This window comes from Mercenaria mercenaria, chromosome 16, assembly GCF_021730395.1.
Source record: "Mercenaria mercenaria strain notata chromosome 16, MADL_Memer_1, whole genome shotgun sequence".
Taxonomy (NCBI): domain Eukaryota; kingdom Metazoa; phylum Mollusca; class Bivalvia; order Venerida; family Veneridae; genus Mercenaria; species Mercenaria mercenaria.
The window spans coordinates 8,063,235-8,135,323 of record NC_069376.1 but is presented as its reverse complement, the minus strand read 5'-3'; the positions used below and the strand labels follow the sequence as shown (position 1 = coordinate 8,135,323).

Sequence of the window (72,089 nt, the reverse complement as noted above, 5' to 3'; positions counted from 1 at the left end):
TGTCGTTCATTTCGCATGAACTCCGAATATAAATATTTTACTTCTAAAATGATAATATATCTCAAAACCCGAATCTTCTTTTGTCGTTCCAATACGCCCTCTATATAAAATATGCATCAATGATTCTTTTATTCAACAACAAATCAGTAAAATTTGAACTAGCGCATGTCTTATCAGGAGAAGATTCTGATAATTAACGACAATATTTACGACATACTAAATGTGTTTGTATAAGCATTTTCTGGACAATAACATAAACCTGTTTCCAAATGGAGGCAAAACGATTCAATGACGCCGAAATAATGAATAAATTGAAACATAAACACTGTTGTTTAGGTAACCGCGCTTGTGTCCTCAAACATGTACAAATGTAATTTAGCGTTTTTTATCATTTGAACACCACTTTTTCTCGAAATATTTGTACGACTCTTGCATTATGGTTATTACTCGAACTATCCGTACGAGGATATGTATTGTGTTCAAACATCTACTCATGTACCAGTAATTCATTCATTATCAACAATATAGAAATTCCCGCGTGTTTCTTAGGAAAATAGAGGCGTTTTGGAACAATAGAGGCCTATATTCGTATTGCAAGTTTTATGCTAGATTAGCTTTAGTTCAGGTTATTTTCGTATCATAACATCTGCAGAATCAGTCTGGATATGCTGGTATCATTGCGCTTCTGGGCTCAGGCACCAGCCAATTCCTCGGGATTCTGCAGATATTATAACAAAAATTAACACGCATTACCCAGAATAGGGCCTCATAAAGAGTTCTGCTGGGAGACAACTAATATACTAGATGAAAACAATTGATGCGAAGAGAAAACACAAATCCGTCCAACTTATCCACGACAGATGAAAATGCGTGGTAAGAAAGAACTTGAAATTTAATGGTGCACAATTGACCGGACCCCTGAGAGGCTATGTAACAGTTTTCCGTCCTCTTAATAACATATACGGCCTCTTCTAAAACCTTTTCTTCTCGTCATCCATTTTTGACGTCTTCCGTCCTCTTCATAATATACACGGCCTCTTCTAAAACCTTTTCTTCTCGTCATCCATTTTTGATGTCCTCCTTCTTTCAATCAGATTCCCCTGGTAAATATCAGACTACAGACTATCAGAATCGACAAACACTGGACAAAAACTGAACTTTTCGAGGTCATTTTATAATAATCTACGAATAAAATTGCAAGAAAATTGTATAAAATCGTATGCCAGAATAGGGCGAAAGTTGGTAAAATGACAGAAGGCAGAAGACACGGGTTTGAACATGAGAGGTCTTGTGACATGTTCTAATTTCAGTTCAGAGCAATAAATGCTGGATAGATAAAATATTGCCAACAGTCAATAAAAACTCTTTGCACATTCATACTAATGATAGCATTAAAATGCGAGATGATTTGGAGATTTGAATATCGATCTTTGATCATGAAGATTGAAAATTGCACGTTGTACATTTCATAAAAAATGTTTTCAGCCGTCAGTCAAATAAATCTTGCAGACTTTTCTGTGAAGTCGCAAATTATCGAGAAGTCTAAAGAGATCATTTATAGATTTGACAAGCTGAGGACCTCGACTTATGGATTACGTTGTAGGAGTGTGAACCAGTTCCGGCACTTTCTCTCTAAGCATGGTTGATTTCTGTCCAAGCAACGTTACAGTAATACCACAGAGCTGATATTCAAAATTCTGCATTCCGCTGAAAAAAATGGAATTCACGTTCAGTCGTAATGTATTACGTTTGATAGAAGTGACAAGAGTAAATAAAGATAATGCATTTTGTACGTTGCATTTGGTAAATAAATGTTAAAATGAGAAAATACATTTTCAATTTCTTAACATTCTATTTTCAGTATGACCACTTCAGTTATTTTAAAGATAACTTAACAAAGCTAACTTGACTAAATTTCTTTTAGCCTCGGATGTGAAAATACAAAATCATGACTAAAATCACTATAATATTATTTAAATGTGTTACCCTTTGGGTTCTTCTACTTCTAACTATAATTACAGCTAATATGCTTGAACCACAACACTGGTACAGTTCATCACTTTATTCATATTTACTTCACAGTTTATAGCATAAGGTTGCAGGGTACACCGAAATATTAATACAAGTATCGTAAGTATCGACAATGTTGTGACCCTGAAAGTAAACAATAAATTACACTAAATACTTAATATGAGCTTACATATACATAAGCGGCAATATGAATTAAAACAATAGCAATCTGGACAGCATTGGAGACGATTATTCCTTATTCAATATAATACTCCAACAGGGAGTATTACACCAATTTTAAATATAACTCTCACAAGAAAAAGTCAGGTTCGACTCCGTATCAGGCATCTGGTTTCATACATATATTTACAACATATTATTATGCGTATTTCATAATAACTCTAAAAGTATACAATGTACATGATCAAGTAGCCAATCCAAGCATTACCTTAAATAAGCTTTTACAATCATATATAATGAATACAACATTTTACATACCGATTGTGGATCGAATCAACACACACACCGTCTCTACAACTGCTCTGTGCTCTGTCCAACACACACTCTCGTGAAGGTGCTGTTACGCTGCAAATTAGAGTAACAACGAGTGCAACTAAGTACCATACACTGTGATCCTTTATTGTTACTGCATAGGTATTAATTAGGTTTAAGAATAAGATTATAGAAAGTAAGAAAGTTAAAAATGCCGCCATCTTGAAAACTATATACATGTACAATTACATGTATTCCAAATATTTCATTATTTATAAAACACCAGAAATAAGCTTGCAGTCTATATTTAAACAAATAAAAACAAGAGCAAAGCATTCCTAACCTGTAACAATGACCATTACTGCCATAAATAATTAAACAGAGGAACCAATTCAACATGTCCGTCCTCCTCTACAACTGACTAGGGACTGATCTCACGTGACGCTTACAACAACAATAAAAGGCGGGAGAATTGCCAATGTTGGTCCAAGGGAGATAACTAGTACTTGATTATGTAAATAATCCAACCTGGTTACAAATGCGTTTGAAAAAAAGTATGTTACACGAATCACTTCAACAATATGAAGCGAAAGAGAACACATAGATCTTAAAACGACATGTTATATTTGTATACTTTGCTAAATTAGTTGAGCTTGCAGTCGATTTCCTCGAGGTTTGACTGTAATGTTTGTCTCACTCTTACAGGTGGCGCTGTATCACCATCTTCCCAGGAACGCAGACGACTACTTGTGACTAGAGGGCGCTCCACCGTCTGATGTTTCCCAGAAAGACCTGTTAGTTTTTGTCGGAAACAGACAGTGGCATTGACGTACTAGCTGGAATTTGATGAAGAAATTGAAACATTAAGTGTCCAGGCCCGTGTGCAGGATTTTTTTGCTGGGGGGGGGGGGGGGGCCTACCTGGGGTGGGTTCGGGAGGGGTATCCCCTCCGGATGGCGAAATTTTTTTAATATGGCACATGAAAAGATGCATTTTCCTGCTACCTGAAACACCTTTAAGGATGCATTAATGTATCATATATTTAAGGAAAAGTCTATTTTTTAATCATTTCATCAAACCTTTTCAATGTATGTATGTTTACTGAGAAACTTCTTTTAAAACTATAAGAGTTTTTAAGTAAGGTTATTGGACACAAAAGAGTAAAATTGATACAGTAGTTTCAAATTCATAATTGTTGTAAAATAAAAAGATAGGATAAATATCTATCAATTTAATAAATTTGGGGATTGTGCCTTAATGTAAAAACAAAATACAACCATCATAATGTTTCAATTTTCAGATTCATTTTAAGATTTACTTAACAAAACCGATAATGTGAATAGTTTCTCCACTACCCAATCAAGTAGCGATCAATGAAGCATGTACAGATAAACTTTTACCTGTGACATGCCTGGGGCTAATTTCCACTACCGGACACAGTTTTATGGCTCTTTAGCCTGTGTATTGCTGTCAAATCAAGCCAGTTGCGCTGGTGTATAAATTTATTCATTGAGGGGCCCATAGTAATAAAAATCGTAACTAGCCAGCCAGCTGGGGGGCCCGGGCCCCCTGGCCCCCCACCTGGACACGTGCCTGGGTCTGAACGACAATTGATTGTCTCCTAATTGTCTGGCTACAAACAAACTAATCGTTTTTTTTTTTACAAACAAATGGTTCCAGCGTCTGGAGTTATCTCCTATAAATATAACCAGTATCCGTAGATACATCTCAGTTCTACTTTCTACTTTAATGTGTTGTATACACATTTGAACAAATTTTTGCCGTTGTGTTCAAAAGCAGACGACATTACTTACTTGTGTCGGTGGACATTGTTCGAATGTGTCCAGGAGCAGGTGAAGACCCGAAAGCTTTGAGCATTTGTACCTGAAAACCAACTTAGATTTGATAACTACTAGTAACTGTCAAAATCTAATCTATCAAACAACATTTCATAAACTCATTAAGCGAAAGATTTCGATTAGAAATAAAGAAACTATGTTCTAACAGAAAACCTAACCCTTCTTTATCTTAATACTGACATTAACACAATAAACAAATACCAAGCAAAAACATAAATTACAATGTTAAAACAAATATACAAAGTAGCACATGCGACGTTATTATGAAACAGTCGAGGTAGAACCAATTCTGGAGAGTTTAAACCAGTCTGTGCGCACCCACACTTAAACTTACACAGTGCTCACCAAATGTCACCTTGTGCAAACTAAACCTTGATTTCACAAGCCGTAAATGAACAGTAGTTAAAATCGATAAATTTTGTATTCCTCGTTTTGTAAAGCAAAGGGAACTTATAGATCTTAAAAATGTATGTTATCTATTTGTATACTCTGCTAAATGGTTAAGCCTGCAGACGATCTCCTCGGTGTTAGACTGTCTCACTATTACACTGTTACAGGTGGCGCTGTATCACCATCTTTCCAGGAATGCGGACGATTACTAGAGGGCGCTCGACTTTCTGATGTTTCCATGGGTGACCTGTTAGTTCCGCCGGAAACAGACGGTCCCATTGACGTACTAGCTGAAATTTGATAGAGGAATTCAAACATTAGGTTTCAAAACGCGAACTGCTAGTCAACAAGTAGTATGGCTAGATAATTTGTTTTTGTTTGTTTTTGAATTGAAAAATATTTTTTGGTTGCGGGTTTATCCCGCTACCAAAGTTAAAGTGTATTTCTGACAATCATAGCATCTTTATTTGATTCCAAATCACATCCAAAGGATATTCATGTGCTACACAAAATAGTCCCATTCATAAACAATGCGGATGAATTATCAATGAACAAGCAGTTCTTACTCAACCTGTATCCATTCGCACTAACCATTTAGATTATATAAGATCTATCAATGATAAGGTATTCCGGCCCATGGTTACATCACAAGCTAGGTCAGGCAGAGTTCATCTTAGATATGAGACACATTAAATTTGTATTTGTTTCTCATTCATGTATATTCAAGGACTGGCATTTAAACAGAAAATAAATCTACCAAAAACCCGCAACCATCAGACATTTCAAGGCTTTGATTTTAATTTTCTACTTTCTTTTTTTTATTATGTTAGCAGAATACCATTAGATTTTGTTCTTTGTTTTGAGAAGAGAAAGGGGCGTAATTACACAAAATTTAAACTGCCTCAGGAGTTACCTCCTAGGTCTGTAATTCTGAATACAGACTAGTAAATTAGTATCGTAGAATACGAGAATAAAGATATATCTGCATGCTTAATAGATAAAAACAATTAACGAATGTTTGACGATTATATGTTTCCTGTTGTGTTCTATAAGCAGACGACATCACTTACTTGTATCGACTGACGTTGTGTTCTATAAGCAGACGACATCACTTACTTGTATCGACTGACGTTGTGTTCTATAAGCAGACGTTGTGTTCTATAAGCAGACGACGTCACTTACTTGTATCGACTGACGTTGTGTTATATAAGCAGAGGGACATCCCTTACTTGTATGGGACTGACGTTATGATCTATAAAGCAGACAACATCACTTACTTGTATCGACTGATGTAACGCGACTGCGCCAAGGTGTAAGGCCTGGACTTTTCCTTTCTTTGTGGTTTCGCCATTTTATATCGGAAACTGAAATCAATTCAGATTTATTAAATACCGAATGCCTTAATGTCATACAACATTTCATAAACTGCATTAAAAGCTTCAGAGAAAAAAAACCATCAGAAAGACACAATGTAACAAAAGCGCCGTCTCCAGGAATGTAACTCTATTTTAGGGTATAACTGGCATTTAAACAATATAGACAAATAAAATAAAGAAAGTAGTACAATGTCACACCGCAATGGAACAGTCAGAGAGAGAGAGAAAAAAACTTCTCGAGAGTTTAAACCGGTTAATTGCACCAGACATTACAAAGTGCGCAACAAACCTCGGAAAGTGCGCACCAGACTTCAAGTACTGCCCACCAGACTTCAAGTACTGACCACCAGACCTCAAGTACTGCGCACCAGACCTCAAGTATTGCCCACCAGACCTCATGTACTGCCCACCAGACCTTACAAAGTGCGCAACATACCTCGGAAAGGGAGTACCAGACCTCAAGTACTGCCCACCAGACTTCAAGTACTGCGCACCAGACCTCAAGTACTGCGCACCGGACCTCAAGTATTGCCCACCAGACCTCATGTACTGCCCACCAGACCTTACAAAGTGCGCAACATACCTCTGAAAGTGCGCACCAGACCTCAAGTACTGCCCACCAGACCTCAAGTACTGCGCACCAGACCTCAAGTACTGCGCACCGGACCTCAAGTGCTGCCCACCAAACCTCAAGTACTGCCCACCAGACCTCAAGAACTGCCCACTAAACCTCAAGTACTGCCTATCAGAACTCAAGTACTGCCCGCCAGACCTTATACAGTTCGCATATAACCTTGCATAGTGTGCACAAAATCTCAGACCTGCAGACTAAACCGCTGTCTGACAGGTCACAGAATGTCTAAGAGCACATTGTAAATAAAATTCAAAGGTGCGTGTGCTTATTTTTGAGATATTTAATATGACTAAAGTGAAATACACATATATACTAATTTTTGACATTATTTTGAATTATTTAAGTTGTCAGATGTTTCAATGTCAATTGAGTTGTGTAATTATAATCCATACAGAATTTAAATAGCTTTAAGCATTATAATACAGTGTAAGCCATATGATACAGTTTAATATTAGGCAATAACTTAACAGTTGTATATTTTCTACACATTTATAGATAAAATGTGTATAAAAGAATAACTAGCACATGGATGGACTATATACACGAAAAACAATTAAATGCTTTTTACGGACGATGCATATACATAGCAAGGGAGAGAACTCCCTATAAATTTAAGTCCGCATGGTAGAGTGTGACGGTCAACTTGATCTTTTACCGATATTTACCGTAGTAATTGATTGACAATTGATTGAATAAATACAAGAAATTCGTGAATAATACCGCGCAGAATAAATACTATACATATACTAATACACAGCTCTAGGAATAATACACTAACAGTAAATCATTACTGTTTTTATTCAGAGTTCAAGCTCTCTATTACGTCTTTTATCCACACTTTTCGAACTATTTCGGTGCCGTCAAGTTCATTTTTTTCCCCAGTTTTTGATCCATAGACCTTGCAGCCTGCGATCCAAGTTTTGTTTAGTTTCTTGGCCCGCACCAATTGCCTGGCTTCGTATGCGAGTTTCTCTCGGTATTTGGTAAGATTGTCTTGGATAAATATTCCATCATCGAACGCCTTCCTGGCAGAGCTTATGCGTTGTCTGGTATTTGCATTTGTGAATTTAATGATCACTTTTCCGTTTTAACTTCCACTAGGAAGGCCAAGGCGATGGCATCATTCGATATCGTTCGGGGACAACTCAGTTTTTCTCTGGCTTTGGCGTGATTAAGAACCTTGGTCTCAATATCTTCATCCTACCTTCCTGTGTCTCCAGGGATCCCATAAATATCAAGACACAAGCGTCTCCCGTACTGATCTAATTCATCAAGTTCTAACATTGCGGATTTTAGCGAGTTTTTTAACTGGACATTCTCATTTTTTCAGCATTGATATTACCTCCCTTAAATGATTCGTTTCAGCGTGCACTATTGTTTTTATTTTTGACTTGATTTCATTGATTAAGTCTTGTTTTATTTCCTTGCTGATCAAAGTTGCCAACTTTTTGAGATCTTCATCTGATAGACCCATTGTGGACGTAGCGGGTGTATGATGTTGGGGGATGATTTTATCTTCACTATCACTAATTAAGTCTTCAACTGGATCAAAATACAAACTACAGTCACTGTCTACATCACTTTCTAATACTGATCTGTGTTTTTATACAAATGTTTTGTGAAGGAGAAGATTTACTGCGTTGGCGTCTCCTTTTGTTCGTCATTTGAGATCTGCGCGAAACGATATATCCTTTGTTCATCAATGAAATGTCATAAAATGTCAAGTTTTACCTTCTATCAATTAATTTAGAATTTCCCATCATTGTATTGCTTTATAGCTTTAACATGATTATTCCTATCCAGGAATATGAAACTTATCCAACAAAACTTTACATTTTCTACCAGCTCCAAAAATTACCGACATGTTTACTTGACCGGAAGTAGTACTCTTTTCCTAGCGTCAACAAAAGTCATATCAAATTACTTAGTGATACATAGAGACACAACTTAGTCATAGTAGTATACATAGAGACACATGTTTGTCATAGTGAGGTTCGGTCAGACCCCCTTTGAGAAAATTGGATTGATCCGCGCATGAAATATACATAATTTCTACAAAATTCCACAAACAATAATCTCGTTTTTTTTTCTCAATCAGTTTTCTTTTTTCATAAGATACAAAACAGACAGAAATCAAATCCCAAACTTATTTGCTTCATTAAACGCGATTCCGAGCGCCGATGCTACGTTAATCAATTCCATATATTATCTCTACAGCCTATAATATACATGTACAGGACGAAGTATTTTAGTTGTATATCACCATAATAAAACTACATTCTTAACTATTAGTTTATCTGAACCCAATTAAATCATTCCTGCAATAGCTGTTGCGCTTACAGACGCACATGCCTAAATAGATACTGCTGCCATTCATCGCCGAGTCCTGTGGGAGCGAACTTCCGGTTTTGACATCATATGGGCCGTTTTTAAGGAGATGTGTCTTGCAATTACAAATCTTACTTCCTTGAATCTGCTGTAGACACTCTAACGAACATGACACTTGGTTCATCAGACGTGAATCGGAATCTGCGATACATGTATTTGGAAACATTGTTATTTTTTTAAAACTTATCCACAATGAAATGTTTCCACTGCTGCCATATATGACAGTCTCGTTGCTATGAGATGAATGGTTTACCACTTCCGCTGCCTGGTTTACTGTATCAGCGTCCGACCTCCTGTATAACTGTTCAATACGACAAAATCGAGAGTCAGTCAAGCCCCTGTACAAATATATAAAGAATTTGTAATCCGGGGGTTTTCGCCTTTCTTCTCATAATTTTATGGTCATTTTAGCCGTGATGGGTCATTATATGAACATAATGAATAATAATACTTTACGGTACCAGAATGATTTTTTTTTAATATTACCTAATGTTTTCAGGTAGCTGCATCATGAACATATGTGATTTGTGATAACACTCTAGCTGTAATATCAAAGTACGTAACGTAACGGCTTTTATTTTAACCTTAAACGAGACCCTGATAACGGTGTTAAAAGTTATTTTTATCAAGAAGACTTGCCTTCTATACTCCTATGAACTTATTCATTTCTATCATTTAAAAAGAAGAAATATGTGCTGTTTTTACGGTGGTATCTTTAGGACATGTATTTTTTTTGTTCTTTAATTATTTCGTTCGCACGACATATTATCTCGTGCGCAGGACATCTTATCTCGTGCTCTCGTGATAAGATGTCGTGCGTTCGAGATAAGATGTCGTGCACACGAGAAAAGATGTCGATAGCTCGAGATAAGATGTCGTGCGCACGAGATAAGATGTAGAACGCTTGAGATAAGATGTCGGGCGTTCGAGATAAGATGTCGTTCGCGAGCGCTTAAGATAAAATGTTGTGTGCTCGAGTTAAGATGTCGTGCGCACGATTTATTCTAAAAAAATATCTAAAATAATTGAATGTCCTAAACATTCCAACGTATGTTCTTTACTGTCATGCCAAATTACATATTTTTCTTCTTAGTTACTTTTCAACTACATTTCAGTTACAGTTTTCAAGTACAAATCTTTATTATTATTTTTTTTACATGAGAATTGCATACAAACCGGAACAATTATCAGCATTTATCCTGCATTCGTCCTCTTCCGCTGAAAACTGCTGAATGCGTGGTCTTACATCGATATAACTGAGTCGGGTCCCATGTGCACGATGCTCATCTACACCTGAAAGGTTAAACGTAATACGGCGGTACGTTATTGGATCGTGAAACTTGTCCTTTGAAAAATGTAATGCGGTCACATGATTTCAAATTTACTGTTTATTTTGACAGCTACTTAATGTGCCTCTGTGATGTAGATGATGATGTACTACTGTTTTGGTGACTTTGATAAAAGCTATAGAGGTGTTTATTATACAGAAAGCTTAGATGTAGATTTCATTCTATGGAAACAGAGAACCCTGACATGATAGTCTGGAACTCTGACTTACTGTTATTGCTGTTAAACGACATTTTAAAAGCTAATGCCAAGGAATCCAGTGTGTACGAGGCATGAGGCTTATCACGCTTGAGTAAAAAAATATTTCTTTCATATACAAGACATTTTACTTACCTTGAGAGTATTTTTATACCATTTCTTCACGCTATCATGTTATAACATGGGCGCCGCCATTTTTAGAAGTACTGGTAAACTTTTGACGTCATTTATCTCGATAACGTTATAACTACGATAAGCTCCCTTTATTTGCCGCGGCTCAATTTACCACGAAGACTAGGTATTCACCAATATACTTTATAGCGTTTGAGGACAGAAGGGAGATAATTACATAAATCTGAATTGTTCACGGATTCTCTCATATCTGCAAAACAAAGGGTATGAATATAGACTGTGTGAAATGGTATAGATCTAATTTAAAAAAAAAAGAACTATGTCACTTAGATCAACTTATTATGAAATATTTAATCTAATCCTACTGATTTTTTGTCTGGTATTTGGGCATTAAGTTTCTGAACGGAATTATTCTTCAACAATTAGTTTATAACTTTCTTAAATTTCTAAAATTTATTTTTCTAAATTTCAACTTTCCCGCTTTTACTATAATATCAACAAAATTCCTTCTGTCTCTTCCCTATGTATGGAGACAAAGGGGGCATAATCATACAAAATTTGAACAGCCTCAGGAGTTATCTCATATGAACAACAAAATAGGGTCTGAATACAGACTGGTAAATCAGTATCATATGATATATGAAGAATATTATCTTTGTCTGAATTATACGTCCACGAAAGAAATTTTTATCATAATTCTTTTTACCAAACATTTGAAGATTATGTATCTGCTGTTGTGTACTATAAGCAGACGACATCACTTACTAGTATCGGCTGGCGTTGTGCGACTGTGTCCGGGCAAAGGCTTGATCTGTTTGTTGTGACTTTGCCATTGAGCACTTGCACCTAAATAAAGTCAATTTAGATGTTTACAATTTATTGTCAGATGTCTAAATATGATACCGGTACAACATTTCATAAAATCATTAACTGAAAAGATATCTATTAGAAATAAAAAAAAACAACAAAAAAACAATGTTCCAATACCGCCGTCTTCAGGAAACTTAACTCTACTTTTGCGTAATTCTGACATCAACATAATATACAAAGATAAAGTAATCCATAAATTACAAAGATAAAACAAATATACAAAGAAGCTAAATGCAACATCGCCATGGGAAAGTTAGAGGTAAAACAAATTCTGGAACTGACCTTACACAATGCGCATGTAACCTTGCGCAGTGCGCACCAAATGTCACGTGGTGTTAACTAAACCACGATCTCACAGCTCACGTGATATCTGAGGATAAAAGACCCGTATTAAGATTGACAAATTATATATTCTCCGTTTGTAATTTCGGCATTCTTCGGACTTACGGAAAACCACGTGCGTGTTAAGCTACATTTTCACCCGAAAAATGTCTGCTTGCAGGGTGTCATTACATCTTCAGTACCAGTAAGACAAAACCGCTTCCTTAATTAAAAATAAAAACCACCCATAAAACCATGGATATACGTATGCACTCTACTCATAGCAACATGTTATATAAATCTCTACATCAATACAAGGCGAAGGGAACTCATAGATCTTATATTTGTATACCTTGCTGATGGTTTAGTTTGTAGCCGATTTTACGAGGTTTGACTGTGACGTTTATTCCACTTTTACAGGTGGCACTGTATCATCAGCTTCCAAGGAATGTGGACGATTAGTAGAGGGCGCTCCACCGTGTGATGTTTCCCAGAATGATATGTTATTTCCGCCGGAAACGAACTGTGACATTGTTGTAATAGCTGAAAACTGATGGAGAAATTCAAACATTGAGTTTCAAAATTGGAACTGTTCATTAACCATTAGTCTGGCTAGATAATATTGTTTTCATAGGAACACTTTCTAAATTTTTACTTTCTCTATCATCAGAATTCCTCTTTGATCTTTCTCTTGTTTTGAGAAGAATGGGGGCATTATTATAAAAAATCTGAACTGCCTTATCGCTTATATCCTGTAAAAAACATAGGGTCTGAACACAGACTAGAAAACAATAGTATAGGATAAGAGAATCAAAGCCTTGAGATGTCTGGTGGTTGGGTTTTGCTAGATTTATTTTCATTTTAAATGCCAATCTTTAAATATACATGTATAAGAAACAAATACTAATGTGCCTCATATCTAAGATAACCTCTGCCTGACCTTACATGAACAGCTGGAAGTCAGTGATGTAACCATAGACTGGAATACCTAATCATTGACAGGTCTTATATAATCTAAATGGCCAGTGTGAATGGATATAGAGGATGAATAAGAACTACTTGATCATTGATAATTCATCCGCATTGTTCATGAATGGAACTACTTTTTGTAGCAAATGAACATATCCTTTGGATGTGATTTGGAATCAAATAAAGATGCTACATGATTGTCAGAAATACACTTAACTTTGGTTACGGGATAAACCCGCAACCAATAAAAATACTATTTGTCTCAATTCTATACCTGCATTAAATAAACAGCAATCTACAAATATTTAACGAAAGTTTGACTATAATGTGTTTGTCGTTTTCATTAAGCAGACGACATCACTTACTTGTACAAGCAAAATGCCCAGCTTTATAATGCTACCTCACTGGAATATTACGCCGTAAACACGTAACATGATATCCAACTAAGTCAGATTATACTGACAACGGGCTGACAAAATTCTAGCCCTATCCTCTAAGCAGGGCTCACGCTGTCAGTCGCCATTATCGCCATTTGCGATTATTTTATTTAAATGGCGAATATTTTTTTCATTTTGGCGGCAGGAACTGGCGATTATTTTATTTAATAGCTACATAAATAATTATGCCAAGTGAGACAGGAACCCGCGGTTCTGCTAGTGTAAAAATCAATAGAGCGGACTGTTTATTACCTCGTGTATTCCAAACACGTGTCAACTAAGCCGATAACATTGCCAAGCGGTATGATGCAGACGACAATTTAAACCGATTTATAACCGGAAGTTAATCTTACTTATCTAGCTATCAATCAGATGAACTGGCAGGCTACTTTTTTGGAACATTTTAAAACGCCAGCGCAAATTTTCTTCTACTCTATATTCGGCAGACGACAATTAAACCAATTTGTACGGCAGTTTCCTAATGAAAAATTAAACTGCCATCTATAGTTACCGCTAATTTAATTATCTTTAAAAAACATATTATAAACTGACCTAACTGTCGATGGTTTCAAAATGTCTTTAATCAGGATCTAGGTTAGATCTATATGTGTTTTTAATCTAAAATGAAATTGTTCGAAGCGAAAAAATATTTTTTCGAATTTTCAGAATTTGTAAAGAACGCGAATTTGTTGAAATATTACAGGCCGGATATTTTTAATAGTCTATTTTTTTTACCAAGACAATTCTGGCATAATAAATGTTTTTTGTTTTGCACATTAATTAAAAAAATATCGGAAAACCCAGTCCTGTTTCTATTTTTAGAAACATGGCCGATACGGGCAAACTAAAAAATTCAACAAATAAATGTGCTTGCATACTGTAATTAGTGTAAGTAAAAACATTCTAAAACACTTAAAAATTAGTATATTCATTGAATAAAGCATCAAAAACTTGTTGACAAAAAGCTGTAATTCAATAGTGTGCATAGATGCCAAATATCACGTATTTTCGCGACTTGATTGTTCTGTACTTTTCGGGCAATTTAAGTGCAGTTATGGTCAAAAGAATCATGAAAACACGTGTATAAAGAAAAAGTATAAACATGAATGATACTCAAAGACTTGGTAAACTTTCCATAGTGTGCAACTGTGTCCTTATTGTATGTGCATGAATGGGGCTAATTGAGCATTGCCAGTCCATAATGTCAGTCAATATCAACAATTTCAGCTGCCCTCACACAAACTAACTATGTGTCCTGTAAATGCCTTCAAAATCCATCAGAATATAGCATTTTAAACTGTTATAGTGGGACCCCAACACCAATATTAGGAGGTAATTTCCCTGAATCCCCGATTCCCACACCCCCTGTTGGGGCCTGCTACTTTTTAAAGTAATTAATAAGAAGATATATATGTTGAAATTTATCATTTTTACTTTTATAAAAATTGCACGCAAAGATCCGCATCAGTTTTGGCTATTAATTTTTCATAGGTTAAAAATTGGCTATTATTTTTTGGCGGCCAGTGTGAGCCCTGTCTTAAGTGCAAGCGCCAAACAAGGAAGCTACTAGTACCATCATGACGCAGCCAGAGATCGAACCCACGACCTCCCGCACTCGAGCCGGGCGCTCTACCAGGATACCATGCACGTTTAAATACATTATCCAATTTGAAATTATGAAATCAGAAATGGCTTTGAAATGTGTATAATGTTTGTAAATAAAGTCTTTACTTTTCACTGATTTGTCTTTGAACGCTGTATTTATGTCACCATAGGCTAAATAACGGCTCATCTCCAATCTGCGGTCCCGCTCTAGTTATTCTTCTGCGCCAGTTAGATCGCTCACTATGTCGAGCTGTTGTCAATAGAGAACACAATTCAACATCTTGTTTTTAACAAGTTAAAGCATACCAAAAGTTCCTTCTAGGGCACATTCTATATAAATATAAAATGACCATCTTGTAAAATTTTGGTTGCAATGTCTGTTTTATACTGCCAAAAAATATCAGGTAAGTATTTACGCTAGTATTTAACATAAATTGTTACATCCATCTGTTACCTCTTTCAGTAGAGTAAATACGGCAATAAGACATTGACTGGTATTCGTGGTGTGTGAATTTGCTACACATAATTAGAGGGTCGCAAATGGGGTTTGTTTTCATATATTAACCATTCATTGAAGGTAACGATAATAGTTGGTTGTTTACATTTAAATTTGCTGATATATGTCTATCTGGTGAATGTACATATGTTTATGTTCAGGAGGAATAAAAGAATCAATTAATCATCCTCGGGTTTAGTATTGTGTAACCATGGAGTCCCCTCAATTGAGAAATAATAGTTTAACGTCAGAGGTTATTTCTAAGGTCACGGAGTTTAATTGGCCAGCTTGTAATTACAACAGCTTTCGTCATCAGTAGCTCAGTCAAGTGTGACTTATTGAATTAAGATATTCCTTCTCAAGAGAAGGAATAATTAAATAAAATATAATTCACTGCGTCTGATAAAATAACTCGGATCAGAAATCTTAACGTATTCCTCGAATCATGGAAAGCACTATATTTTATTATCGCACAAGTTTATCGCTTTCGCTGTGATAATTATCAAATTTGATTTGTTCATTTTGATATTCTCTTTAAAGCAAAAGCGGTTAGTTAAAGATGTAAAAGTCCTGACTGTGTCAAACAATGGCTAGAAAATATGTCTAGAAAAGATCAAATACAACGTAACTAAACAGTTCCAAAAATGCTTTTTGAAGAAAATATCTATGATAACATAAATGACCATACTTTCTCGACGGATGGATTGATTGTAAATATATCATACTTAACCGCTTAAGATTTACCATGTATTTCATCTTTGATTTTATTTTCCGAAATTTCTGTTATGTATTCAGAGTTTCTTTCAGCATATGTAACTCTGTCTTGTTTATATCACAGTATGATCTAAGTGCAAGTACAGGTAGAACGATTTTCCGTGCATTCTAGATCACTGAGATCACCGCCAAATATATCATCTTTACGTAAAATAAAACATAGTAGGTATACACTAAGAATTTAGGCAAAACGTTCACATTCTATTTCTTCCCATAGAATGAAACGGTCCCAACCCACATCTCACACCGCCCAGTCACTCAGCGTACGCCAATATTATAGTATCCGTTTAAGAAATAAACAAGTTCTATATGACAGTACTATCAAAATATATCAAATGCTGATGCCTGGTAAGCTCTTATATTTTTGGTTTCATCTGAAAGTGTATTGTTTACTGAAAAAGATAATATAAATTACATGACAAAATTTTGTTACAGATTTGTTACAGAAATGTAGTTATTACAGTGTAAAACTTATCATATCGCCATCAAAACCCCGACTTTCATGATTCTTGCATATTATCTATGGTCATCTTATTCACAAATTCTTGGTCAGCAGGACGCCAGTGACCCTTTCATATGAATAATAATAATAACCGTTGTAGATAGCATTGTCACATGATAAAATATTTACGACAACTGAAGGCAGGTCTTGTTTCATTTTCACAATGGATTAAAAATGTAGGCTGCTCTGGAATTTTAAGAAACCGTTCAAAGAATTCAAAGGACTATGGTCTTGTTGGCTACATTCCTAGTTTAACCCAATAATTTTTCTCAATTCTTGGTTTTACCTAACGATTAATCTATATTTACATGTTTTACTCAATAGTTGCAGTTACATTGTATATTTCCCGGATTTGTTTGTTTATCTATGGTGTATTTATTAAAGATAAATCAAGTGCTACTTACAACAAGCAGAACAGCAAAATGTTGAGAATATTTCCTCGGCGTTAGTATTTGGTGACACGTTTCCTAATCCTATTGACGTCAGCAACGTAAACGTAAAATGTTGTGATGTAATACGTCTCTATGCGGGGTTCACTATTTGTGACGTTGACAATGTAAGCTTCATTGGTACTTGTGGCGACACTAACGTCCTAGAATATCAGAAAAACGATAATAACATTTCCATACAACTTAAATAGTATGAAGCAGACGTTCGCGATCAGGTTAAAACAGACTTAGCGCCTTCAACAGCGCCTTTCTTTCGAAAAACAAAACATATACCAATATTCAGATCAAGTTTGCACAGAATTAAAACTGTTAAGATACATAATATAGTATGTATTAGCTAACAGTACCAAACATATTTTTTACTTTACAAAAAGCGATACGTGTATATCCAAATTACAATTCATATCATATAAAAAATGAATTTTAGAAAGCATTACGCCTGATGAGTAAAAAAAAAAAATCAAATTACTCCGTCCTCATCAACAGAGGAAACAAACGTATTCTAAGTAAGTTGTCCAATGAGGTTTTATAGTTTTTATTTCATTGTATTCAAATACTTACTGAAAAAGGTATTAGATTCCTTTAAAGACGTAATGACACTCGGCTATTTCGTTCTAATTACGTATTGCCGTAACGCAATTTCGGCATTCTCGGTCGTACATGTATATAGCTGAACGTGACTTTCCGTAATAACGAGGAGTGCCGAAATCGTGTACAAAGATTATGCAATATTGCCAGATTATTATAATAACGGGTTCCGCTACCTAAAACCTTAAATGTTTTTACTCACCATGTTGGTGAAAGAAGACTGCCACAAAGTAAATATTACAGCGTTTTATTCAAGCTTTTAGAGGAACATTTGAATAAAATCAGATAACATTTGAGAAACAAAATAAAGCTGCACCATGTTTTTATCATATCTTACCAAGACAAAGATGTTATAGGCCGGGCAAGGGTTTAATAATACATGATAATTACTTACCTATGGCTTTTGTCCATGTGCAGTCACTCAATGGCATCAAACACACAAAGTCTTGTAAGCTACTTAGTGTCCTACTAGTGGGAACGTAACCATTAACAAAAGTAGTACGGCACCAGACTCGTAGTAATCTGGCTGCCTTTAAAATATCTGCTTTCGTCAGTGTCTGAAAGAAAAGTAGCAAATTAATTATTAGTTTGATAATCTGATAATCTCACAATGGAATACATCTGATAATCTCACAGTGGAATACATCTGATAATCTCACAGTGGTACATATCTGATTATCTCACAGTGGAATACATCTAATAATCTCACAGTGGAATAAATCTCACAGTGGAATACATCTGATCATCTCACAGTGGATCTGATAATGTCACAGTGGAATACATCTGATAATCTCGCAGTGGAATATATCTGATAATTTCACACTTGAACATATCTGATAATCTCACAGTGGAATACATTTGACACTCTCACAGTGGAATACATCCGATAATTTCACAGTGGAACACATTTGACAATCTCACAGTGGAATACATCCGACGATCTTAGTTAAATATAAATAAACTTTGTCATACTAAAATGATATTGCAATTATAATGACTAATCACTTTTTAGATTTATGAAGGAGAAAAACAATTTATGCTAACCTTAAACTTACACCTTCAAAAGCAAAAATTATCAAACGTTTTACTGTGGTATTGCATGAAATTAATTTTTGTCACCATACAAATAATCAGTGATTTTAATAATACTGATCACTATGATCTTAAGTTTGATTTGTGAACATACTGTGCTATAAACTGAGACAAAACAGTATTGATACACTACAAGACATAGTATTTTGAAAATTATAACAGTGTAATGTTTACATAATTCTCAGAGTTTCTGAATCACATTTACATGCACGGATGTACAGGACCTGCTGCTCTCTACATGTGTGTCCTACAATAACAGTAAATATGTAACAAAATTGATCCAGTAGGCTCCTCTATACTAAACTGTGCAAGTTTCAGACACTGATCTTGAACTATAGCTGAATGGTGACACTGAAGATTTCACAGGTATATCTGAAGAAACAAATACATAATGTAGTAACTCTGCATTCGAGATGTCTGCAGCTATTTAATATTCAAAATATGTATATTTCTGAATATAAGGTAGAATAAAAGTCAAACTGTTTCTGGACTAATAAAACTTCGATATATCTTATGCATAAGAGCCATTTTAGTAGAATATATCAAGAGGCCAATAGTGACCGTAAGTCACTCACTTGACCTTTACTATTTGATCTAAAATATATGTACTGCACACAGAAAAATGTATCACATCATAATCATTACATGACTCCTTATTTAATTTACCAGTTCATAGTTTGGAATGGCTCCCAGCCTAAATTCAGAAGTTGAAGAAAAACAAATTATGAAAGTTTATTTATGGTGTCATTTAAAAGAATGGCCTGCCTGTTGATTGTCAACTGTTTGCTCTTTTGAATACTAATAGACTCTCAAATGCTGCCTTATATAGATCAATGGTCAATAGTTTGTGTTGTTATAAATTTGATGTCACTGACTTGTGTTTTCTCAACATCATAAAGAGAGATAAAACTACATGTAAATTGTAAAACATTGTATGTGATACCCTTCTATCCTGTATAAATTGCCTTTAAAAATAAATTACATACTATTAGAAGCATTATCCCATTGTTCTGACTGCCCCTGCTCTAAGTAACTTTTCAAGCTTCTGCAGCCACTGTAATGTGTCATTTGTTGGCTTGTACTTCTGTCTGAAATGCGTGAATCATAATATTTCAATAACTAATAATAAATATACAATGTTATTCTATTCCTACAATTTGCAACAGTTTATTTTGAAAATTCATTTAAGCTCAGTTACATTCTGTTTTGACTACAGCTAAAATACATAGAACAGACTATAAGCTATTATAAGGCCAAAGGTCATTCTAAATGGAAAAATCGGTAAACTAAGGCCCAGTTAATCGCAGATGCTTTAAATAAGCTGTCATTTCACACACTAATTTGCTATAGGATTATGTATTTACAAACAAAAAACAAGAAAAAACAAATTAACAGAAAGAACATATTTGGGCAATTTAAAAGCGACAATGAAAGTGAAAGTAGAAAGTCAATACTTTCTTATCGACTTTTCTTTCATAATTTCCATTTAAAGTGTAAAAGTTTACTTTCATACTGTATTGAATAATCCATAAACATTATACTTACCGTTTAAATGCATGAAAAATCCCCATGGTACCCGTAACTTAATAATTTGTTGATAACCTCTCAGTTTTCAGCTGTTTTCACGTGAAATACGAAACCGGTGTTGACATAAATGTTCTACTTCCGGCGGTATTCAATTGCGTAAAACGGCTCTAGTACTATGTCTACAGCCTACCTTTCACTTTTGGTTGGGAGCACCACTTCTTTAACATGTGGCCCTTTCCACATATCTGAAAGAAACCAGAACACTTGTTTTTAGCATATATTTTTTTTTATCAATTACAAAAATAAATGAAAGTGCAACATAAAAAGTTCAAAACATGACACCTACAAAAATGTTTAAATTGGACAAAGAGGTTTATCTAACAATAAAAAAATTTAGAACGTTAAAATGTGTAAACTTTTTTGAAATATTTACTGTGTGGCAATTATGTTATTACCAATTTATATACTGAAGAGTAGTATCAGTTTCTTTGGGGTTTTATATGCAGTATGATCTATCATTCATGCGTGAATTGAGGTACTTTACTAAATCAATATATAACTTATAATTAAATTTACCCATTTCAAATAAATAGCAGCGCCAGAATATTTAGTATTCAACGAGACTGGCTGACTATACCCTTTGACGGTACATGTGGTAACTGGTTTCATCACTGCGAGTTCTCTCATATTGCCCTCAAAGACCACTGCTTTTCTTTCTGTCACCAAGTCTCTTCCTTCTGTTGATTCAAGGCCTTCCTCTTCCATCTCCTCTTCCTCCTCATCTTCATCAATAATAGTATCTCTCTCAAAGGCACCTTGGACAGGGATGTCCTCCATTTCATCCAGAGTTAGATTATTAGCCCTAATCCGGAAAAAAATAACATGTGATTCATCTCAGATTCTGTCTAACAAAATATAGCCAAATATATGTAGCACTGCTGTTTACCTATAATCAGTTTGCCTAGGGAAAAGGATGTCAGAATAGCACTCCCAAAACAATTTGTTGTGATGTTGTATGAACACAGGTTTGATAACATCACTAACTTTCAATACCAGGTGTCTGTGAAGATTAGCCGATGATGATATACATAAAGCCCTCCTCTACCATTGAATTATGTGAAGAACTTCTTTAATTATTATGGAGATCATGCACAGTCTTGTGTTATGCAACCCATCAAAACACCATACAATTTATAGTAAATAGTCAAGAACATTTACATATAAGTTGTACTTTTTAAGAAAATGTCTCAAAATGGTATATTTGATCTAAGTCTAGAGCATGTGCAGGTTTTCAGACAAAAGTATTGTGTTTCTAAGGTCTAGAATAGGGTTAGCCCCTGGAAAATTTTGGCAAGTATACCTCAAAGGTGTAACTGACACAGCTTGATTACAAATATTTGACATACTGTCACCTTCTCTATTTTTACTTTAAAGAGGAAAGACCAAGTCGATAGCTTTTTGATCTGACTTGTCTTGTCTGGCAACTTTTAGTACTTTTCACACTATATATAAAAACTTTTGTGAGCAAAAGAAGCTGAAATTTTAAACTAAAACAGCTGATGTCCCTTCATCAATGTCAGAGTTATGGACAGTATAATAAACAGACCATGTTAACCTTTAACCTCTTAGTGTGACCTTGACCTGGGAGCTAGGGGTAAGGGTCTTGTGCATGACACATCATCATCTCATTATATGGTGAACATTTATGCCAAGTGATTTCAAAATCCCTTCCTGGATGGAAGACTAACAGCCCAGACAAGAACTAACCGGACACATGCACGCACCAACAAAAAAATGTGCAGAAGCGGTCACACAATTTTCATATGTATACACCAGTCCACAAAAGTTCTTGTGGGGATTAAAAGGCAGAAAAAAATATCTTACATCATAGATAAGTCAAGCTCAATATCATCAACATCTGATATATCATCATCATCTTCGTCGTAACTTTCTTCCTCACTGTCAAGTTCAAAGGTACTATCAGGGTCAGATTCCTTTCCAACAAAGTCCAAAGAGATTCTGAAATGTAAAAAAGTAAGTAAATTAATTTATGGGAAACAAATGCAAAAAAAAAAATGTGTCAACTATGCAGAACAGATATATCATTATTATACACTTCTAAGATCTATAATTATGTCCTCTTTCGCTTCATACTGTTGAAGAGAGTCATGTAACATACTGCTATTTTCAGACTGCATTTAAATAATATAATGATTTAAGTATTTTGTACTTCTTTATATACTAGATGAAATTTAAAGGCGTTAACTGCTGTCATAAGTTATCCATGAAATCACATAAAGCAACATTATCTGTTAATCTGAAAATAGAAAAGTTGAGAAATTGAACAAAAAATATCTTTTCTCATTTCAACATTTATTTACCAAAACCATCTTACAGCTGCAATATATATGTCATTTACTGCTGTCATATCTACAACCAGAATGTCAACGACAGTAATGTAGGTCTGACAGTGAACTCTTTTTTAGCTCCCCTATCACATAGTGACAAGGTGAGCTTCTGTGATCACCCTTCGTCCGTCAAGTGTCTGTCAGTCCGTGAACAATTTCTTGTCTGCATGATAGTGGTTTCATTTATGATTTTATTTTAACCAAACTTGCACACAACTTGAATCACCATAAGATCTCGGTTCCTTTCTTGAACTGGACAGATCCCATTATTGGTTCTAGAGTAATGGCCCCTGAAAGGGCCAGAATTAGCTATTTTGACCTTGTCTGCACAATAGCAGCTCATTTATGATTTGAATTTAATCAAACTTGCACAAAACTTGTGTTGCCATAAGATCTCAGTTCCTTTGTTGAACCGGCCAGATCTCATGATTGGTTCCAGAGTTATGGCCCCTGAAAGGGCCAAAATAAGCTATTTTGACCTTGTCTGCACAATAGCAACTTCATTTATGATTTGATTAACCAAACTTGCACACAACTTGTATCACCATAAGATCTTGCTTCCTTTTTTGAACTGGCCAGATTCCATCATGGGTTCCAGAGTTATGACCCCTTAAAGGTCCAAAATTGGCTATTTTGGCTTTTGCAGTCATATAGAGACTTCATTCATGGTTTTATTTGATACAAACTTCCAAAATATCTTCAACAACAATAAATCTTGGATTCCATGACAAATCGGATCCAATCGTAGGTTCCAGAGTTATTTTATATCTGATTACCTCCCCTGATTGTAGTCAAAATGGATTTATATCAGTAAGCACTTATAGGACTTATTGAAATTTAATTATTATCATTAGTGGCACTGAGTCAATCAGGGTACATAACTATGGACTGATTTTATGTCAAATTACCTCCCTTTATTTCAAATTAAAATGGGTATATTTCCGTAACTAATGAAGATACTGATCTGAAATTTCATTTATGTCAACAGATTTATTTGGCAGATCCTTCTTTTGTTCACTTACAATAATTTTCTTTTTAATTACTTCCCTTTTACGTTAATATAAATAGCTTATTTTTAGTAACTTTTTTATTATTGGCCGTATGGAAAAACCGAGACCACTTTTCTGTGGTACAACATGGATGGTACCTCCAAATTTAGGTGTATTTTGACATATCTGTACCTTGTAAGAATTTTTTTTTTTTTTTTGGTTAAATTTCTTTCCTTTGTTTTTCCTGTCCTTTGGACTTTTATATTTTTTCTGAGGACTTTCTTGTCCTCAGGTGCAATGATAACAGGTGAGCGATATAGGGCCATCATGGCCCTCTTGTTTTTTTTTTTCAGCCCAATGCAAATTTTTGAATATCAACTCTTTGATACTGAAGACAATATACTGTTGTTGCCTGGACAACTGAACCATGTCTAGAGAAAAAGTGCCGGAACTGGTTCGCCCTCCTACAACTATTCAAGCCTTCAAATTATATCGCGAGATTTCTCTATAAAATGTGTCCACATATAAGTGACTGTGCTCATGTTTTTTCTGACTGCTGAAAACTTGTTAGCTCGACTATTCGAAGAATAGGGGAGCTATCCTACTCGCCCCGGCGTGAGCGCTAGCGTAAGTGTCACACAAATGTTTAAGTTTGCGTACCACCCCAAATATTTTCAAAGTCCATTGAGATATTGCTTTCATATTTTGCATACTTGTTTACCATCATGACCCCAGTTTGTAAAAAAGAGGAGGCAACTCTATCAAGCATTTTTGACTGAATTATGACCCCTTTTCGACTTAGAATAATGTTGAAGTTTGCGTACCACCCCAAATATTTTCAAAGTCCATTGAGGTATTGCTTTCATATTTAGCATACTTGTTTACCATCATGACTCCAGTCTGTAAAAAAGAGGAGGCAACTCTATCAAGCATTTTGACTGAATTATGGCCCCTTTTCGACTTAGAATAAATGTTAAAGTTTGCGTACCACCCCAAATATTTTAAAAGTCCATTGAGATCTTGCTTTCATATTTTTCATACTTGTTTACCATCATGACCCAAGTCTGTAAAAAGGAGGCGGCAAAGTTTGCATACCAGAGGCAACTCTATCAAGCATTTTGACTGAATTATTGCCCTTTTTCGACTTAGAATATGCTTATAGTAACGCTAAAGTTTTACTCATTGCTTATATTATACTATCAAGCACTGAGAATAGTCGAGCCTGCTGTCCACTGACAGTTCTTGTTTTGAAATTTACTACTTGCAAGTTTTAAATAATTCACTCAGGCTACGTGCTGATGAAATTATTACGCTCGATGTTTAACCAGTGATTGTGTATAAATTGTGTTCTTTTATGGAAAAGAATAGGGCGAATGTAAATATCTAGAAATGATGCTTTCATATTCAGTGTTGATAAAAAAGTTTACGTAATAGCATGTTGAAAACTAAATGTCACATTACACAACTGTCTTGATTCGTTCAAACATATTTTGGGTTGTTAAGTATATGTGTATACTTTACTAAATGGTTAAGGTTGCGGCTGATTTCCCTGAGGTTAGACTGACGTTTGTCTCATTCTTCCAGGTGGCGCTGTATCACAGCTTTTCAGGAACGCGGACATACTACTAGAGGGCGCTGCACAGTCTGATGTTTCCCGGAAAGATCGGTTAGTTCCGCCTGAAGTGGACTGTGACTTTGACGTAGTAGCTGAAATTTAATGGAGAAATTCAAACATTAGATTTCTGAATGGAATTTTTGTATACAGATAGTCGAGATACTTTTTTTCATTTCTAAATTACTTCTTGCTCTTACCAGAATGTCCACAGAATTCTGTCTAGCCCTGTCCTATGTTTTGAGATGAAAATAGGCATAAATATAAAAGATTTAAATGCTTAAGGAGTTATCTCCTATGACTGAATCCAGTACAATAGAATAAGAGAATGAAAATACTTTTTGTCTCAATTCTACAAACATGAAAGAAACTGTTGTTTACAAATATTTAAAAAATGGTTGACCAGTAAGTGTTTGCTGTTGTGTTCTACAAGCAGACGACATATCTTACTTCTATTGGCTAAAGTTGTGCGACTGTGTCCAGGTGAAGGCCAGGAATGTTTTTTTTTGTGATTTCGCCTTTTTACATCAGAACCTGAAATTAAATTAGATTTAGTAATTAAATGTCAAGTATCTATATACACAACATTTCATAAACTGGATTATGAGAAAAACAGATCCACCAGAAAGAAACAATGTTCCACACAATATAAGCCAATAAAGGTAAATCAAATAAAGAAAGTATACAGTAAACCTCGCTTATAAGGAACAGCTTGGGACCTCTGAAAATTGTTCCTTATAACCGAGGTTCCTTATAACCGTATAGCAAACTAATTCCTTGTAACCGAGGTTTGTATAACGAACACAATTTGTATAGCGAACACTATTTGACTGACGTTTGAAAAGGGCTCCGGGTCGACCATGAATCTTTATGTGAGAAAGTTGTGAGTCTAGTACCGGTGCTTTCCTAGAGAGATAGTAAGGTAAACTGACTGCGTGTTTATGACTGAACACGGCATTTAAACCTAAACTTAGCCAAAATGTACGTCGGTAAGAATGACGGGATTTGTGTTTATTTTTGTCGGCTATTTTTATCTTCTTTTTTAGGAGAGCACTACATTATTATTATAAGATATGTTGCAGTCCTTACCTTGCTTGGCATTCTGTTATGTGAACAGGCATCAATACTAGTATACTATAAATGTTCAAATAAATAATAGAAAAATGTTAAATAAGACTACCAATTAAAATTTAAAAGTAGGGTGCTTATGACATACAGTGCATTATGATTAGACAACGGAGCCATACATACGGACTAAAGTGTAAATTGTACCTATAGTTTTGCTATTGTCCATTTTAGCACCTGCTATAATTTTTACAAATTGAAAATTTGGTAATCTAAACTGTTTGCCATTTTTAATCACGCGTAATTGACACATTTATTAGGATAGTATGACATGACTGTGTCCACGACTGATTTTCGTTTACTATTGTTAACATGAAATTCCTAATACATGTAGCTCTCAAACATTAACTCGAGTAAATATAAGTTAATAATGATATTATTTATTTTCTTTTTATCATATCTGTGAAATAACAAACTAAAGATCATAGAAATGAAATAATATCTGTTTACTGATGTGCATAAAAGCGCGTGAAAGTACCGATGTTACTCTGACGTCATCAGCAATTCTTCTGTTTATTTCCAGTTTTCAATAAATGTTATTCTGTATGTCTGTTCGCTATAACCGAGGTGATGTCCATTGAATTTCGTACTTTGGGACTAGAAAAAGTGTTCCTTATAACCGAGTGTTCCTTATAACTGAGTTCCCTATAACCGAGGATTTTTACATTGAATAAAGAGGGAATTAGATCGGGGAGCTGAAAACTGTTCCTTATAACCGAGTGTTCCTTATATCCGAGTTCCTTATAAGTGAGGTTTACTGTATAATACAATGTCACACCACCATGGAGCAATCGGAGGTAGAACAAATTCTAGAAAGTTTAAACCAGTAAACTGTGTGCACCAGACCTTACCCTACAGAGTGCGCAACAAACCTCAGAAAGTGCGCACCAAACCTCAGAAAGTGCGCAACAAACCTTGCAAAGTGCGCAACAAACCTCAAGTTCTGTGAATCAGACCTCACGTAGTACGCACCAGACCTAAAGTAGTACGCACCAGACAATATACACATAACCTGCACAGTGTGCACAGAATCTCAGGTAGTGCAAACTTGACCACTGTCACACAGCTCACAAGGTATCATTCTTGTATCTGACCTTTGACCTCTAAGTGTGACCTTGACCTTAGATCTAGGGACCTTGTTCTTACACATGACACTTCACTTCGTGGTAGTTAACAATTGGGTCAAGTTATATTAAAATCCCTCCATGCATGAAAAAGAAATACTCTGGACAAAGTTTTCATTCTTGTATCCTTTGACCTCTAAGTGTGACCTTGACCTTGGAATTTTTTTCTTGCGCATGTCACTCAGCCTTATGTTGGTGAACAATTGTGCAAAATTACATGAAAATCCCTCCATGCATGAAGAAATAATGTTCCAGACAAAGTCATTCGTGAATTTGACCTTTGACCTTAAGTGTGACCTTGGCCTTATTCCTAGGTACCCGGTTCTTTCGCATGACACGCCGTCTCATGATGGTGAACTATTGTGCCAAGTTCCATCAAAATCCTTCCATTCATGAAGAAGATATGCTCCGGACAAAGTCTGTGGACACCACTAGACTGCCCTCCAAGGGCGTTCCCATAAAACGTCCCGTTTTTCCAACGAGCAAATAAAGATATCAATTAACTGAACTTTAAACACTCTGAGCTGTTTCATCTTTCTGCATGCTTACCTGGCACGTTCTGCTTAGTTGACTGTTTCAAGTCACTTTATCATCATTTGACTGTTTCAAGTCACTTTATCATCATTTGACTGTTTCAAGTCACTTTATCATCAGACTGCCAAAGGGCAACTTTTGTGGCCTTGCCAAAATTGTCTAAAGGCCATTGTCGTTGTCTCAAACCTGTTGAATAGTAAGATTGACAAAATATCAATGACTTTACATGATATCTCATGCAGAAGATCGTTACTTTGGTTATTGATATTATTCATATTTTCTTGCATTGCTATAACAAGAGCTGTTACAGGAGACAGAGCGCTGGCGACTTTCCAGCTTTGAAGATGGAGGAATACCCCAAGTGCCCCTCTGTGCATTATTTCATCACAAGCAGGCGCATAGTAGAATCATTGACCTTTCGTAGGCCAACTAGATAACTTCCTCATGCACATGAAGAATGCAACGTCCCAAGTGAGACTTGAACCCACATCGATGTGAGGCTAATGATTTGAGATGTTTCAATTGAATAGAAGATATTTGACTTAATGAAAAAATAACTAGTACAGGTATTGACACTAGACTTTTTATTCTTTGAATAGCTGAGCTCATATTCTTTTTTTTTTTTGTTGGCTTTAATGTCGCAGACACATTTTAGATCATATGGCGACTTTCCAACTTTGATGGTGAAGGAAGACCCCTGGTGCCCCTCCATGCATTATTTCATCATGAGCGGGCACCTGGGTTGAACCACCGACCTTCCGTAATCAAGCTGGATGGCTTCCTCACATGAAGATTACATCGCCCCGAGTGAGGCTCGAACCCCAATTGATGAGGGGCAAGTGATTTGAAGTCAGCGAGCTCAAAATTCAGCTTTATAATTTTGTACCCTGGACACTGTTATATTGAGTATCAACATATTAACAGTTAATATAGATGGATTAAAAGTTAATTCACTGCCTTATATTTGTTATCACACTTAGTGATAGAATTAATGCATCCAACATATACCATGATGTTGTTAATTGACAGACTATCAAATTACCTGTTTCAAGAACATTCTGAACTCTGATGTTTCCATGAAAGACAGACATTCTTGTCCTTAGCATCTTGTATCTACTGTAGCTTGTCTTTCCTGGGACCATTTTCATTTTCTTTTTCCTGTTAGACAATCTTAAAAGATATAACCAAGAAAGAGTCTAACTGCCAGAATAACATCCAATATACATTTATCACCCTTTATTAAATGTGACATCTTCAAAACATTAAAACGACTGGCAATAATGTATGAAGCCAAGTTTGTGATTTATATGTGCCTTTTTTCCATATTGGCAAACTGATATACATGTAATTTCTAGACAATATTAATACATGAGCCCTGCCTTGCGGTTGCAGACGCTCATCTGATTTGACCCTGAATCACTCACCTGAGTAATATGAGCTAGTTGTTTCAAATGGCAAACTGATGCTGAAATATAAAGAAGGTAGATCAGTAGGTCACATTCGTCAGTTATAAGATCGGTGTGTAAAACTGCACATGGCATCCAAATTTCAAGGCTGTATCTTTAAAAACAAGAAAGTAGGTCAGAAGGTTAAGATCACAGTCAAATGATCCGTAATTGCTTGGGGTCATTAGGTAATGATCAATAAACAACCTAGGAAATATCTGATAATTTTTTAATCATTTTTTCCTATATAACTCATAATTTTAAAAAGTGACTCCCCAGGGTAGAGCCTCTTTTCACCCATAATTTGAACAAACTTGTTAGAGATTCACCAGGCAATGCTACATACCAAATATCAAAGGCCTAGGCCTTGAACTTTCAGACAAGAAGATCTTTATTTTTTTCATAACCATGTATAAGTCTATGTTAAACATGGTACCCCCAAGCCAGGGCCTCTGTTCACCGTATGGACATAACTTGAACTAATCTGGTAAAGAAATACTAGGAAAGGCAACAAACCTAATACTAAAAGCCTAGGCCATGTGTTTTCAGGCAAGAAGATTTTGATTTTTTTCCCTATATATATAAGGCTATGTAAAACCTGAAAGCCCCGGGGCATGGCCTCTTTTTCATTCCAGGGGCATAATTTGAATAGTTTTGGTAGAGAACCACAAGGCAATGCTACATACAAAATATCAAAGGCATGGCTCTTATGGTTTTAAACAAGAAGAATTTTAAAGTTTTTTCCTATATACAGTATACTGTATGTCTATGTAAACTTGTGGCAGAAGGCATTCATACTGACAGAATTTCATGAAGATCTGTTGAAAAATACAGCCTTTATCGCTTTCACAAGGTTTTTCTTTGATTTGACCTAGTGACCTAGTTTTTGACCCAAAATGACCCATTATCAAACTTAGCCTAGATTTAATCATTGTTATCATTCTGACCAAAATTCATGAAGATCAATTGAACAAGAGCTGTCCGTAAGACAGCCAAGCTCGACTATTCGAAATATTGTCACAGAAGCAGGAAATTATTACCCAAAATGTTAAATATCAAAAGAGTTTTCAGTTCCAAAGGGGGCATAATTTGACCAAAAATACATATCAGAGTTATGGGACTTGGTGCTATCAACTAGTTTTATAACCCCAAAGAAACATATTAAGTTTTAATTCAATATCTGCATTAGTTTTGGGGATAGTAACTTGCATGTAAAACTTTAACCAGAATTTTCTAAGTCCAAAAGGGGGCATAATTTGCTCAAAATACATGTTAAGAGTTATGGAACTTGACCCAGTGAGGTTGGTAATTGACCTAGAAAAAGAATACATGTAAATAAGTTTCAAAGCTATATGCCTTTTGGTAATAGCTGTATGTACTTGCACGCAAAACTTAAACCAGGATTTTCTAAGTCCAAAAGGGGGCATAATTTGCCCAAAATACATGTCAGAGTTATAGGACTTGGTGCTATCAACTAGTTTTATAACCCCAAAGACACATGTGAAGTTTCAATTTAATATCTGTAGTAGTTTTGGAGATAGTTACTTGCATGTAAAACTTTAACCAGAATTTTCTAAGTCCAAAAGGGGGCATAATTTGGCCAAAATACATGTCAGAGTTATGGGACTTGACCCAGTGATGTAGGTAATTGATCTAGAAAAAGAAAAAATAAGTTTCAAATCTATATGCCTTTTGGTAATAGCTGTATGTACTTGCACGCAAAACTTTAACCAGAATTTTCTAAGTCAAAATGGGGGCATAATTTGGCCAAAATGAAGGTCAGAGTTATGGGACTTGGTGCTATCAACTAGTTTTATAACCCCGAAGACACATGTGAAGAATCAATTCAATATCTGCAATAGTTTTGGAGATAGTAACTTGCATGTAAAACTTTAACCAGAATTTTCAAAGTCCAAAAGGGGGCATAATTTGCTCAAAATACATGTTAGAGTTATGGAACTTGACCCAGTGAGGTTGGTAATTGACCTAGAAAAAGAATAAATAAGTTTCAAAGCTATATGCCTTTAAATGATAGCTGTATGTACTTGCCGACGCCAGGGTGAGTAGAATAGCTAGACTATTCTTCGAATAGTCGAGCTAAAAATACATTCTTTATCTCATACACAATGTTTTTTTTTTATTTGAGCTTGTGACCTAGTTTTTTTTACCGTAGATGACCAATCTTCGAACCTGGCCTAGATTTTAACAAGGTATTCAACTATTCATTCTGACAAAATTTCATGAAGATCAGTTGAAAAATACAGCCTCTATTGCATTCACAAGCTAAATGTTGACAGACAGACTGACAATGGATGCTGGACATTGAGCGATCACAAAAACTCACGTGAGCAACAGGTGAGTTAAAAAAATATATATGCATATAAGGTTTACGTGTAATTTTATCATTGTTTTATATGAACTAATATACCTGTCACCAAGCCAGCTTATCCCCGTTGCACAACAGGTACACCTTTCTATCAGAAGGTTGCTGCATCGAATCCTGGGGAAGGTGTTTGGCTATCTGTAAGGCAAAACATCAAGGTTAAGTTTACTCCCTAGATCATGTGAAGAAGTTATCAATTACTTGTAGAAAACAAAAAAAAAAACTTGTAGCAAAGGTCCCTGGCTTAGGGACATATTGCATGAAAACACATTGTCTTCTTCTATATTATAGATGTATGTAAATCAAAACTATATATCAGAAAATTCACACAGACGTTATGTAGTTTGAAAATGTCTGGAAATCTATAATTTGTGAATGCTTTCAAATGCTTATATGTGACGTCGTCTTTGAAAACCGGTCCAGATGCGGCATGATGTAATATCGAGAAACGACGTTTAAAGTTGCGCCAAGTTTACACGTGCAGCTTTCTTACACATGTTTTAATTAGCGAAAGTTTGACTGTTAAAGTATGACTGCTTGTTACATGATTGATAACAGCCTACTAGAGAAAGAATATTTAGACATCAGACCTGTAAAAAAACAGTGGTATTACGCCTGAGACAAAATATTTCGTTCAAATCAGTTGTTTCCTCTTCACTACTGTATGTTTCCGGTTTCGGATTTTATCAGGGAAGCATGTGAAGTTTAAATTTGTTTAACTTCCTTTTGTTCAACGGTGAAGGGATCTGAGACTTGTAATACTGTTTACTGATTTGGTAAGTACCGTTTATAAACAGTTGTTAATGTAGATTCTCTAATATATTTGAAACTTTCACTGAAACAAGTCTGTCTTTACCCGGAAGTGAATCCAAAACATACCAAGGGAAATTTTTGAAATTTATCCTGTGGCCACTAAACACAGATGATTTCATTATGCCTGTGTATTTAATATAAAATGTCCAGTTGGGTTGTCACAAAGATTATTGAAGGCAGGCAGTTTCTTACTCAAGGTGACCAGGATTCATTAAATTATTTCATGGCCATAGTAAGCATTAGTATGGAAAAATGCAAAATACATGTAGCTATGATAATAAATAAATTTGATGCAGACTTATAGATGCCTGCCTATGTCACATCATTTCTCGAAAAGTCCCCTCTCACAGTAGTAGCCAAGGTATTTTTAAAGGAAATATGTAGATGTCCGGTAACCGGCAACAAGACGACCAGCCTCTCTGCGAATGTTTTTCTAGCTGTTCGGCGATCATTTTATATATGAATACTGTAATGAATAAATTTATTGTATCATATTTTTTTTTGGCTTACTAAGGTTTGAATATTCACCTGTAATGCTTATTCAGACAATATTTTAAAATTGATTACCGGACGCCTAGAAAACTCCTATAGGATAGGATAGGCTAGGCGTCCCGTTACCAGTTGGCTAAAACACTGGCTAGGTTTCTGGTTACCGGATGTCTAGACGCTTCCATTTATAAAATGGTAACTGTTTTTGCTGTGGGTCTCATAAGTCATGTTGTAGTCTGGTGACTACTCTCTTTCCATTATTGTTGATTCAGAATGTTTTGTAACAGGATGATTGTACATTTGTGTGTAAATGAATAGTGGGAATTTATGCTATATAATGAAAAAAAATTATTTTCAAAATATTTGAGCCTTGCTGTGTGTAAAACAATTGATGATCCTTTAAAAATTAGATTCACAGTATAATAACTTTTGAAGTATTTTGTGGTAAGTTATTGGAACCTTTCACAATCACATTATTAAAAGTATTCAGTTTTTTATTTTTAGTGATGTTTACAGTACATGTAATGTATCTTCTTTCAGATAATATTCCTTGTTCCTTTGATGGTTCATTCCACTACAGCTGGTTCATATACCCTACAACAGCCAGGAAATTGTTCTGTTTACTTTAAGATCTGAAGAAAATGTTACATATTTTGGATGTACTTTGAGGAATAAGGTAAATAACACGCAGCAAATGGCTCCTATTATAATTTTAATGCAATATATTATTAAATTATACCTCTGTCTAGGTTTTGTTGGGGCCTATACAAAATAAGTCTTCTTCTACACTAATGATTTGTATAATGTATGTACATGTACTGTGACTATTGAATGGCTAAAACTGACAAAACTGGCATTATTGAAATTTAATTTCAACAATCCAGTTTTGAGAAGGATCAGTTTGTGAAAAGTCTTCGTTACATTGGCTATTAGCCTGAGAAAAGTATGTGGCACTCAATAAGTACATAGATAATTTGAATGCTTAACACTACATGTACATGTGTATAAGTTGATATCTCATTAATCTGTAGAAGAGTTCTAAATAATAGGAATTTTAATTAATTATTTGAAGTAATTCAATGAATTGTAATTTAGTTTAATTGTAATGCGATTATTTTCAAATTTAATTAACCCATTATTGATATAGAAATTGTGATGTGATTGAATTTTCTTACCAGTTTATTGCACCAAGAATATTGATTAGAATGAAGACTGTAAAGGTTCCTGAGATACATGAAGATAACAGATACTTTTACCAAAGACTTTTAAATCTTTTTTCAGGAAGACAAGTGTTTCCTCTTGTTTATGAAAGCAGCTCAGTTGGTTAAGGGGCAGACAACTTGTGAGCATGGTACATCACTACCTGTATTGGTATTCTATTTTGACAATGCTGCTAGCTAAAATTGAAATAACATCTTGCTGTGGTATGGTCTGTGGAGTTTTACTAGGTAACAACCATTTTTAATAGCTGTTAAAACAGTGTATACTTTTAACCCTTAGGCTGATTGAGGCAGCTATGTCTGCCTTTGCAACCAGTGCAGATCAAGATCATCCTGTACATCTGTAGATCTGTACAGTCTGATCATGATCTGCAGTGTTTGATATTTAGTCAGCAAATTTTCTATGAGAACCCCCTATAAGCTGTAAATGGTGCTGTCTCTATTTAAGATAGATTAGTCCATTTTGCAAATTTAGCAGGTTAAAGGTTAACACAATAAATGCAAAAAATGTGTTTTAGAACATCCTATTTGCAGTAACCAAAATCTACAAACAAAGTACACTTTATATACTGACAGCAGCTATTGTCAGTCTGTCAATATTTTAGAGCACTGGTTGTAAGAATCATCTATTATCAAATAGTGATAACTCTGCTTTTATTAAATAATGCAACTCCCAGGTTAATTATTTAAGATAAAATATTTTACTTATTTGTTACAGGATATCACAGATGGATTGATATTCAGCAATGATCACAGACCATGCAAAGTCTGACTTGCACTTTTGAATTTAGAAGAATCTGTGGAGGAGGGGGAATGCTGAGACCTTTAATAATACATGACATTGCTGACACAGTGTGTCAGTCATCAAAGAAAGGTCATAACATTGCACAGTTAGTCAACAATGATTTACATCCTGTCACATTCTGCCAGTGGAGAAATATCTTATCACAATATTTTAAACTTTTGAAGAAGATTACCACTTTATCATGTCTGCAGAAACACCTGGATTGTTAGTGTTAAAAGTGACAGTCCAGCTGAGACAGTTAACTTACTAAAATCTACTCCCCCTTGCCAAACGAATATTATTGACATGGAATGACACAAGCCTGACAATGGTACCCTGTATGAACTCCTAAGAGAGTAGTATTTATCTGAAAAGTCAAAGGATTTTGTTTGTCCCAGACCACTTTAACTGAAAACTGAAATTGTGATTGACGAGGATTTTTCCGAGAACTGAAAAAAAGGAAGTGAATATAAAAGATAGAAATTGTTGTTGAATTTAAACGTTTTAATGCACAACACTTCAGCCTGTTTTGCTGTTTATATAGATGTGTTTAGCTGTTAAGGTTAAACATCAAGTAAAGGTTGTAGTTTCAGTTACCTACATTAAAGTACTGGCTGGAAATAAATATTTACTTTTCACCAGAGCTTGTAGCAGTGTAACCTTCATCAAAAGTTAAGCTATTATGTTAAGTATTAAAGTATTTTTAGAAAAAAAGAATTTAGTATGTATGTTGCCATGGTAACATAATTCAAATTATATTTCATTGAAATTATGGATTTGGATTTCAATAAGGGATCTAAGAATGTTCACTTTCTTCAGTATTGTCAGTTATAACTAGCCAGTGAAAAAAACAGATTATGAGGAAAGGGATGACTGAAATGTTTATTCTTGCGATAACTACTTTTGTTACTTTTTTGTTTTGCTATTTTAAAGTTTTTTTATGTGAAATTTTCAAATTTCTTTCCTGAATACTTATACTTTCAAATATTTAACTTATTAGAAATACTTTTTAAAATAAGCTTTTGTTTTTAAGTATTATTGTAGGAAAAGGGAATTTAAAACATATGTCGCCATGGTAACACAATTTTCTTAGAAAATATGGAAAGTTTTTAATTAGGTGTACTTTCTAGTATTCTACTTTAAAATAAGCATAAACAATAAAACAAATCAATAGTAATACATGTTTCATTTATTTCAAAATAATCATTTATTACCAGCGGGTAAAAAGCAAGTTATGAACTTCAAGAAACAATGACGAAATGTCTTATTCATATAGTTATTACTGATGTTGTCATAAACATGGAATTTTGAGATAATATTTTTGAATACATACCACTTTATAATATTCAAGTTATCTGAAAAAGTTTTCCAAATTTAGCTCTTTTTTAAAGTATTATTCTAGAAAATAGAATTGAATGCATACATTGCCATGTTAACATAATTTTATAATGTTTTTATAGAAAAGTGAAGGATTTTAGCCAGCTAGATGTTTGCACTTTAAGTGAATATCTAAATATACTTTGTAAAAGAAGATTCATTTATTTAAAAATAGCCAGTGATTACCAATAAGTGAAAACACAAACTGAAGAAACAACGACTGAAATAGTTTATTCTTGTGGTTATTACCCGTGTTACCAAATCTGTCATAAAACCAAACATTTTATACACAGTAGGACGCTGAGTAAGACAGTTCTCTACACTTTGTATAGTTGACTAAAACTTACCAAACATTTTTTGCAATCTGTCGTAGTAACTGTGAAAACTCTGCCAAATTGTTTGAGAATCTACGCATCTATTGCGAATTTGTCGACTGGACAGACAGGTAAAAGTCTGACAGACTGGTACACACATCACTGTAGAACAGACCTGTAGAAATAATATTATACGGTATCGTAGTGGTTAATTGGTAAGAAAATATAATGCTTCATTTACTGTAATTAAATTCTTAAAATACCAGTGGTCATACTCAATCCAAAACTAGAAACTTGGTAAGATTCTTTAAGTGAAAATTTCTATGAAAGCTAAGGCATTTTAGTATGTATATTTTAAACTGAGTTAGCTCCCTTTGATTGTAAAATCTGTTTTATAGAAGATTAGACATTTGTTGCTGCTTTTTAAAGTATTATATCTATAGCTTTATGTAACTCTAAATGCAGTTTTTAAGTGGTAAATTATTCTTAACAAAAATTATCTGGTTACTTATTAGATATTTCTATGACTGCCATGAAATCCAAATTTCCACCATGGTTCCCTCATACACCATATAGAACAAAGACCTGCATCTCTTCTTCAATTCTGAACTAATTGTCTGTAGCCATTCTGCTTTACTGTTACTTCACACTACAAAAGAAGAGACACTTTTCAAAGTGTTTAGAAAGAAATATATTATGAGAAGCAATTTTACAATTTAAAGATAATCATCGAAAACTCCTAACTTGTAACTTTAACTAAGTTTCTTTTTATGAAATTTCATGCAATGATATTCGGAAGCGAATCTATGTCTGTAAGTAAAAGGTTTAGACTAAACAAGAAAAAAATACCTAAAATAACTGGCGTTCAAAATTTATGTCACTTTGATTTTCCTTGAAATTAATTTCCCATTATTTTGCATATCTGAATAATTACAAAATCAATGCATGTAATGTAAATTTGTTGAACAGAAAGGAAAAATGAAAATGTTTACGGATAGTCTTAAGTTTTTACCCTGCTAAATTTTTATCATGCACTTGTCTATCTTTCAATTTGGACAGTACATGTACCATTAACTGTTAAATGGGATGTTTACCAAAAAGATACTGACTGAATGGCAAACAGAGCAGATCTTGATCAGACTGCAAGGACAGCTTATGCTGATCATGATTTGCAATGGTTGCTAAGACAGAATAAATTGTGTCAAGCATTGTAAGGGTAGAGGGACCAATGATAGAAAGAGGAAGAACAGAACAGAAAATATCTGGTACGAATCAAATCTCGGCCATCAAATATTTTAAACAGGCTGCTGGTGTAGTATATCATTATACCTGAACAGAAACCTAAATTCCTGATTTCTTTCTTAACTGTTTTTAGTAAAACATTCTGTGAAAACAAACCCTATAATTTACCAAAATAGAATTAAGCAAGGGCATTTGTGTGTATGTGTTTTTTTTTCAAATTTGAGTTACCTCCCTTCAACTGTAAAGTTAAAAAAATATCTGGCTTAAGAAGTGCAGTTGGATTTACTGGAAAATAATTCTAAATACAAATTTATGGTGTGTTAAACTTACCAAATCATTTCAGGTCTGTGACCCACAATGTTTCCCATATACACCATGTTGAACAGAGGTCTGTGACCCACAATGTTTCCCATATACACCATGCTGAACAGAGACATGCATCTCTTCATTTTCTAAATTTCATGGTCTGTAGCTATTCTGCTTTTCTGTAACTGCACATCTACATGTACAAAAGAAGTGGAATTTCTTGAAAACATTTTGTAAATCCATCAAAGTTTTAAAGATGCACATTCAAACAGCACAAATTTAATGAAAATCATCTACTGCAGTTGATCAGACTGACAGACATTCCATCAGCAAACTTGTAAAAGATAATAAGCACTATACCTAACATTATATACTTGAATTTTCAAGTTACCTTCAATAAATGTAAAGTTGTATGATAATGGTAAAATTATTCAAGTAGATTTAAAACAGTCTTCATGCATCAGAGAACACGAAGGTTTGTAGTATGTGGAAAGGAGTCTGAAAACAAACTATGTGTAATATCAAGAGGTGCGGCAAAAGTTAGTTCCCTTGGTCCGAAGCATTATTCACATAGGCTGCTTGCCAGTAGCCTCTTATGGTTGCATGGAAACATGTATCAATGATCTACCTTATCAATTCAAATCTGCACCATGGTTCCACCAATCACCATATAGAACAATGACCTGCATCTCTTCAGTTCTTAAGTAACTGGTCTCCAGCCATTCTGTGTTACTGTTACTTCAAACTACAAAAAGAAATATAAAGTTCAACGACGTATTAGATGCACATATACCACAATAAAATCAAGCATGGACATTTTGGTTATATAGCTGTAATTTGGTTGAAAAAAGTTCCTCAGTGATATTTACTATTTATTTTTCATAAAATAAGACACTTTTCATGTTTCTTTTTGCATTTTTTCAGGTTATTTAATAGAAAACGAAAGAAGGGTGTTAATTCTGCAGACCGCTGTCTGAAATACTGCTATATGAGGGTACCTGACTTCAGATGACTTGCATTTTTTTCGTTTTCTTGAAGCAGATGTATGAATATCTTGTAGAAAATAGGTCTCTAATAGAGAGAAAATACAGAAACTGTATCGAAATAGATCTGTTCAAGTAGTTAAATTTTATATGAAACAAAGAACAATTTCTTTTAATATAGCCTTTTAGTGTTCCTTTTTTTTAAATTGAGTTACCTCCCTTCCATTGTAAAATTTGTTTTATTTTTACGAAAAAAGCACGTTTTGTCTGTGTTCAGCTTTTCTATAACTTAGAGTGCAGCTGGATTAGAGGAAAATGGTTCTAAATAAAAATGATCTTCTTACTTGACACATGATATCTATGCTTCATATCCACAATGTTTTCCCCACACACCATATTAAACAATTCAGAGCTGCATTTCTTCATTTCTCAACTTCATGGTCTGTAGGTATTCTGCATTACTGTTACTTCACAAAGTCCTGCAAAAGTTCAATTGTTTTCTGGCAGGCATTTAACCTTACCAGTGTTCCTGGATTCTGTAGCAGTACAAACTTGTTCTCTGTAACTGCCAATTCCCCATATGAAACAGAGGTTGAGTACAAATAATGTCACAGAGAACAAAATGTGCCTCACACGTGGCCCTAACTCATGGATGTGCAGGCTGATCTTGGTCTGCACTGTTTGCTATGCTATCAATAAATTTTTAGTGAACACCCCTTTGAATAATAAATTGTATTTCAATTCTTTATAAACATCTAAGTAGTGAAAAAATGCCCATTAAAGGGAGATAATTAAACAAAAGCTGTCCGTAAGATAGCCAAGCTCGACTATTCGAAATTTTGTCCCAGAAGCAGGAAAATATTACCCAAAATGTTAAATATCAAACGAGTTTTAAGTTCAAAAGGGGACATAATTTGACCAAAATGCATATCAGTGTTATATCAGGGTTATGGGACTTGCTGCTATCATGTAGTTTTATAACCCCGAAGACACATGTGAAGTCTCAATTCAATATCTGCATTAGTTTTGGAGATAGTAACTTGCATGTAAAACCTTAACCAGAATTTTCTAAGTCCAAAAGGGGGCATAATTTGTTCAAAATACATGTCAGAGTTATGGAACTTGACCCAGTGAGGTTGGTAATTGACCTAGAAAAAGAAAAAATAAGTTTCAAAGCTATATGCCTTTAAATGATAGCTGTATGTACTTGTATGCCGACGCCGACGCCAGGGTGAGTCGAGCTAAAATTTGCAAACTTTTAAAGGAATAATTTTATACACTGAGCAATTACTTTTGCTGAAAAATAATGAAAACATTTTAATGAGAAGATTAAAAACTATTTTTGATTCAATGTGATATGAGGATGAAATGGTTCAAGGGCAAATTGCTTGGTTAAAGAGAATTCCTATAGTTTTTTTCCTTTCATAGAATTTTTTTTTAATTCACATATTATATGATAGGAAAATTTGGGCTGAAAACAATGAACAAATAAAAACAATAGGTCACCAGGCTTGTTTTTGTAAAAAATTGTTTTGAACACACCCACTGTTGCTGAAACTGCCAGCGATTTTTCAACATTTTCATAATTTTCTGCTTTTTTATAAATACCAACCAAAATATACATCCAGGCAGCACAACACGTTTGTTTTCTTTTTACACTGTAATCATTTATTATATACTTATTTGATATCATAGTCATATTTGTAATACTCTATCCTTACAATAATGGGTACAAATGAAAAAAAAAATATTGTCTCATATTTACTTTTGTGAACTTTTTTCAATGAAAAATACCCATAGTTAAGAATATTTTTTTCTAATTTTGAAAAAACTCTTTCATAGATTTTTTTCTTTTTCTTCTTGTGTATAGATAACTGTATTGTGAGCATAAAAATGGCTAAAAATTTATGGGTCACCAGGCTAAATTTTATGTTAAGACCGCTAGAATACAACACCTGTTGGGACGGAAATGGCGCAAACCTGGCCAAATTGATTACATGTATGTCTGCTAAAAGTTAAAAAAAGTTTTAAAAATTCTTAAATTTTTCTATAATTGAATACTAAATAATCTGAAAGGTGATATTGTCTTATCAGTACTAAGTCAATTATCTTACATTATATGAACAAAACTGTCTTTGTACTCAAATGCGATGTGAAAACACAACCACAAAAATAGCAAGATACCTGTCAGGCATGATACTTGTCAATACAACATAAACCAGTATCAACATTTGATTACTAATATAACTTATCAAAAATGTTATTTCATTCAAAATTCCTCATATTTAAGATTGTCTGTAACATGTTTCAACAAATGTTGACTTCAGTTCAGTTTTCCATAGAAAGTGTTGGCTGCGCAGAAAGATGCGCATAAAAACTATAGGAATTCCCTTTAAAATATATAAAATTAAATAGAGATTTAAAAGAAAAAATAATGGCTACTAATTCTCGCACTTTGGGCTATGAAATGGTTCCAAGATCTTGCAATTGGCTAAGTCACGGATAAAAGTGTGAAAGAGCCAGGGGAGGCCCTGATCTTACCCAATCTGTTTTTTTGTTGTTGTTGTTTTTTTTTATAAAAAAATTCCCCAATTTGGTATTTTACGACGCAAACTTCCCCTTCTGAAAGGACCCGCCACCCTTCCCCAAAACCATAAGGCAGTGGCTGGAGAACCGGAATCGGTTCCCTAGACAGCGAACTTATTCGTCCGGAACCGGTCCTCTAGCCTAAGTACCGTGCATTGGCTTGGGAACCGGAATTTTACTTCTATGCATAAAGCTGTGAAATTCACTTGTTTCTTTTGGTAAGTATTATGCATGTTATTATCTTAATAAATTTAACATTTCAATTTTCAGCAAGTAATGCCCTAGCTTTCATTTATCTGTGTAATACCGTGTCTCCAAAAGTATACTCGCCGCATACTGTCCACCTTTATTGGAATGATAAAATAAACTAGTACAAATGAATGCGGAAATAGTCAGCATTGGAGCAAGCCGAAATAAACTTGAAATGTAAAATTAAAAGGTATAAAACAATAAAAGAAACATTTAAAACAAATTAAGTAATTTCTATTAATCAGTATTGACATACATGCCATAATTTTTCAGAATGTTTCAGGGATTCTGAGTTAAAATTTCCGTGATTTTTACCTTTTGTCCAGGACATACATTGTGACATTGGTATTCGTCTGTTTCATGCAAAAACATCGTTATATTACATGTAGTTTTGCGAGATAAACATTGTTCACTCGCTTACAATGTTTTAATTTGCTGCAAATGTCGTCTGGCTTTCCAAGGGAGGTAAATACATGTACGGGTAATACACATCTATAGTTCGGCACGTGAATTTATTGCGTTCCCGAGGTGAACAGAATTAGGAGACTTACTATATATGAAGAATCAACCTGGTCATCGTGATTTAGATTCTAGCTAATTTGGTATCATTCTAAAGCTTAAACATTTATCTAATAATTAAATTGAATCCTTAAAGGAATAAAATATATCTTGTAAATAAAATCGCCAATATAAAATATTTGGAGTCAGGTCAATTTCCATGTGTCGGTCGGCAAAGGCATTCAATATTTTAATTTAGAATATGTGTGACAATCGATCTTGATCTTAAATTATTACAACCTTTTAAAATAATTATGGTTTAATTGACTATTTTCAATAATCTCTTCCATAAAGGCTACATGTAGCTTTACCGCCAACGTGCTAAAAACAAAGAGATTTACGACTATTGTTCCTAATTTAAGTACCATAAAACAGTTATTGATTGCATAATCCTGTAAGTTCTTAATCAGGGTCATCATAATAACTGACTGTAACTTAATCGGCGTCATCAAATGATCGTGGCGTGATCAAAGCGGACTTAATCAACACGTGTCCCGTTCGAGGGCATGAAACTGATTAGGAATAAACAATGTGACACTAGGGACTGTTTACTGTGTAAAATTCAACAACTTATAGACAAAAAAACAAGTTTTTTGGGGGATTATTTTTATTTGTTCCTGTATTTTTATTTTTCTGGGACATTTCAAGACTGTCCGGGACGAGTATGTAATTTCCGGGACAATCCCGGAAAATCCGGGACGTATCACATGTATGGTACTGATCACATATCTTTGAACTTGAATTAAATGCCAAGGTGTTACAAACTGATAAAAAAAAATCGGCATGAAGTTTTAATGGCAATTAAATTAGTTCGTACATCTATAAACATGTAATGATACAAATAAAAATCAATATTATTTTATATTTAAATAATTTTAACCAGGGCTTCGGAAATTTGCCGGTTTGTCGGTTTTGGACCGATTTTTGACTTTTCAGACCGATTCGTGAAGTGAAAAAACGAAAAAAATCGGTCCCGTAAAAATGGAGAAAAGTATAATTTTCGGTCTGATATCTCAATACACGATCACCTGCCAAGTAGGGAATTCAGATAATCAATAAACGTGTCAATCGGTCTGATTGTCACTTTGATAATCGGTCCGTAATTAGCGCGTGACGCAATCAGTGCTCGCGCGGCACATCCTTTAATGTTTGCAGACAGCCGACTGCGGTGTATTAAACATTTTTGACTGGTTTCCTAACGTTTCTGACTGGATCCAAATCACTTCGACGGGGATCCACTTCTTTTATTTAGAATCCGACGGATGGTTTATTTCAAAAGGCTGTTGATCACGGTAACAAACAAATGGTCGCTGCATTTAATCAAAGAGCTATAATTGTACATTATAGGTCTTTGATTTAATGAGACATCACACGGAAAACCGATAAAAATAATTTTTATAATTTGATTTGAAAAAATTACATGATTCATTTGTTGGGGCTCCAGTTGAAACAAATGCAGAAAATCGTCTTTGCAACCCGACTGTACAAAAAAGAAAAAAATGGACGGGCAACCACGAATGATAAAGAAAACCGGAGTGGCACTGTTTATCAAAATCGGTCTTTTAAAAAACGTTTCAAAATGAAATTTTGTTTACATCAGAAGAGAACATATAACTTTATAAAATGTAGTTGCTTATTGAAGTACAACGTAAGTGAAATGAAATATCCGTGGCCAACCCGCGTGACGTTTTGGTACTATACATCATGCGGGAAATTCGATCTCAGCGTTCAAATAACGTACACATTCGGTCCGCGGCAGAGTATTCTTTAAATACTGAGGCTGTTTAGCAGAGAATATGTGTCGTGTAACTCACTTTGACGCATTGTATTTTATAGAATTCCGTCAAAGAATGAGGAAACATCACAAAGTATCTGCCGTGTATACGGTATCGAAGTCACGTGCGTTGGCTTTTAGACTAGTTACGCACACGGTGTCAATGCCTCGTATTACCTCGGAAAAACATCGAAATTTAAACAAAGTAACGATCACACATAACACTGAATAACTGTCTTCATTGTATGGTAACGCGCGGTGACTGGTAACTCAGTTTTAATGCATGACATGCTTATTTCTTTACCCTATCACGTTTTACAAAATATGTAATATTGGGAATGCGGTTGGTGGGGTAGCGCCGATGTCAGGATTTTCGTTTCGGACCGAATGAGTTATCAAAATTTCCGGAGCCCTGATTTTAACATAGTACATGTTGAAAGCAAATAACATTTAAAAACGGGAAAGTGAGTTTTCACGCGTTTATTCGTATACTATAGTTTTTATCATTCCAATTCTGTGGTGCCAGGTGGTGGAATATACCTGGACATACCACTGCTGAACCACTTGGGGTTCGACATTTCTGGCAGTCAAGATTACAACAATATGGCAGCCAGTAAACGCAGATAAATGCAAGGGCACGGTAAAATTAATTAAGAGAACAATTATATGCATGACATTTACCAAGAAACAAAGTGGATTTTGGCATTATTATGCATAGAAATAAAAAATTCTGGTTATTTTGTTTAGAGAACCGGTTCCGAACGAATACATACGCTGTCTAGGGAACCAATTCCGGTTCATGCCAAAATCATAAAAAAGGGGCTGCTCTATCACTAAAATGATCTATATACCGATGATACTGTTGCATGGTAGTAAGGTGTCTGACTTCAATTCACGTGTTACCATGGGTTCGAAATCATATTGTGGTATCCAGACATTTGTTGAAATTGTTCACTGTTGTATTTTTTTATCTTGCCTAGCACTGCGTACGAAGATTCTATGTACGAACATCGAAGGCTGATTGCTTCATAAATAACTTCATAAAAGTTCTATTATTATGTTAAATCGATAGCACTTATCTGTAAATAGTTTTACAATTCATTATTAGTTGCTGCCATACCCTTATTTACATGTAAACATGCTTAAAAGTTGAGTTAGACCAGCAGCCAGCGAATGTCAGCCATTTTAAAATTGTGACGTCATATTTGGGTTAGTATAAATACCGGGCGTTCCGTATCGCTGTAGTCACACAGTCACACAACCGATAAGCATCAACACAGTTGTGTTGAAAACAGAAAAGCTAAATCTCTCTTATCCGATAATAGAATATGGATCGTAATAAGGTGAAATACTTGTTACATTTGCCTGTTCTCTCATTCCAGTGCATTCCAACGCTGGTTTAGAAGGGCACAGAAGTCCAAATCACCATCTGACTGGGAGAAGTACATGGCCATTAAACGGAAGGCACAGAGAGCCTGCAGATCAGCACATGACTCGCACATTAACAGCATGTTAGCTGAGGATCAAGAAAACCCCAAGACCTTCTGGACTTATATCAAATCCCGTAAAAATGACAACTGTGGCGTATCCCCACTGAAAAAAGATGGCCTGACCTACAGCACAGCAAAGCAGAAGGCTGACATACTGAACCAGCAATTCACATCTGTGTTCTCCAAAGATGACAGTGCTGTCCCCCCAACTCTACCATCTGGAAAAGTCCCTTCAGCATCTCCTATCATTGTGACCGAGAAAGGCGTGCTGAAACTACTGCAAGGCCTTTGCCGCACAAGGCTGCTGGTCCGGACAAGATTTCCACTAGACTACTGAAGCTTGCTGCAGTGGAACTCACACCAGGTCTCACCAAGTTTTTCCAGCTATCCGTTGACAAGGGCCAAATACCATCTGACTGGAAGACCGCCTTAGTCTCTCCCATCTTCAAGAAGGGCAACAGATCTACACCATCTAACTACCGCCCTATTTCCTTAACATCAGTTACCTGCAAACTCTTGGAACATGTCATCTTCAGCCACATCATCTCCCACTTTGACTCCTTGAACATCCTCAACGACTACCAGCATGGCTTCCGAAAGAAACGCTCCTGTAACACCCAACTCATACTCATTGTCAACGATCTAGCCAAAGGCCTCAACAGTAACCAACAAATTGATGCAATCCTGTTAGACTTTAGCAAAGCTTTCGACAAAGTCAGCCATAACCGTCTCCTACTTAAGCTTAATCACTATGGAATTAGGGGCAGCATTCACTCCTGGATAGCCGACTTCCTCCAGTGTCGCACACAACAGGTAGTTCTCCACGGTGCCAACTCTGAGATCTCCCCCGTCACATCTGGTGTCCCGCAGGGCAGCGTCTTAGGACCCCTTCTCTTCCTCACATACATTAATGACCTGCCATCACGCGTCAAGTCAACTGTCCGCCTGTTCGCAGATGACTGCTTGATGTACAGAAAAATCACAAGCCAGGAAGACGCCAGACAACTACAAGATGACCTTGACCACCTTCAAGACTGGGAGCGAGAGTGGCACATGGCTTTCAATCCTGAAAAATGTGAAGTTCTCCATGTAACCAACAAACGAAAACCAGTCAGCTTCACTTACAACATCCACAACATACCACTGAAACCCACTGATGCAGCTAAATACCTTGGAGTATCCATCACATCTGATCTGTCCTTGAAAACACATATTGATAACATTACTAAAAAGGCAAATTCCACCATGTCTTTCATCCGCAGAAATATCGGCTCAAGTCCACCACGTGCCAAAGCAACAGCCTACAAGACCTATGTCCGTCCGATCGTAGAATATGCATCAACAGTCTGGTCCCCGTACGCCGAGACCCACATCAACCAGCTGGAGATGATACAATGTAGAGCAGCCAGGTTTGTCAAACGAGACTATCAACGAACAAGCTCCGTCACTGCTATGCTGCAGGATCTTCAATGGGATACTCTACAACATAGACGTAATGTAGCTAGGGCAACTATGCTGTACAAGATCAACCACAAACTAGTTGACATCAAACCCGATCCACCACTCCGTCAATCTAGGTCATCCAGGTTCAATGATCAGCAATACACACAGATCTCCTGTTCCAAGTCTTCATATCAACACAGCTTTTTCCCAGCTTCCGTCATCATCTGGAACCGATTGCCTCAGTGCGCCGTGAACCAGTCCACCCTAGAAGGCTTCAAGACTGTCATGGCTGGCATACACACCTTGTAACGTCGACGCTGAATTTTTATCAGATTTTAAAGTTTGTACATAGAGAGATCTTTAGACTGTACATAGTCCACCTTCAGCTGCGCATGCACGGTTTTTAAACATAAATCGCGAGTATACTCTACACAGAGTGAGGCGATCACTGAAGATGATGATGATGATGATGTGCAGATCAGTTGATTGTTAACTTTGTTATAACCAAAGTTTTTGCCAAATCTTGTACACTACCAGATCTGGTAGATCTACCCGCTAGATCTGTTTACCGTCGTCTGCTAAGTCAACTCTAGATAGGTCTTTTATATATATCCTTATTATACCGTAGAAGTGGGTGGATATATCTTTAATTTAAGGAATCTGCCCATATAGGCCCTATCAGTGTCAACGTTTTCTTTGTTTGAATACTGAAATTACTACAGTGTATGTATAAAATTTTTACCCGTGCATTGGCCTTACTAACCAGGCGCGTAGCTGGAAACTTTTCATAGTACGCAGGCGTGGTAAAGAGGGTATTTGTATATTTTCCCTAGCTATATTTTTAAAGTTCGAACGGCAAATCATGCATTTTGTCATATATTTGAAGTAAAAGCATTGTTAAACATATTTATATCTTGAATAATTTTCATTCAAAATGAATAGATCTAATATTTCTAGACCTAGGCCTACACGCCTGTGAAATATGCACGACATCTGCAGTTTGCGACTTTTTATTACAGATTTATTTTCATTTTCATTACATACAATACCATAATTATCACAGAAGGCGCACACTTAGCACTTTTTATTCACGGATTTCTTGCACATATATGATCGAGCATATGTACACTGTATAACACAAAACGAATCTTTTATCCTTTTGCTATGCAAACTGATCGATCACTTGAACAAAGTAGGGTTGGCATCTACCCGCCCAATTTTTTTTAATTCTGTATCCCATTAGGTGAATTTCGGAGTTCTTTGAGGCAAAGTTCTTAGTAAATAATTTTGAACAATTTTCAAGGTTTTCGTTACATAATCTAAAAAACTTATATATTCGAGAAAAAACATTGTATAAGTCTACAATAAAGGTATGATATATTTCCTTATGAAATTCGCAATAAAATTTGGTCGGACCCTACCGGAAAATTTGAAGTATGACATCGCTAATGGCATGACATTCAAAATGGCATAAAATCAATTGTCTTTAAGAAATGAAAAGAAGTGTGGACTTAATTTATTTGTCCATAAAATTTGTTTTTGACGTAAGAATTGATGTTTTTTCGTGTAAGTTTAAAAACTATTAATCCAAACTATAAAATTGGATGAACGGTCAGTTGTAAGCCGACTTTGGGATATGCCCCTGTTATGTACGCAGGCTGTCTGTGAAAAGAAAAATGCATGAAGCTATTAATGTGCAGCTGTGTTACCAAGGTATTAAAAGATAAATGAAGGTTTGTTTCGTGTCGGGGATCAGTTTATACAAAAGTACATTCATCATACATGTAAAATAAAAATGTGCTATACTATGTTTAGTCTTCAGTTTTTAAACAATGACACAACAAGCGAGTTCTATCCTTCTGCAGCAATTCTCATACGTTTTTTTACTAAATTGAAAAGCTGTAGACAACGTTGCATGTTGTACACACGATATCTTTTTTCATCAACAAAATGTGTCTATACACGAAACAACAATGCCAGTCGGCGTTCCTTCTCCCTGACAAACATATCTACGACCTCTTCTGCATTGATCTCACGCCCGCGTTGTATGTTCCGTTCCCATCATGTTCCGCAGGCAGGTCTCCACACGACGCATGGTGGTAAAGGACCTTTCTGCAATGGTCGTTGATACTGGCATACAAAGAAGAAACATTATCTCCGAATATTCGGCTGCAGATGATAAGCCCGTTTCCAATGTATTGAAATTTTCGGGGAGAGGTGGGGCATGATATCCGCCACTTTGTCTTCCGACGCTGACATTCCCGGACAAATGCATGCCCTTGCTTGCTTTTTTGCAAAATAAGATTAAAGTGCCGTTACAGGTTCAAGCATGACTACAAGAACATTTGAATTTGATAAATGCAACAACAAACATATTTTATACCCAAGTTTTTTGTGGCATAAAGATTCATGAAGTGACCAAGTAAATAAATTATAGCTTTACTGCAGTTATACCTATAAGTAGGGGTAATTTTTGCACGACTTTTTTTATAAACACTTACTCTTTAACCTTTGATTTGCAGAGTTTGTATGCCTAACCCGGGTTAAGTATCGATTTTTAATGCATTTTAGGGGGTCTTTTATTTTCGTCATTTTTTAAACAACGTACGCTCGTGCGTATTTGCGTATGCCTGGCTGCGCCCCTGCTAACTACTGAATCTACTATTTTCTCCCCATTTAAAACATGTCGATACGTAAACCAAAATATTTGAAAATACTTTGAGAAGGCATTAGGCCTACATGACCGTTACACACAACTTTAAATAAAGAAATTTTCTTGAGCTTCCTAAGAGAACCAAACAACATACACTCCGTTTTACCACGATGTAGGTACAATCTATTATTAATGAACCATGTTGAACAATTTTCCATAACTCTGCTTAATTTTTCTGAAATAATGTGGGGATCTTTATGGGCAAACAATATCGCACTGCCATCAGAATATAAGCTTGCAGTCTGAATCTATACACATTGGCATGTCATCTAGGTAACAAGAAAGAGTAAAGGCCCAAGGATACTTCCTTGGGGGACTCCACATGTGACATCGGCAGATTTGGATGAAATTTTGTTAATATTAACCTTCTGAGTTCGTTCAGTAAGATAAGATTTAAACCAATTTATTGACTGAACACCCAGAATTATTCTGTTTAATATAGTCTAACAGATGTATAAGGCAGGTATCGGTAGAGTATTTAGATCTGAAACCTGACTGAAACTGGTATAAAAGGGAATTCTTATGTAAGTATTCAGAAAACTGATTATATACAGAACGCTCCAGAATTTTAGAAACAACACTGAGAATATTTACAGGTCTATAGTAACCTACTTCAAGAGGGGAAGACATTTTATAAATAGGAGAAACCCTAGCTGTTTTCATGTCGTCAGGAACAATTCCGGAATAAATAGACACATTTACAATGAAAGTAATAGGAATATTAAGGACATCTGCCCCATCTTTTATAAACTTAGACGGAATACCATCTTAACCCGTGCTCTTCAAGGCATTAAGTAAGAGAAAACATGAAACTTCACAGGTCGCTTAACACGACAAAAAACGAAAATGTTGCAGGCTCGGTTTGATTGAGCCTGTTCATGGAAGGTAGTGGAAAAGCATGCTACCGTCCACGCCCTCTAGCCCCGGGTTGAGCAGAACTCAACATTTACACATGCTAAAAGTACAAAAAGCAATAGTTGATTTTTATGGACATTTTTTTCTGAGACATGGTTTATTCTAAAACAAGTAGGTTCATCTGTATTTCCATAAAATGATCTAAAAAATTTGCGATGATTTGCAGGACTTGGAAGCTTGCTCACTAAGTTTGACGCGAAAGTAGTGAAAAACTTGTTAAAATGGTCTGCTATCTTGACAGAATCATGACAAACTTCATTGTCAATATTTAAAATAATGCTTGAACTATTTCCCAATTTTGATTTGTAACCTAGCTTTTGAAAATGATGCCACAGACCTTTTGAGTCAATTTATATTCTTCAACTTTATTAGCAAAATAATTGGATTTGGCAGATATGATCGAGTACTGTACTTTATTACGATATTTACAAAATTCTTTGTAGCATTCAGTAGAATTATGTTTCCGAAATTTATACAATACATCTATTAATTTGATAAGTTCAAGTATTTCTTATGTCATCCATGGTTCTGTTCTGTTTCTTTTTCGCACCTCTTTGATAGGTGCAATGTTATTCATTACTTTTAGAAAAAACATTCTGAAAACCCGACCATGCGTCATTTGTTGCAAGGAAAACAAGTACTCCAGTCAGCTTCAGTCAAATTTTGTTTGGTGTAATTTCGCATGGGCCTGACTTTAACAGTTTTATGTTTATGAAAAAATCCTTTCGACACTTTCCTAGTGCAAAAAGTCATAAAATGGTCACTTGCTTCTACAGGTATAACACCAGACTGAAAAATGTTACCTTTGTTGCTACATGTACATAGAATTTGACCGGTAAGTGATGAAAAATTCTGTGAGTCCCGAGTGGCATCTGTAATAATTTTATCTAGATTAAAAGTTTTCAAAATATTTGAATATGATATTTCTGGTAAACACAAATGTTAATGTGACCTAAAATTATTGTTTCACAAGCTGAGCGGAAATTTAACAAGTTTTCCTCAAATCTTTCTGTGAAATTACTTTGCTTCGAAGACCTATGACCTATTCCAACAACAATTGGTTTTGTTTTCGGTAAAAAACAGTTCTATGAATAAAATCATCATTAGACTGTTCACATACATCGTTTCGAACATTAAATGCGTAATCATTCCGGATATACATGCATACCCCGCCTCCACTGCGGTTCCTGTCATTCCGAACAATGTAGACTTACAAAGTCTGTTGAGATCAAATAATCTGTAATTATATTAATTTCTTCATACTGACACTGATATTTTCCCAGAAAGAAAATTTCTCTCCAGGCTCATCTCAACAGTTACAGACAGAGGCAAGAGATATTGTAATATTTTTCAGAAAGTGGTATCAGAGAGGATTGATTTTATGGCCTAGTGCTTTACATTTAGTGACTCTAACGACTGATGTCAGTCTACGAACAATGAAATAACCATCAAGAGCAGCCTCTCCATCAGAAATCGAATTATCTTACCACGTCTCTGTAAGTGAAATAATTGCAGCTTTACTTTTGTTTTGTGCAATAATTTTAATTTCAGATATTTTTGGTAGCAACGATCTAACGTTTAAGTGGATAAAATGCAAGCTTTTCCTATCAAAACACTGAAAATTGTCATTACTAGTATTTGAAGGTAAAATAGTGAAGTTCTGATCTTCTGAATTTATGTCATTGAACATATATTCTTTTGGACGGAACTTAAATAAACACATATCGCAGTAATACCATAAATCAGTATTTTTCCTCGGCAGTCTGTCAAGTCTCTTAATGTGATGTGTCCAGTGCACTTTATATGGGTCTTCGACTGGCAAGAACTACAAGACACCGCTTTGCCGGTAGCTGTGACTCCTTTCTTTTAGACAGTGCATGGATACTTTGCTTGCCACTGTCTATAAGAAGTAACTTTTCCGCTTCAGGTCCAGAGTTTGACTGTATGTCACCACATTTGAGAAGGCAAAGAACAAAAATACTGCTAATATTTGGACGAAAGGTAGCGTACAGTTTCACGGAGCGTACATCTTGATCATAGTGGTGACGATCTATGGTTATATGTAGAGATTGTGTGATCAATAGTCCACTAACTAGGTATCGGTAGAGAAATTCAAATGATTAGTTCAAATGTTTGCAGTCTTAATGGTGTTTAACATAAACCAACATTTTATGAAAATGATTCATTTTTCTAGGTCATGTAATTTTGAGCTATTAGCATCACATACAAAAAATCGACTATTTCGGCTATTTCAAGGGCCATAACTCTGTAATAAGTGCAAAAATTCTCAAGATGAATACCAATGGTGCAAGGTCACATTATGATACAGACTCAAGCAAGGTTTCATGAATTTACATTAAATATTTTTTGAGTTAGGCGAAAATGTGCATATTTACTATTTCAGGGGCTATAACGCAAAAAATAGGGGACGGAGTCAGACGAAAAATAGGAGGTGCGCCAGTTAATATAATGATGAAGACTTATGCAAGTTTTTAACCATTTATATTAAATACTTTTTAGCTAGATGCGTCACAAGGTGAAAATGTGCACTTTTGACTATTTCAGGGGCCATAATTGCAAAAATAGTGTGGGAAAGCCAGACAAAAAAACACAAAAAAAAAAAAACGGGAGGTGCCCAAGTTCATATCATGGTAAAGACTTATATAAGGTTTAATCAATTCAGGTGAGCTATTGTGACGGCTTAATGTCTGTCGTGCGTCGTCCGTCGTGCGTCAACAATTTCTAAAAAAATCTTCTTCTTAAAATCCACTGTGCAGAATTACACCAAACTTCACAGAAGTTATCATTGGATGGCCCCCTTTCAAAATTGTTCAAAAATTGAATTCCATATAGAACTCTGGTTGTCATGGCAACCGAAAGGAAAAAATTTTTTTTTCTTGTCCAAAACCACAGGGCCTAGGGCTTTGATATCTAGTATGTAGCATCATTTATATATAAATAAATAAATAAATAAATAAATAAATAAATAAATAAATAAAGAAAGAAAGAAAGAAAAATCATGCCAGCTCACTGATAGATATATTAACCCTTTAGAAAACATATTGATTTAACATTTGGTCTTTACCAATGTCAAACAAGTAAATTATAAAAATGAGCAGAGACAGTTTTTTCTTATCCCCAATGTCATATTGCAATACTTTAAAGCAAGCAATAACAATTCGTATTTTATTGTTTGTAAAACATTGTTGAATAGAAGTTACAGTAATGTAAAAAGCGGGAATTTAAATGACTTCATGATCTTTACATGTTGGTTTGTATGTAAGTTTATTTATATTATTCGGCGGTACCGGTAACCAAACTTTTCAAAGGCGTTGTCAGCAATTTAAGAGAGGAAGTTGTACAAGATACAGAAGAGGTTCCAGTTCCAGACAAAAGCTCTGAAGCGCATCTCTCTCTAGTATAACCCCATTGTTAATCATTCTAGTTAGAAGAGTCGGCTATCGAACTCATGACCCCAGGGTCTGAGTCAGATAGTGTTATATTACTATATTGCCTATATTGCTATATTTCGATCTTCTCAGATCGTTCAGCACGACTTTTATGTCGTGTTATTGGTACTGTTTAGTTTCTCAACATGACCATTTCGGCCTGGGTGGTTCCAATACTCCCGCTTTCAAAGCCTTGGGTATTTTATAATCACCCCTTGGATATAGTGCCTGCTTTTTAATTTTGTCTTTTGACAGTTCCTGTGATACCCAAGCTCCATAACCTCAGATCCCCTTCCTGAATTCCAGTTTGTTTAGTTCTGCCCATTGTTTTCTTATTTAGGGCAAACCCTTTACTTTATCTGGGGACCAAACGCCGCTCTTCATGGAATTACACGCTTCAACACGTGTATCGTTGAAGGTTCCATGTTCACCGCCGTTTGAATACATCTGCGGATGTCTCTAAACTGCTTTTTGTACTTTTAGCATGTGTAATTGTTGAGTTCTGCTCAACCCGGGGCTAGAGGGCGTGGATGGTAGCATGCATTTCCACTACCGTCCATGAACAGACTCAATCAAACCGAGCCTGCAACATTTTCGTTTTTGTCGTGTTGAGCGACCTGTGAAGTTTCCACTTTTCTCTATCTTACCATGCGATCCTTACTTGAAATCCCAAGTTGAGTTTTTGCAACAGTCATTTTTAATGTGACAAACTCATCACCCTTTATTTGTTTGATCCGTCATTGTTGCCTTATATTTTCACATCATCATTTTATGTTGTTTAAGAAATAATATATCTCATCCAGTGATTTGTCGTTGAATAAATCATTGTTTGGAGTTCAGATGCGAAGGAATCATATCACGAGGGCGCAGCCCGAATGATATAATAATACGCATCTGAACGACAAACAATGATTTATTTAAAAGCAAATCACTAAATGATATATACTATTTCGATTCTAACACGTTACCAAGGAATATTGAGTACATTCTTGATGACATTCATGAAATATTTGCCCGTTTTCAATCGGTTTATTTCCAGTGCGCCGCTATGACGTTTGGCGTTTTGACGTAATAACTGTGACTTCAGAACAGTGATTTGCTGTATAATAATTCACCGTTTTCTGCCGTCATTGTTTTATAGGAAAATATTATCGGATCCTGTTAGAATTTTGTGTTAATAGAATCATTTTTACCTCCATGCAAACACCGAGTTATGCTTTCATTTTAATTGAACATGGATATTACTTGGATCTATGTCCTATGTTTTCTTATATCTATATAGGCCTATTATATTTAGAATATGTTCTTTCTAATATTGTAAACAACGTTATTAACACGTTTTGCTTTTGCATATTCTGAAAAACGTTACAAATATTGTAAAATGTAAGGAAAATGGGACAATAGGGAAGTCCCGTTCTAAAGAAGCGCCCGCCCATACAGCAATTTACGTTTAAATGTATTGTTTCAATTAGTAATTATGGTAATCTAAGGTAAACTGAAACTATTATGTCTTTTTTCATACTGACATTCATATGTCAGCGCCATAGATATAATCACACCTCCCTTCTCAAACACGCCCCCGTCCGTTTGTCCTTACTTAAAGAATACGCACACGGTTAATGTATAAAAACAATAGTTAATGTATGTGGTTTAAGGACGTAAAATTGTGAAGGAAATCAGCTGTTGATTATCAATTCATAAATTCTTGTATAGTAAATTAAATTTGTGAAAAAGTATGTTGCTTCTGTTTTGGCAAACCATATTAGGAATATTGCCTTAATTTTCAAACAAATTCTAGCGGTCATCAATGTTGAGGATAAACCAACAGGAGCGATCATCAATGTTGAGGAAAAGTCAACAGGAGCGGTCATCAATGTTGTGGAAAAGCCAACAGGACCGGTCATCATAGCTAAGGTAATCAGTTTGCAATTGTTTTAAATCGGGTTACGAATGTACATGCATATGACATTTTGAAATATTATGTTAAAGCATTGTTTAAACTAGTATGTTTATTCTTACCGCGACAAAATATGGTACCAAAATTGATTAAGGAAGAAGTTTACTTATGATGATTGTTGTCTAAAGACAAGTAACACATTCCAACTCTAACAAAATTAGGATGTGACGAAATGCTTTTTAAAATAAAGGAATAGTATTTATAAAAAAAGTGTGGAAGCATTATGATATAGGCCACATCAAAGTGGTTACAGTCAAATCTCAATTATTCGAAGTACAAGGGACCAAACTCTTATTTCGAATAATGCATAGGTTCGAATAATCCAACTGCTAGCTCCGACCGGTCTTTGTTTCATTCCAAATGTTGCAACTTACTCCAGACTTAGACAGATCTCCCCGATCTGACTATAACTTTACTTGATAAACCCTTTTTATTACTATATTCACGAGAACATTGAGACAAATAAGAAAAATATATTTTTATCAGTTTTATTTACGAACAAATCTTCATAAATCCACATAATAAACACATTATTTTAAAATACATGTACAGATAATTACACAGGAAGTACACAATGATATAAAACATTTACGAACATGTCGGTAACTCTGTTATCGTTGTCATCTCTCTCGTTTATTGTATTTCGCAGTCACTGTTTAAAAAAAGAAGTTATTACTGTCTGTTTTGAGCACTTTTTACGAAGATCGTCTTTCACAATTTTGTCGGACATTGAGCAGAGAGATTTTAAAAAGTCACTACAATTGTCTTTCACACGGAAGTGGTTAGATAATGTCCTCACAGCATCTATTAAGTCCTGGGTAGAAGGAATCGGGATCTGTACATTTTCTTCTTCTTCTTCCTCGTCGTTCTCGTCTATTTCGCCCGATGTTGTCTGGTTTCGTCTGGCATGCACCTCTTCTATTATACACTCGTCGGACACATCTGCACTTGTCTGAATGTTATCGTCAACACTAATGAATTCAGACATTGTCTTTTCCGTCAGACCCAATGTTGCTAACTGTGCAAGTGGGATATCGTCGTCCGGATCATCCTCAGTGAGGTCTTGATCAGTTTGTGTCTCGCTCACAATAAATCCGGCATGTCTGTAGCAGTTTTGTATTGTGACCGCAGTCACACTTGACCATGCCTGTTCTAACAAATCGTTTGCGTCTAACTCTACGTTTCAGTTCATCTCAGATATGTTCAATTGGCGACATATCAGGAGAACATGAAGGCCAATCCATTACGTTAACGTTCTGTCCTTGTAGGTACTGACTTGTTAGACGCGCAGTATGTGGTCTTGCAGTGTCTTGTTGAAAGGTAAGGCCTGACCCATTACGGTTGATGAAAGGAATAAGCGCCGATGCTAGTACATCGTCCCTCTAACGCTGTTCCGTCAAATTGCCGTTGATGATGACAAGTGGCGTTTTTTGACCACCACAAATGCCGCCCCAAACTATCACGCTTCCTCCACCAAAACGGTCCGTCTCTTCAACACAAACGTCAGCAAAGCGTTCTCCTATTCTTCGAAACACTCTGGTTCTCCCATCAGCCTGACGCAACCGGATACGTGTCTCATCGCTGAATATCACCATATTCCAGTCCACACGCCTCCACCGTTGATGACGTTGGGCCCATGCCAGACGTGCTCTTCGATGTCTCTGCGTTAACACTGGGCCACGGTACGGTCGTCTCGGACGGATACCAAACATACGAAGCCTCCTGTGTATGGTATCTGCGCTAGCCTGCCTGCCTGGTAGTGTTGCAGCCGTGACGGTGGCTGGTTGGAATCGGTTTCTCAGTGACGTCACCCTGATGGAATTGTCGTCAGCCAGCGTCGTCACACGTGGGCGACCTGAGCGTGGTCTATCAGAGGTACTGCCAGTCTGATGGAAGCGTCTACGTAATGATTTTATTGTAGCTTTAGTACAACCAAACAATCTGGCTATATCTTCAGCACGTCTGTTGCATTGCATCATCGCAATTGCGCGCTAGCGCTGGATTTGATTCGGTCGTGCCATGTAACCAAAAATATTTCTGTACTTTTATGCTGTTTTTTTATTCATTCAATCATCAGTGTTTCCAATGACAATACATTTTTACAAAGAAAATCGTTAATTACATGCGCTCGTGAATTTCGTGCAAAAAGGCTATTTTGGGACTACTGACTTCACGGTTGATCGATTTTTAAAATTTTTAACACGTGAAGTTCTTTAAGTGTAATATGGTATGAAGAAAACGCGCCTAATTTATAAATATAAGTTTTTTATTGAAAGATACCCTAGTTATACATCTGGATAGTTTCTTTTGCTGTTCAGTATATTTGAAAATACATCACCGCATAGGTTTTGGCGTTTTATATAAAATGGGCAAAAAGAAAATACCTTTTAAATAAAATGAACGCCCCGAAACTAATCGTCATGACAACGGCAACGTCACAACTATTTCTGATTAGGCTAAAAGGTGAATGTCATTTGCATAAAAAGTGTGCTTTGACCTTTTCAATAATTGTACATCGGGTGAATATCAACTTTTGCTGTTAATTATGTATTTCTGACTAGGCTAAAAGGTGAAATTTCGACGTCATTTGCATAAAAAGTGTGCTTTGACCTTTTCAATAATTGTACATCGGGTGAAGATCAACTTTTGCTGTTAATTATGTATGTTATCAAGGACGCAATTTGTTTTTGAAAATCCCGCACATATCAGGTACACCTTCTTCACCTTAAAAGCACTATTAACTAGAGCTATCACTAAAGGTGATAAATGTACCCCCCCCCCCCCCCCCCCGCATTCACTGACACAGTACATTGCAATTTGACGCACACAAGATTGCATAATTATGTTGACTGTATGTATATAGACTGTATCTATACAGTTTAGTGACAAAAAACAAAGTCCCATAACTATGCATATTTATCTAAAAGAACATAACATGCACCATGCACAACTAGGGTTGGCACTGATTACTTGTGTGAAGTTTCATTAAATTGTGTGCAAGGGTTCGGAAGATTAGGCGCACACAAGACTGCATATGCAGACTGTATATACATTGTATGTTAACAAGAAACAAAGTCCCATAACTCTGCATTTTTTTGTCGATGAAAGAACCAAAAAAGCCAAAAAACAAGGTCCCATAACTATGCATATTTATCTAAAAGAACATAACATGCACCATGCACAACTACTGTTGTTACTGATCACTTGTGTGAAGTTTCATTAAAGTCTGTCATGGGGATGAGGAGAGATGGTGCGCACAAGATTGTGTCTACGGACAGACAGACGGACGGACAGACAGACAGACAGACAGACAACCTGAAACCAGTATACCCCCCTCCCCCCACTTACAACTTTGTTGTCATGGGGTACAATAACGCTTGAACTAGTGAAGATTATTATTTCAAATGATCAGAACTGGAAGATAAAAGGATGTTCTTAATGTATGTTTTGTTATTTCAATTTTTTGATCTTTTGTCACTAATACACTTATACAGGTTTTCTCATGGAACGGCCCATATATATTTTGTAAATCTATGATGGAACATTAATGAAAAGTATGTGTAGGAAAAAATGATGTTCTATAAAGGAAAGTAAATAAGACCAGAGGTTGTCGAGGTCTTTTTTTAATAATCAAAGAAAGATTTGATGGCAATTTCGGAAACTCCAAGATGACGACCAATATGGTGGCACATAACTGCTGGTGATTCAGTTTTCGAACAATTTTTAATTCTAGAACTTGATCTAGATAATTTGTCTTTGACGTATATGTACATGTAATTATTCGGATATAATATTCTGGAGTAGATTTATACGTGAAAACAAACTATACATTAGAATTGCTACTTGCATCCGTTACCGTATGTTGGAACAGTCTTGGAACATCCTATATTGTGTAATTTAAGTCATTTACACTGTTCATGCTGTTCTGGTAAAGTTATCCATGAATGTAACACCACGCTATTTTCATTTAAAATTTCTCTACAAATTGTCATCTGGGTGTAAATATGATATAAATAGTTGGATATTGGCGTTAGTGTGTCAGTATGTCACATTAAGATACGACATGACACAGGATATGCCACGCGACAATGTTATGTGACACCAGATATGTCACGCGATAATGCAACGTGACACACGATAATTCGAGGAGACACGATACGTCACATGCCAATGCAACGTGACTCACGATATGCTGAACGACAATACGACGTGACACACGAAATGCCACACGACAATGCGATGTGACACACGATATGCCATACGACAATATTATGTGACACACGATATGTCACGTGACAATGCAACGTGACACACTTTCACACGACAATGCCACACGACAATGCGACGTGACACACGATATGCCACACGACAAGCGACACGATACACGACAGTGCAACGCGACACTTGATATTTACAGCGACATTTCATGCTACAGGCGCGATACACGACTGTGCAACAACGTGACGTTCCCGCGTACAAATTTAGTATGTCACGTTGCAATATCGACTATTGAAACGAGTGTCGCGTTGCATTGTCATGTACCGTGTCAAGTGTCGTATTAAGCTTAACATGGCTCAAACCGGATTCCGTAAAATGAGGTTGTGAAACCCAATGAAATAAATGATATTTCATCTATAAATCTTTTTGAGACATTACAGTGTTATAATCAGCTGGTAATACTGATGTTTTCTCTATACTTTTTACGATAGGATTTTACTATGGAAACTATTTAAAAATCCGAAAATCTCCAACTCCTGGCTCCAAGCATTTCCCCTTAATTTCAAAGAGCAAGCCAGCAGCCTAAAACAAAATGGCGGTTCGTTGATAAAAGTAACAAATCAAAAGCTGGCTTACGAAAACCATAATATTAATGCCCCTTAATGCTACGGCCATCTCATATGAACAAAAAGAGCTCACTGACACACAAGTGCAACTAGAATAGTGCATCAATAGCCTCTCCCATATTGCAGAAATGAGCTTAACAGTTAGGGAATCTTTAGGTAACTAAACCAGTTTAGGATTTAGTAGCTTGCGCATTTCAACAAACAGACACTATTAGGATCTCTGCACTGAAAATATTTCAGGGACTTGATACATGTATATATTCATTTTACGCAAAAAGAGAAATACTAAACATTCCATGGAATTATCACCTTTTTATCTTGATTTTGATTTGATTAATGCTGATTCATTTTGGTCCACTATGAAACAAGTCATTTAAACTTTAAAAAATTACTGCCGACATCTTATTCCTTCGCCGTGAGTGTATGAAAGAGGGTAACCAGTTTTCTTTCAATGCTGAGCACCAAACAACGGGAATTTCTGGTATATCAGTTAAGTTGGTCTGCAGTTCTCAGTTCGCGTTTCGAATTGCGAACTGCAAACTGGTCTGCAGTTCGCAGTTCGCGATTCGAATTGCGAACTGTAAACTGGTCTGCACTTTACGATTCAAATTTCAACGTGCAGTCTGATCAACACTGTCCTGCGCATTGCAGACAAGAATGCATTTCACAGTTGGTCTGCAGTTCCGGTTTCGAATTGCGAACTGCAAACTGGTCTGCAGTTCCCGACTGAATAAAGTTATGATCTAAACATTTGCTTTGTGTTACACTTTTAGTATATTATACAAGAATTTTTCTCTGAAATATTATTTTCTTTAAATATATTCTTTTAGTTTTTTAGTAACTTTATGTATAAATTTGGAATTATAATATATATACAGTGGTAAAACTAAAAAAAAAGTGAATATATTTAATTTTTCACGAACAGTAATTCATAGTTTGCTTAAGTTTTTCGTTTTCATATTGAATTGGTCATAGGGACTACATTTATCCTGTCTATATCTTTAAAACAGGGCGTGAGGACATAATAATAATATCTGTCATGTGTTTACGAATCGGATAGAAATATCCGTCCCGAGGGCACCTGCGCATTGGGCGGTAATGAGGCTTGCCGAATTACCGCCCATGCGCAGGTGGCCGAGGGACGCATATTTCTTTCCGATTCGTAAACACATGACTGATATTTTTTCTTGCATATCGTATACATGTTAGCATTTTATTCTGGCAGATTATTTTTCTTGAATACCGTATTTTACAAGTAACAGGTAGAAATTCTTACGTAGCACTCTTTCTTGTTGTTGAGAATAAACACAAAGCGCGGGAAATTAACGTCCGTAAGCAGAAGTGACGTCGTGATGTTTTGCGTTACGCACAATAACAAAGTTCCATTTTAGTTTTAGCGTAACGTTATGTTCTTACGGTAAACTAACGTATCATGGTCAGCTTTTAACGAGAATTTGCAAGAATTCTCTCCCTTCATTGCTGACTGTATGAAAGCAATTCTCTTCAAACTGGATTGCCTCCCTTACATTAACTAAAGTCGTGTCATTCATGACCTAAGTCAATAATTCTTTGTTATGGATTTTGCATTGATCTAATATTTTGCTTTAAGTAACCGTAATACACGGAAAATAAGGTCGTATGTTACTCCATAGACAGCAACAAAATATGTAGCCAGTTTTTGATATAAATCATGTTTTATAGATTCATATAGAAGTTTTATTCATGTAAAGATATAAAACGTTTCTCTAAGAAAAAATTCGTGTTGTCATGAAACAGAAAATGAAAACATTTAAATAAATTTCTTTTCTTTTAAACTTTTTGAAATGATATCCCGCCAAACATTAAAATCTGTGAATTATTTCATAAACGAGCTTTCCCACAAACACATGTATACATAATAGTTTTCCTCGAGAAAAACGAAACTTTTGTGATGATACATGTATTCCCATTTTGACTGATTTTTTCTTGTCCATATAACGGTACTTTTGTTTAACTTTCATGCCTAGATGTTTACTCTTTAAAACATGATAAAATAAAGTAATAAACTAAGCAATACTGTATTTGACAGGCAATGGGGAAGAAAAACCCGAGTAATTTGACAAATTAAAAAAAAATACATGTTACTAAAACACGCACACACATGTTTTGTTAACTGGTCGTGATCCAAGGTTTTCCATAGAAATCAAAGACAGAAAGAATCTATTGTATTATGAATCAAGTTTCTGATTTTTTTCTGATCAGCATAGGTGTATGTGTATCATAGAGATCCTAACTCATTTTGTTAAACAATTAGCTCTGACTCATCCTGTCTCCTTATTTATAGTGGCTAAGTTACTTGATATACATAAATCAACTTTGCCATTCAGATATGTGTATGTACATACTATACAATTTATCATGAAATCAAATTGATCGTGAAACTAAAGTCTTTAGCTGTAAAGGTGGCTGTTTTTCATTTCATGCTTTCCACGAACAAAACCGTGACAAAAAATGTAGGTCGTACTAAAGAGATAATCCTGCCGTGCGTGCAAACTCATGAAAAGCGTGCCAATTTTTTTAAGCTTGAATTTCATTTCTAAAATAGGCATGATATTGCGCGTCTGTTAATTTCACCCTTCAGTTCTTTGTACATCAAAGAAACTATGCTGTGTCTTTTGTTTAAAGCCCTGCTCTCGTTCTACCTTTTAACCTTGAATTGTCACTGAAAAAGCATGAAAACCCTGACTATGAACAGTGACACTTGTTAAAATAAAGTCTATTTTATATAAAATTCCATATGAAATATTTGTGGTTTTGCGTGCTAAAGTGTGGCACGTGGCCGTTAACTGTTACCTATTTTAATCATGGGTTGCATACACACAAAAGAATTTGAATAGCCGGGAAGCAGGGCTTTAAATAAATGTACACATCCTCTTCCCCCTCTTACCAGCTTTTAGTGGGCGCCTAACTTGCAAATTACACTATTGCATTTTTTGTTGGATTTACCGACACACGATAGGTCACATGGCGATTTTCCGGCTTTAATGGTGGAGGAAGACCCCAGGTACCCCTCCTTGCATTATTTCATCACAAGCAGGCACCTGGGTAGAACCACCGACCTTCCGTAATGGCTTCCACACATGAAGAATTCAACGCCCCGAGTGAGGGTTCCGAGTGAGGCTCGAACCCACATCGATGAGGGGCAACAGATTTGAAGTCAGCGAGCTTAACCACTCGGCCACTATTTAATCAAAAAATATTTTTGAAGTAGTTTTTGTCCTGTCGTCGAATATTTCAATATTTGAAAGATATTTAGCTTTCAGTCTGAACCTATGTAATTTATGTTGATTCGTATTGTTCTCATAAACAGTTTGGGGAAATATCAAAGCTCTGTTCTATTCTGTTCTTTGTATTTGACTAATTAGACAATTATGAACGTTATTATTTCAAAAGACAGTATGAGCCGCGCCATGGCAAAACCAACATAGTGGGTTTGCGACCAGCATGGATCCAGACCAGCCTGCGCATCCGCGCAGTCTGGTCATGAACCATGCTGTTCGCTTTCAAAGCCTATTGCAATTAGAGAAACTGATAGCGAACAGCATGGATTCTGACCAGACTGCGTGGATGCGTGCTCACTTGATTTAATGTAAAGTAATAATTACGTATTTGCACATTTAGCTGATAACAACGGTCGATACTGTTTTATACAATGTATTGTGTAACTCTATATATTTAGAAAAAGTGTACAGCATCCATCACTATATGCATGACAGTTCATTCAGGTATGTCATTGTTACTGGCAGTATGCAGTTACAATATACATTCCTTACTTTGAATCGGCCATTTTGATGCTAATGTCTTCAACGTTTACAAAAATAAGTAGATCTCTGTTTTGGTAATTTTTCGTTCAGGTATACATGTACACAGAAACATTTGAAATGCCGGGTCAAAAGATACCTTTTATGCAAATTAAGCTACAACGATGCGTAAATAAAGATGATAAGAACTACTCACAAAAGTGAGGTTAACTCCGTCCAAGACTAAAGTTTGGTTCATAATTTAATCCACAAATATCACACTATGTATTTTTATATTAATTTAAATGAATGCTGCGCACACTTCATACTATCCATATAATGCGCAATTTGGCCTATTTGGTTTCTATACAGTCAAAGATTATTTTCCAACGATAAAAACTCTAGAGCACGCGACAAAAAAATTCTAAGCCAATCAGCGATCTCTACAAACAGATCAATTGCAGTAAACTTGGCACTGTCAATCAAGTTTGTCTAATTTACATATCAATAAATCATGGTTTTAAGCGCGAATAATCTTGTGAAATTGTTATCATTATTTAATTTCATTTTCAAGGGCGACCTTGAGCGTTTGTTTACCGGATAGAATTGAGTATAGCCGGATCACGCAGCTCGGTACGCTCTATATGGGTCTACTTGATTTGCATTCGCCGCTGGCGTATCGGGGTAAGCCGGTCACATGACCGGCGTACACCCTATATGATGAGTGAATCGAGCAATCCGGTTAAACAAAAAATGGCGGCTACTGCTGTGACAGCTGTTTGTAATTACAGATTACGTACATTCTTATCTTTTTTAAAGTATTTAAAGTTATGTTACTCAACTTTTTTTTTAATTTATAATAATAATCACTAACTTACTTCAAAATTTCCTTATGAGGAGTTTTCAGCCATATTTGTCTACACCTCGCCGCATCTCACCGCATTCTGTGAACCGGCGCAATCGGCGTTCTCCGGCGGCGCAAACGAGAGAAATAAAGTGGCTGCGCCGGTTCCGGAAGTTGAAATCGGCGTAAAACGGTGTATGCCGCTTTGTAAAACAAGCCCACCAATGTAATACCGGAGCTGGAAGTGAAGTTTTACGGTCTTGTTACGGCGCTTGTTTGCATTACCAACGGATGTAATGTTTTTCATTCAAATTATGTACTATTTGTTCATAAATCTATAAAATGTTTGTTTCTCTACGATTTTTCTTTGACATTGAAGTCGTACCTTCTCATTCTCGCATTGTTCGCGGTCCTCCTAATTAGAAGGTGGTGTGACATACAGACCCGAAAACGCCGCCAGATTCTTTAGTACATTTAATAACTTTTCCGCAGCTGTAATATAATTAAAAAAAAAACGAGATGACCTCTGCGCGTTGCCCCTAACTATCGACCAAACCATAGAGTCAAGACGACTTTCGTTTAGAAGTCTGGAATGTCTACTTGTATTTTCTTTACTTCCTGAAGTGAGCTAAATGTCGAGTGATGTCATTTTCCGTGATGTCAAAAACATACATATGCCTGGAGAGGTTGCACAAAAATGTGAGGCTATCCTAAGAATATTTTGTTGTCCTCTGATTATTATATGCCATGTATCAACGATGACTATGTTAGAATAGTTATTTATACATAATATTGTTCATGTATTTGCAGTGTACACACTGAGTGTTTTAAATAAAAACGTCTTAATATCAATCTTATACACAGCAGCAAACAAAGAAAATGAATAAGATTACAATATCTTCATAGTAACAATTAATACATTCAAGTTTGGGTTATAAATTTATAATATTCCACACGACATCAGAATACTCCAGAAGAGACGGTATAAAACACAAAATTTTAAAATAGATACTGTAGTTTCAAGAGACTTGCGGTCAAGAATAAATTTTAAAGTTCTCATTTATTGAGATTCGTTTCCACGCCTTTTCTCTGATACTAGTGACAGAAATACCGTCGTTTGAAAATACAACTCTAAGATGCTAGTGAGGCATTACCTTATTAATTGGTACACCAGGCATGTAGGATTCTGCATTTCTTTTTAAGTACTATTTTATTATAGTAGTTAATTAATTTACGCATTACGCAGTCATTCACTTACAGTCCGAGAGTCATTTTATACATTTTACACACATGCAAAGAAAAAAACAAACACCCTAAAAATACTGATCACAGAAAAAAACTGTTATCGTCTCAGTGCCTTCCAAATGTGAACGGTCTTTTTTATGCCATGCAAATGTCAGGAAATAGATTCTGAAAACATTCTGTATAGTTGGGCATTTTATATCATAGCTTGTTACATCAATATATTAATATTGACTGACACTAATAAATCTTCGGGTGTTTTCGTTTGTTTACGTAATATACATATTCTTAAAATGAGCCGCGCCATGGGAACTCCAACATAGCGGTTTTGCGACCAGTATGGATCTAAAACAGGCTGCGCATCCGCGCAGTCTGCAAGGTCAGAATCTATGCAGTTCGCTGTCAAAGCATTTTGCAATTAGAAAAACCGTAACCGAACAGCATGGATCCTGACCAGACTGCGCGGATGCAAATCCACCATGTTGGTTTTCTCATGGCGTGGCTCAAATATATTTTTTTCTAATAAAATCTATTAAGTAAGCCAGTGACACGGTGGTGAAGTAGAAAATTTTCTGATTTTCACACACGTTTTTTACACGTGATCTAAGTTACTTCAAACCATTTTTCAAAATTATATAAAATGTAATTTCATCGATATTAATTTTATATTTACATTATTTCATAAAACATATTTAACGAATTTGAAATGTTTTGTCTTGTAGAATTTATTTACTGGAAACGCTGGTAACCAGAGACTTGTCTGGGTTTTTTTTTTCTTTTTTTTTCCTTTTTATTTTTTAAAGAAATATCGGGATTAGGCAATTACCAATCCCTCGGCAGATGTTATAACAGGAAAAACATGCGTTATACCTTTATTATAACCTCAACGACAAAATGAAAGCATTTGTTATTATTTTTGCTGTCGTACTCAACTGCTGTGAAATACTGAAGACTGAACACACACTATATCATAAAAATGAAATAAAAAATAACAGTAGTTATAATAAGACAAACATTCATTGGACCATGATAGGTTAAGAAACGTCACCCTAAGATAAAATGGCAAAATGGGTGTATCTTGTTGCAAAGTACTTCTTTAGCAAGTAATAGCGCCATCTGGACCCAAGGAAATAGACACGTGATGACATTCGGCAATTATTGTCGTTTGAATCCGTATTCTGCGAATGCTATTTCGGCATCATTCGGCTGTTTACGTAGTTTACGCAAACAACCATCAGCAGAATGCCGAAATCTCTTACGGAAAATACGTAACATTACGGAAATTACCGAGTGTCAGTATGGACTATTGAATTTGCCAGCAAATTTTAACATTCGTCACGTACAAGAAAATGCCCTACTCTTGATATTGGATACCCTTCAGTAAGTTTGTATTGTCAAATGGATTTCCGGAACAATCAAACGCAATGCGGATAATCACGTGACCTTGAGAGTTCCTTCAAAAGACACATTTCTTTGATCAATTTTAGTGTTCAGTTCATCCTGATTCATTTAAATATAGAAAAACATCAGAACTCAAACGTAATATGCCTTTCCTTGTGCTTCCTTTTGTCATGAATCCCTCTCGTTTTTTCCCTGAATGTCGAAAGTGGTTTGTTTGTTGTACTGCAAGAAGATTCCTTAAAAGAATTCGCTGTATATATCAGCTGTTTTCAAAGAACAGACTTAGAAATGTTTAAGCAAACCGTTTCCTCCGTAGAATTAAAACACATCCGCATGTTAATATCTGATGAAAGATATTTTATAAAAAAAAAAGGAACTGATGTAGACAATTCTTTGAAACATAAAACGAACTTTTTAACGAATATTTTGATCATATTCTTTAAAAGCGACATGTTTTTTAAGTTCACGTTTTTAATTTCTACAAGCAATCGGTTAATATATCATTTCTTTTTTCAGAGCATTTGGGGTTTGCAGTGTTTAAAATTGATCGAAATCTGCTACAATATACTTACTCTTCATTATTACACAGACATCCTAGTAACTAAGGTGAATTTAGAAATTAAAATGAGTTTCACACAATGCTGTTAGATACTCTTTACTCCAATGTTTCCTGAAATGGTCAAGAAGCGTGGATCTTAATTGCTGCAGAATGTTCGTCAAATCTGGATGGGTTTTTGAAGTCGAAGGCAATTGTGTTATACGGAAGCGACATAAGTATCTGGCCGCAGAGGAGAGGTGACAGCGTCAATGGGTCCACGTCTTAAACGCTTAATGACACCTGAGTAAGCTGTCTGTACTTACTCTGAGCATAGTTCCGCTCTCAGTGACGACCGTCTAAATTGTTTCCATTGTAATGAGGTAGCATCCTAGAACTTTATTCAGCGCTAATTTTATGAGACTTATTGGTTGCTCCTACCGTCTTCCATGCAGTACTGGGGCTCGTTTGGGAATGGAATTTTATTTTGTACCTTTACTGCTTAATATTTCTCTGACTTGACTAGAAAATAATTTTAAAACTCTCTGTCATAGAGATCTACAACTAAACATTTTAGCACTTTTTGACATCATAACCTTTGGAACTGATCTTCGGCTAACACCTAAACATTAAAGGTGTGACTCAGTGCCTACGATGTTCGTTCCCATGGCAACTTTTATTTGGTTCAAAAAGTGCTAAAACGTTTACTTGTTAATCGCAAAGTTTCAGGATTATGCGGTGGTTAAATTTTGTTGCTATTTGCGATTCCAAGCAGGTGCCCGTCACGCGCAGACTGTGTCACTGTGTTGAAACTGTCCTAAGTCAAAAGATAAGACTATTCCTGTGTATGAGAGATACGCTTAATTTCTAAATACTGTCTATAAATAATGGCTTAAAAGTGTCATAGTTTTCGTCTGTTGTAGAGATGTATAGCCGATTGAACCAAAGAGCTCGAACTTTATCCGCGCATTCGATGACGTTCATGATTTATTCAAAATTTTAATTAAAGCTAATATTTATATATTACTGTGGGTTTCTAATGCTTTTCTGTTTGTTTGTGGGGATGTGGCGCAGTTTTAGAGCTATATAGAATTGTTTTGTGTCTGAATAACAACTTTAATATATTATATACATTTTGACTGACATAGAAGATTTTAACCCCCTATTTCTTGTAAGGATAACACGTGTTATCTGCAGAATTCTGAGAGATAAGTTAGTGCCCCAGCCCAGTAGGGCGAGGGTACAGTAACTACCAATAAATGTATCCCGAAATTCAAACTCGCGAAATTTTAACCCAGCCGAAATATGTGCTTTTACAGCAGTGTATAAAATGTGAATTCTTTACTTTATAACTTGAACATCTAGAAGCCAATAGATTTGTGTAAATAATCAAATATATTACTGCAATGCAAATGGAAGTATATCTACTCAGAGTCGAAGGGGACTAACTGTTTTCCCATAGACTTACATTGTAATGTTTTGGGTTATAGCCCTTTCCTAACATTTAAACTTTTGATGCCACTTACCCACGGTGAAAGAACTATTCAAGACCTAAAAAAAAACAGCCAGAAATATACGGCATGTTGACCATCATTTTTGTCTACGTTTTTCACCCGCAAGTCAGTAACCCCCAGTCCGGCAGGTAATTTTTGTTTACATTTCATGAAAATACAAATTCACTAAAACAAGCAAAATTTCAAACAAAATACACCTTCAAATATTTTTTCCTCCATTAATCATGGCTTAGAACTTCCAATTAAAAAAAAAACAGTTTTCAAACATATTCAACAGATATTTCACTAATGAGAGATCACTTTACATCTTAGTTACTTTCCGTAATATTGAAGTCATTTTCAACATTCAAAATGTTAGATCATGGTATCAGAATAGGCAATTTGCAGTTTTCATGTTAAAATTTTATTCCGTTACTTTGTAACAGCTTATTTTCTATGGAGGACTTAAGGTATAGTGAAATCGAAAGTAGACTGATATCCAAGAATGATATAATATATTTATGTAAATAATCCTTATTTCAAATCTCATTAAGATTTTGGTTAGAAAAATTTGATTTTTCTAGAGGTCGATCTACTGTGTTATTTATACAGTTACTAAGTGTCGTCGACGACAGTTAGTCAAATTCCGTTAATATATAAAAAGTATACTTATTATAACCTTTATCAGTGCGTCAGGATCGGAAGTTATATGATTTGACCACCTTAATCAAAAATAACTTTTTTCTTTACCAAATTCAATCGAACTATGGAATGCACCTTTAAATATTTGTCTCGGAATACCATATACTTTTTCAACCAATCAAAGGCCCTGTTAGTTATTTCCCTTTGACCAGGAGCATGCATGAAGTCCACCGGATTTATCTTCTTACGAAAAGATCAAAGATTTTTATATGTGATAACTTGATTCCTTGAATGTTTTCAGACAAAATGGCTAGGAGTTATTGGATACTTTTGTTGATAATTATTAACTCTTTAATATTGAAAACACATTGATATTTGCTATAGTCTTAACAGACTGAAGTATTGCTCAAGCATTATGGCGAATCAGTTGATAAAAATGAAAGCATCTATCTATCTATCTAATCTAATCTAATCTAATCTAATCTAATTCTAATCTAATCTAAATCTAAATATTAATCTTAATCTAATCTAATCTAATCTAATTTAATCTAATCTATCAAGATACTGCGAC

The 72,089-nt window shown here is 35.4% G+C and overlaps 2 long non-coding RNA genes across 10 annotated transcripts; one reads left to right on the top strand and one right to left on the bottom strand.

Annotated features, from left to right (window-relative positions):
• Positions 1 to 18,785: 18,785 nt before the first annotated feature.
• LOC123539714 (uncharacterized) lies at positions 18,786 to 45,972 on the bottom strand. Of its 9 annotated transcripts, none has more exons than XR_008367641.1 (16): positions 45,623 to 45,972; positions 39,949 to 40,083; positions 39,250 to 39,366; positions 38,646 to 38,814; positions 37,582 to 37,722; positions 37,107 to 37,248; positions 32,122 to 32,214; positions 29,291 to 29,418; positions 28,264 to 28,434; positions 25,916 to 25,999; positions 25,370 to 25,560; positions 22,341 to 22,475; positions 21,033 to 21,318; positions 20,475 to 20,701; positions 19,916 to 20,017; positions 18,786 to 19,301 (listed from the first exon to the last, which is right to left on the bottom strand). It is a non-coding gene; the product is annotated as an uncharacterized LOC123539714 (long non-coding RNA). The 9 variants fall into 9 exon arrangements; XR_008367639.1 differs by having other exon boundaries at positions 25,375 to 25,560; XR_008367644.1 differs by having other exon boundaries at positions 21,033 to 21,287; positions 25,375 to 25,560.
• On the top strand, positions 32,140 to 36,170 carry LOC123539722 (uncharacterized). The gene is made up of 4 exons (XR_006684059.2): positions 32,140 to 32,852; positions 33,919 to 34,054; positions 34,660 to 34,826; positions 35,317 to 36,170. It is a non-coding gene; the product is annotated as an uncharacterized LOC123539722 (long non-coding RNA).
• Positions 45,973 to 72,089: the final 26,117 nt, after the last annotated feature.